This window comes from Chenopodium quinoa, unplaced genomic scaffold (assembly GCF_001683475.1).
Source record: "Chenopodium quinoa cultivar QQ74 unplaced genomic scaffold, ASM168347v1, whole genome shotgun sequence".
In the NCBI taxonomy this organism is placed as follows: Eukaryota; Viridiplantae; Streptophyta; class Magnoliopsida; order Caryophyllales; family Amaranthaceae; genus Chenopodium; species Chenopodium quinoa.
Genome location: NW_018743252.1, coordinates 3,119,105 through 3,191,193, shown reverse-complemented (window position 1 = coordinate 3,191,193; position 72,089 = coordinate 3,119,105). Strand labels below are relative to the sequence as shown.

Here is a 72,089-nt window from a genome sequence, read left to right as displayed (position 1 = left end):
GACTCATAACTAACAATATTAATTATTAAATAATAATTTTGGATTACGCATCGAACGGGTTTCCTTCCTTATAAATAGCCTATTAAATTAGGGAGCTACCCGAATTAGCACCTACTATGTCACCTTGTGACAAATTCCAACGCATTAATAATAAAAGAAAGTACAGCGTCCTGTACCCCTGTAGAAGGTATGATCAAATATAAAGTCACATAACTCCCCCCCATATGTTCATACTCAAGGTGTATACGTTCCAAGAGTTTTGGTGTGTATCCTCTTACATTTTACGTGATTTACCAATTTAACTTGTGATGACTCCAACCAATCAATCAAGAACAAACATAATAACAATCAAAACAAACTTCCAATTCATTCTTGATTTAATTAGTGAGCACATACTATTTATTTTAATTAAGGTTCCTTGCCTAGTTTTGTGCACAAAACTGCACGATTACTACCTTCGTGCATAAGATGCACAACTAAACTTCCTTGACTCAAACTCAACTTGCATGAGTGAGTAAATAAATAAACTTACTTCTTGAATCAACTCTAATAATATATGGGTGAGAAATAAATTCATGAATCATGCTCAATAATTCTAACTTAGCTCTTTTAAACATACATAAGCCTTGCTTATCAAATTCATGCTTTCTTGATACTTGAAAAGCATACTTCCATGATTCATATATATTCAGCTTGTATCATGCCTCAAATAACATATTCACATGCTTGCATACTAATTCATGCTCAACCAAAATCAATTCCAAGCATATAATCAACCAAACGTGTTACTAATTCATCTCTTAAATCATACTTTACAATCCTAGCATGATACTACGCATACATAAATATTCTTGTGCACATACGTACCTTGAATAGTGCCTAAACTCGGCCACACTCGCTAGAATTCACCTAGCTTAAAGCTTCCGACAAATAAGAATACATAACTATAGTTAATCCACTATTCTCACTAATTTCCAGCAACTATAATACACTTTAAACCTTACTAATCAACCATATTTAATGACATAAAAGCCATAAATTAAAACCTCTTCTTTAAGTGGGAACTTTAAATCTTTTCAAAAAGACTTAGTTTTTATGACTTAAATAAAATTTCAGCATACTTATTTAATTTAAAACATCACTAATAGACTAGGAAATCATATTTAAATCATTAAAACCCTTTTCCCTTTTATTGGTAATCAAACCCTAAATTCCAGCATTAAATTCCAGCATTAAATTGAGGGCTTTAAACTCATTAAAAACATGTTTAAACCATTAGTTAAACAATAACAACAACCTAGAATCAAACCCTAACCATAAACATTAATTTTCAAAATTCTAGGGTTTATAAATTGGGGTTTTAGAATAAATAAAAATCTGAAATTTACATGATTAATTTAACATCAAATACCCAAAATCTATACCAAAACATAATCAAAATTGTTTCGAGGTTTTCTGGTGTCATGCGGGAGAGTTACTATTCCGGGACTGGATCCTTGCGCCTATACCTGCAAAACAACGGAGACTCCGGGTGGTGGGAACTCCGCCTCCGACGATCAAGTTAGTACTTGTAGGTGGAGTAAAAAAGGTGCGGAAAGTAAAAGAGTGATCTGGTTCCTCTAGGGAGAGGAGTGATTAGGAAGTGCAAATAATGCTAAGTCTGGTCTAGCGATTAGTATGCACGTGTGTTTAGGCTTCTCTTGGTGAGAGTAATTAATTCTGAATGTCCCTTTATAGAAGGCTAATTACAGTATTTATAGTCTTGGGATGCGTGCCCAATACTAGGTTAATTGGTAAACCTAGGACTTATTGGGCTTGCATCGGGAATCGGGCTTGTGATGACCGTTTTACAAGTTGGCAGATTATGGGCCACATGGCGTGGCCTGATTAGTCCATGTTGGACCTCTCAAGGTGACAAGTGGCGGACGCTGATTGGCCCACGTGGTGGACACGTGGCAGGTCCGGATTGGTCCATTTGTCATGGGTAATTTTACCCTAATCATGGTCACGTGCCACCTGTGATAGGTGTCAGACTATGACGGGCGACGGCCAGTGACAGGCGTTGGCTGGTGGTTGGCCGAGCGTTTTTCCCGCCTATTTTTTGAATTTTTGAAGTGACCCTTCAACTTCCACAAATTTCCTATATAAGGGCCTTGACCAAAGTCTTATGTTTCACACTTTTGCGAACTTTATGAAAGAGAACTCTCGGATCCCTGAACTTGAGCTCTAATTTTCTGGACGACTGATTTTACCAATCGCCTGCTTCTTTTTAGACGCCTGTTCAACCAAGCTTCTTTTCAGAACTTAAGTTTCAGGTAACCGTCTGTTCCTTTTTACTTTCTGTTTTTTCTTTTTTCTTTTTTTTTTAAAAAAATGAGTCCCAAAAGCATCCGGCACGGCCTAGGTTAGCAATAAGCCGGTCACCGGGGACGGCTGAGTCTAGGACTAGGGGTGCCGACTGCCCTGCGGTTCTTCAATCTTTGCGCAAGTCCCGGAATCCAACTGTCTTTGTATCAATGCAGGACTGTATGGCAAGAACCAAAAGAACAACGAGGATTGAAAACTCTAATGGCTCTTCATTCCGGATCCAAATTAGTGAGCTATCGGACCAAACGCCTGGGACCCTAAGAACCCTGGTGACTCTATCCTTGAATCTTTAGAGGGGTCTCCTGAAAAAGAGACGGCCCTAGCCGGATCTACTCAAGTAAGGTCTGGGGACGAGTCTCCAGAGAAGGAGGCGGTCCCTTCTGGTTCCCCACAAGTAAGCCTTGCATCCGACTCAAATGACGAGTCAGAGTCTAGTGATTCCAGTCGGCACTCCCTTTCTTCAGAAGAAAAGTACTCTAGTTTGGAGACCGCAAGGGAGTCCTTATCCGTAGAGATGGGAGAAAATTGGGGGGAGCCGTCTGTCTCCCGTAGGGAGTCGCACACCGCGTTCTATCATCACGTTCCTAATGGTAGGCGGAAGGTGATGGCGGAGAAGTTTGGGGAGCTTCCTTTATCAAAATTTCATGGGAAATGATTATTTTTTATCCGTCCCAGATAGGGAGGATACAGTTGTATGGCCCGAGGCGGCTAATTATGGAGATCAGTGCTTTGGGTGCTATGAGGCGGCCATTAAGGCGGGCCTTAGGTTTCCTCTACACCCGGCTGTCGAGAGAATTTTAGACGGCTACCAGATTGGCCTTTGGCAACTTGCCCCAAACTCTTGGTTTAACATACTAGGGTATGTTGCTGGGTGTGAGATGTATCGGGTGGACGCCAATTTTGAGGCGTTTGCCCCAATGAATTATCTCAGTCGAACCCCTAAAGCAAGCGGGACCGGCTGGTACCAAATTTCAAGCCACAAAGGCTATATGATGACCTTGGGCAAGGAAAACAAGTGGAAGGACTGGCGGAACACCTTTTACATTGTTACCAGCAATGACAAAATCCGGAACAAAAAATACAACAGATGGAACAAGGATCCTCCGTACTTGGCAGGCGGTCAAGACCTACCGCCTGTTCCAAAGAAAGCCTGACGCGAGATTTTGGACTCGAGCCTCTTTAAAGTTATTATCCAAGCGAGCCCTGAGACAGGGGTGAGGGAGTCCATCCCTCAAAATTACATACCCAAGTACAATTGGTTGTACGATGGGGTGTACTTGGCCGCCTGCGGCCTTAGCGTAGAGATGCCGAAAGGTATCTGTCCGCATGTTTTTTCATAGCCCGAAATGTCTTGGTATAAGTTTTACATGTTTCTAACTTTTGTGATTCTTTTTGCAGACGAGGCAATGGAAAAAGTTTCAGCTTCCAAGAAAGCCTCCGCCCAATATCGCTCGGCCATTCTGGGCAAGCGCCCTGTAGAGGAGTCGCCTACTTCTCGGACTGCTAAGGTATAACCATGACCCTGAGCATTTTGAGTTTTAATTTCCTTAGCTATCATTACTCTGATCACTTTTCTGGTAATAACAGGATGGAAGACTGTAGTAACATCATGAAGATGACTTGGTCAACTCTCTACCCTGGCTCAGACTACAAGGAATGGGCAGACCAGTTCGCCGCCTGTACAAGGGAGTATGATGAAAAAATCATAGGTGGTGGAGGCAGCGAAGAGGAGGGTGCCTAGTCCTCTGAGGCTTCTAGTGAGGAGAAGGAGGAAGAGAAAGAGGAGGCGGACGCCTCTAAAGAGACTGCGCCTAAGGTGGAGCCAGGTCAGGAGGATGCCTTGGAAGAGCAAGTGCCTTCGGTTGTCCCCAACCAGGCGACCGAGAATGCCGAGGCCCCTCCTTCAAATGTTTAAGATTTTCTCTTTTTATTTTCCAACTTTCTTCGGCCTGTGTGCCGCTTGTATTTGAATTTTCTTTACCCAACCATGGGGTTATGAATATTTTGCCGGTCTTCATGGCCGGCTGTTTTATTATGAAGCTGGCGGCCGCTTTTTGGTCGTCTTTGATCAATGATTGTCATTTTGCCGTTTTGATTTGCTAGTTTCTTGATAGCCGCTTGAATGTCATACCAACTATTTTTGATTTGGAATTAACAAATTTTTTCTAGTAGGCTAGGATGGAGGACGCTTCCCTTAATGGGGGTGTATCCTATCCCCTGTTTGTGTCCTATCCCCTGTTTGTGCCAACTACTTCTGCCCTTGGGCGGCTGGTTGTCTTTCTCTCGAAATTGGTTGCCAATCGACCATGACCCTTGTAGTTCAATTTTTATGGGCCGCCTAATAGTTTTAGTGGCTTGGTGCCAACTAGTTCAACTATAATAGCTAAGACCGGAACTCCAAACTTGTATTTTGATGAGGTAGAATGTTTGGTACCCTAGCCAGGCAACGGAGGTAAACCGCCTAGTTTTGAGAACAATCGTTTTACCTAGGGGACAGGCCGTTTGTTATCGGGACGCCTGTTTTGAATTACTGTGTCTATATTGATAGCCGCCAGTAATTCTAGATTGATCAAGTAGGAATAGTGTTCTAGGGCCCTTGTTTGCCAAAAAATAATTGACTCTCAAACTTTTTGGTTCCATACTAGGGGGAACGACTGGTTACCCTTGTGGGTTTGCCAGGCGCTGCCTCTTTTGTTTTTAGTAGGGAAGCCAGGCGGCGGAGGCCGGATGGTTCCCTTGATTCGCCAAGTGTTGCTTGGCTATTTCCTCAAAAGTTTTAATCCTAGTAGGAGTAGTGGTTGAAAGCCCTGTTTACCAGAAAACAGGCAGGCTATTCATACCTTTTAGGTTCCATACTAAGTTTGAGGGAGTGACTAGGAGTTAGCGTTGGAGTTACTCAGTCGCCGTCCCTCCTGCTTGAGTAGTACAGATACCAGGCGGCGGAGGCCAGCTGGTCCCCTTGATTCGCCGATGTTTGTTGGCTATTAACTCAAGAGGTACCTCCTGCATTTATCCCAAGTAATACAGGCGGTCATCCGACTCAGATGTCAATTGATAGCATTGGCTTGGTTAGTGATAGAGTTATCCTTGTCTCATTTGTAAACAGCTACGTGGTTGTCCTTGGGAACAGTCGTTTAGGGGCCGTTTATTTAGTTTATAGCGCATTATTCTACCCAAAAGGGAGCTCCTCTCTACGACAAATCTCATCCGGATGGATGTCGCCGGACGCCTGCTATGATGTTGGGACAGGTCATATTAGTTTAATTTTAAGATAGGATCAGTCAGCCTGGCGCCTGGGCTGATCATCCGGCCATAGGCCTCGTTTAGTTTGTGGCGAACATTGGTGCTAAGTTACCTTAGACTTAAAGTATAGGAGAGTAGCCGTCTGTTTTGGTTCAGGCAGCCATCTTCTATGGAGAGTATCCGACTGTAAGTTCAGGCGGCATGCCCCTATGAAGATGGGAGTATAATACTCAATGGAGAGTATTCGACTGTAAAGGTACAGGTGGCATGCCTCTTTGAATCAGTACAAAGTGAAAGAAATGGAGAGTAGCCGACTGTAAAGGTACAGGCGGCATGCCCCTCTGAATCAGTACAAAGTGAAAGAAATGGAGAGTAGCCGATTGTTAGACCCGACGGTATGCCCCTCAATTTGTACAAAATGGAGAGTAGCCGCCTGCTATTTGGGCAGGCGGCGTGCCCCTTTGTTTTTAGCATACAAGTGAAGAAATTTTGCAAGTTTTATTAATAGCTCTTGGCAATTACATTATTAAAAATAATACTTCTTTAGATTGTCTGCATTCCATGTTCTAGGTAGGGGCCGGCCGTCTGGTGTTTCCAGGCGATAGGTGCCGTCCCTGACCTCTTCATAGATTCGGTAGGGTCATTCCCAATTGGGAGTTAATTTGCCTAACTCATTAGCCCTACTGACTGCTTCCATTTTCTGTAGTACGAAGTCCCCTACTTTGAGTGGACGCCTGTGTACTCTTTTGTTATATGCCCTTGTCATCCTCAGGCGGTAGATCTCATGGCGTAAGGCTGCATTACCCCTACGTTCTAGGAGTGAATCCAATGTCAGGCGCATGGACTCCCAATTGGCTTCTTTGTCGTATAGCATTATACGAAGGGTCGGCTCGCATTGTTCGATAGGTAGAACAGCTTCTGCCCCATAGGTTAGGAGGAATGGAGTTTCTCCAGTTGCCCCTTTTTCAGTCGTCCTGATGGCCCAGAGAACATGCGGTAGTTCGTCTGCCCACAGGCCGCCTGCTCTTTCAGTTTTCTTTTTGATACCGTCTGAGATGATTTTGTTGAAAGCTTCTACCTGGCCGTTTGCTTGCAGTCGGCCGACTGATGCAAAGCAGTAGGAAATACCTTGATCTCCCAGCCAATTTTTGAGAACAGGCGTTTCAAACTGGGGACCGTTATCAAAAACCATAGATATGGGTACCCCAAATCGAGTGATGACATTCTTCCATATGAAGGAGATGACGTCCTTGGTCTTGATACCCTTAACTGCTTCTGCTTCTGCCTCCACCCACTTAGTGAAGTAGTCGAATGCTACCAGAATGTACCTCCTGCCGCCTGTTGCAGGTGTATAGGGCCTTAGGATATCCATGCCCCACTTAGCAAATGGTATAGGACTATGGATGGCCGTGAGGTCAGTGGCCGGACGATGGATTAACTTGCCAAACCTTTGGCACTTGTCACATTTTTTCACCATCTCCATGGCGTCTGCTTCTAGGGTAGGCCAGAAGTAACCTTGCCGCCTTGCTCTTTGAGCAAGCGACCTGCCGCCTACATGGGAAGCGCAGTATCCTGAGTGTAAGTCTTCCAGGATCTCTCGTCCTTTTTCGGGGGTGACACATTTCAAGAGGGGCTGAAGATAGACCATCTTGAAGAGCTCTCCTTTGCACATTTCAAAATTGGACGCTCGTTTAAGTAGGGCCGCCTCTAGAGTTGAATCCGGCAGGGTGCCATCTGTTAGACAGGCCTTGATATTGTCCATCCAGGTTGAACTTCTATCAAGGATCCCAATAGATTCCTCCTCAATTCTTCTTTTATCCATAACTTCCCAGAAAACGGTCCTTGGTGTATCACAAGAGGCTGAGGACGCTAATTTTGAAAGGGCATCCGCCTGGTTATTCTCGGACCTGGGTACTTGAGTTAGATGAAACTCCTCAAGTGTCTCGGCCGCCTGTCTGACCGCCTGTAGGTACTTTATCATGGCCGGATGGATAGCTTCATAATCACCATTGTATTGACTTACTATTAATTGTGAATCAGAACAGGCGCTATCTTTCTTGCCCCGGCCGCCTTGCTCATGCGGATACCGGCCAAAAGGGCTTCATTCTCCGCCTCATTGTTCGAGGCTTGGAACTTGAATCGTAGCGCATACTCATACCTGTCACCTTCAGGCGACTGACATATGACGCCTGCACCACAGCCATTCGTAGTGGAGCTCCCGTCCACATAGACTGTCCAGACTTGGTCAAGATTTTCAGAATCAGATGCCCGGTCAGTTCTACTATGAAGTCAGCAAATGCCTGCCCCTTCACTGCTTTTCTGGGCTCAAAAGTGATTTCAAGACTCTGAATTTCTATTGCCCACTTGATCATTCGTCCTGACGACTCCATGGTCGTCAGGGGCCGCTTGATCGGCTGGTCAGTGTATACCACGACCGGATGTGCCAAGAAATAGGGCTTTAATTTTCTAACAGCCATGAAGAGAGCAAGGCCAAAATTTTCAACCAGGGGGTACCTTAACTCAGCATTTTTCAAGACGTGACTAACAAAATAGACCGGGAGCTGACAGCCGTCCCTTTCAGCAAGAAGGACGGCACTTAGAGCATGGTCAGACACTACTAAATACATGTATAGCACTTCTTTGGGCAGAGGACTGACCAGCCTTGGCAAGGAGTGCAAATGTTCTTTCAACCTTTGGAAGGCCGCCATTCAAACATTGCTTTCTTTTTTATTGCTTGAAAAAAGTAGAGGCACTTGTCGCTTGCCCGGCTGAGAAATCTCCCCAATGCCGCCAGACAACCTGTTAGTCTTTGAACCTCTCGGACAGTGTGGGGCGACTGCATGTCTATGACCACCTGTCGGGGTTAGCCTCTATCCCCCTTTGATTGATTAGAAATCCGAGGAACTTCCCAGACTCAAATCCAAAAACACACTTCTTGGGATTGAGCATGATATGGTGCCGCCTGAGTGTGGTGAATGTTTCTAAAAGGTCGGCCAAGTGGCCCGTCTGGAGTTTAGATTTTACAATCATATCATCTATGTACGCCTCCACATTCCTTCCGATCTGGTCAAAGAAGACCGTGTTTATCATTCTCTAGAAGGTGGCCGGGGAGTTCTTCAAACCAAACGGCATGACCGTGTAACAGTATAATCCCTAATATGTGACAAAGGTTGTTTTCTCTTGGTCCTTCCTCCACAGGGGAATCTGATGGAAGCCAGAGTAGGCGTCCATGAAACTCATCAAGGTATGGTCGGCTGTAGAGTCGGCCAGACTGTCGATCTTTGGCAATGGATAACTATCTTTGGGGCATGCCTTGTTCAAGTTCGTGTAATCTACACACATGCGCCAGGTACCATTCGGCTTTTTCACGAGTACAGCATTTGAAACCCAGTCCGGGAAGTAGCATTGCCAAATAAACCATGCATCCAGTAATTTCTTAACCTCGGCGGCGGCCGCCTGGCTTCTTTCCTCGCCATGGTTCCTCTTCTTTTGCCTGACTGGCTTCTTTTTGGGATCCACAACGAGCTTATGTACTGCTAGATTGGGACTGATACCCGGCATCTCATGTACTTCAAAGGCAAATATATCTTTGAATTCCTTCAAAAGTTGGTGAAAATTATCACCAAGTTCAGCAAGAGCAGTCGTCCCGACCTTGACAGTTCGGCCAGGAAGAGAGTCGTCCAGGACGACTTCCACATGCTCGCCAGCCGGCTGAGGGCGGAACTCGTCTGACCACTCCTCGGCCAGTGATTGCTATTGTTTTTCCTTTCTTTCATCCCCTAGGTGAGCGGCCTTCCTCTTCTTGCCCCCTACTACTTAGGCAGGCATATCTTCCTTGATTTGTTCAAGGTCAACATTCTCTCCACTGAGGCCAGCAGCCGCCACAGTGGGTTTTATATCAGAGAGGTAACACTCCCTGACCATCTTTAGGTCTCCCCGTAAGGAGCCGACTGATCCATTATCTCTCTCAAACTTGAGGAGCATGAAAGATGGGATGATGACAGCTTTAGATTCATTTAGGGTGGGGCGCCCTAGGATCATATTGTAGGCCGACAACTCTTCAACAACTAGGAATCTGACCACCATGTGACGGCCTTCCCCTTCTCACCCAGGCGGACAGGTAGATCCATTCGTCCAACTGGGTGGACGACTCCTCCCCCGAATCCTACTAAAGGATGGGAGACAGGGTGCATGCTCTCAGTCTTGTACTTGAGCTTGGTCAAGCATCGATAACTGATGAGGTCAGATGAGCTTCCAGTATCAATAAGGAATCGACCAACTCTTTGGTTAGCCACCTTGCATTCAATTACAATAGGGTCGTCATGCGGCCCCCTAACACCTCCCAAGTCTTCATCAGTGATTACAACCTCAGGAAATGAACTTTTGGAGGTTCGTCCTTGTTCGACGAAGTTAACATCCAGACGCCTGATGTTATCTTTGTTGGCCCGGATAGTAGGGCCACCTCCTGCGAAGCCGCCTGCTATGGTATAAATGGTCGCTTCGTCTGTGTCAGAACTGTCGGTTGACCGCTGCTTCTTTTTGGCCGCCTGTTTCTGTTTGAGGGGTGGTTTCCCCTTAGACTGCTTGACATAGGAGTCAAGATCTCCTTTGTCTGACAGGCGGTCCAGAAGCGCTTGAGGCTGATACATTCATTGGTTTCATGGCCAATTCCTCATGGTAGTGACAGTATTTACTTTGGTTCCAATTGCTAACAGAACCCTTCATGGCGGCCGGCTTCTTAATTGAGATCCAGTCCTTTATTTCATTGAGGATGGCATGGCTATCCTTGTTAAACTCATACTTTGGGGAGTATGGTTTAAATTCCTTCCTCTTCTTCTGGGACGGCTGTTTAGAGGAGTTGGCCGCCCAGACTTCTTTTCTCTTTTTCTCTTCTTTATTTGCCGACTGCTTTAGCCGGATCTCTTTTTTGTCAGACTTCTTGTGGTTCGACTGTTTTCCAGTATTGCAGAGGTCAGTTGCCTGGATATAGGCATCCGCCTCCATCATGGCTTCTTGGAGGGTGGTCACCCTCTTCTTGACAAGATCAAATTTGAAGTTCGACCCGTCCTTTAGACCCTTGAAAAAGTCTATATAAGCTACTTCATCAAGTAGTCCTTGTATCTGAATTCTCATCAGATTGAACCTCCTGATGTAGGAGCGCAATCCCTTCTTCTCTCCCTGCTGTATGGTACCCAAGTCAAGGGTTGTTTTCTTAGCAGGGATGTTCATCGCAAAGTTTGAAGTGAACAGGTAAGCGAGGGTCTTGAAATTGTTAATACACCCGGTCGGCAAGTTGCCGAACCATTGCTGGGCGATACTCTTCAGTGTGGCCAGGAAAAACTTACACCATGTGGCATCATCCAACCCTTGGAGGTACATAAGGTTGGTGAACGCCATCAAATGATCTTCAGGGTTGGTAGTGCCATCATAGGCCTCTACCAACACATTTTTTACTTTGGCCGGCTGGGCGACCTCAATTATTTCCTTGGAGAAGGCGGATGGCTGTTCACCAAGTTTGAGCAACCTAAGTTGCCAGTCCAAAGGCTGGACATTCCTTGCCGCCTGTTCTCCAAAGAGAGTAGGCTGCATGAAATACTGAGGTTGCGGCACATATGGCTGGGGTGGCACATACGGGGCCGCATGGTTTTTCTGGGAACCAGAACGGTAGGAGGTGCCGTTTGTCTGACTCTCATGGTTGGATTTTGAATTCCTCATGGAGGTATGGAGGGAATTATCTTGGAAGTCAGACGTAGAGGCCGACTCCGACAGTTGATGGTTCCTCTTTTTCTCGATTATCATGCGAGCATCAGAGTATGTCTTCTTCGACCCATCCGGCTGAACAAGGCGGACTGGTTTCCTCTTTCCTGGAGAAGGGAAGCGGTACTTTGTTAGGTCAATCACTGGTGACTGCCTTGCCCTAGGTTTTGGGTAAGGGGTCGCCTCACGATCCTTTATAGGTCTCGACCTCCCAGGTTGGGAGGACCTTCTGGGCGACTGTTCCTTTAAGAGAACAGGCGTCCTCTTCTTAATCTGTTCCTGGATCTCTCCCTTGAAACTTCTCATGAAAGTCATAAGTTCGTTCTTGGTAACAGGGGAGGATCCCTCGACCGCCTGTTGATGCTCAGGCGGTGGGCCGACTGGTTGACTAGGACCAGCCTGGCAGTCCTCCCGCTCCCTCCTTTCGGTGGGACGGGTACGTTGAGCTCTAAAAGACCTGTCGGGGGCCGTGTGAGTCTCGACCTCAGTTTCATTGTCCGTATCCTGGTCTGAGTAGACCTGGGGGTCGTCCATGGGACGCTTGTCACTTAGAATCGGTACAGACTGTGATTCCATCTCGAAAGTACTCTCCCCACAGACGGCGCCAAAATGTTTCGGGGTTTTCTGGTATCCTGCGAGAGAGTTACAATTCCGGGACTGGATCCTTGCGCCTGTACCTGCAAAACAATGGAGACTCCGGGTGGTGGGAGCTCCGCCTCCGACGATCAAGTTAGTACTTGTAGGTGGAGTAAAAAAGGTGCGGAAAGTAAAAGAGTGATCTGGTTCCTCTAGGGAGAAGAGTGATTAGGAAGTGCAAATAATGCTAAGTCTGGTCTAGCGATTAGTATGCACGTGTGTTTAGGCTTCTCTTGGTGAGAGTAATTAATTCTGAATGTCCCTTTATAGAAGGCTAATTACTGTATTTATAGCCTTTGGGATGCGTGCCCAATACTAGGTTAATTGGTAAACCTAGGACTGATTGGGCTTGCCTCGAGAATCGGGCATGTGATGACCGTTTTCCGGGTTGGCAGATTATGGGCCACATGGCGTGTCCTGATTAGTCCATGTTGGACCTCTCAGGGTGACAAGTGGCGGACACTGATTGGCCCACGTGGTGGACACGTGGCAGATCCGGATTGGTCCATTTGTCATGGGTAATTACCCAATCAAAAATCATGCTTTAAAACAACTAGAGTTAAATTAGGAGGAAGAAAGAGTTTGTTTTTTTTTTCTTTTGTACCAAACCGAAAAGGAGGGAAGGAGGAGAGAAGACGGGTGGCGCACGGCTGCTCGCCAGTGGTCGCCGGTGGAGGTGGTGGCGCCGGTGGTCGGCGTGCGTGAGGGCAAAGGAGAGAGAGAAAGAGGCATGGGAAAGAGGAGAAAAAGGAGAGAGAAAATTAAGAGGAAAACTTTTGGGGTTTTTATGAAAACTGACAATTATGATTTTAGAGTGTAAAATCTTGAGGTTTTAAAGTATTTATACTCCCCTGTTAAAACAAAAACTCATATTTACAAGACTGTTATACCTAAATCCTACTTCCCCTTAACTTCTCCTTTGGGGCCAACTTGTTGGGATCTTAAGTGTCCTCAATTTCCCAACAAATTGATCCATCAATTTATTTGATATTGACCCAAATTAAAAACATTTTATTGCCTCAATTAATGACTCATATTATTTTATACACACTTACTTAATATTTAAATAAATAAATTCTCTTAAAATAAAATGAATCAGTTTAATTTATAAATAAAATAATTAATATATGTATATAAAAATAAAATAATTAATATATGTATATAAAAATATTATTAAAATATAGAGTATTACAATTAACTTTTCCATCTTCAAGTGAGGGAGAGAGTAGTCCAAGGTCTTCTTCAAGCTCTTATTTCAACAAAACCCCAAACCTCAAACGCGCCAGTCAAAGAAACAATTTTACAAATCTGTACTCTCAATTATACCTTACATGCCAGTCAAAGAAACAATTTCGGAATTCCACTAATTTCAAGGGTGCTAATGTAATAGCACCATATATGAACAGTGTTTTTGTTTCCCACTTTTATAATAGTCATACATATGTTATTTTTGCATTTGAGTTTTTTTTCCTCTTTTCATATTCTTTACCTCATAATATACGGGGTTTTAGAGGATGTGCATCGGGGAGCATTATGCTCCCAGGTTTACTAAATAATAATAGATGGAAAATAATAAATATAGCCCTTATATATAAGAGGTTAAAAAGAAAAATATTTATGATAAATTAACATTAATTACACCAATTTACGTGTGATTTTATCAATAATTTGCAACTTAATTCTAATTTAGGAAATATATTTAATGCTTACATATGTTCCTGTAAAGGCTACATATATCATTACCCATAATAGATAAATCTTTTTACCATAAGTTTTTTATTCACCAATATGCCATTTGTTTGGGAAATATTACCAATCTCATTGATTAGGATTTTCTCACATTCTCAATGCAAGTTTAGCGGAAATTATACCAACGCAAACCAAATTAATAAAGTTAAAGAAATTCTATATTCCACTACTACATTTATTCCTTAATATCAATGCCCCGTAATTAACATGTCGCAACATTACAAATTCACTTGTCTATATTCCGTTATACATTTATCCTCACACTAACATTAACACGTCTTTTGATCTTATTACATAAAAAAAAAAAAAACTATATCCACAATGAAGGATAGTTCTTTCTGAGGTATCGTCTTAAAGTAATGCTCAAATCAACTTCTAGCAAAATAAAACCAAATTTGATTTTATTGAAAGTGATTGCGTACACCACAACGAACCAGTGAGCATGAACCCATCAAGATATCTTGCGAGCTACTTGATGTCATATCCCAAAAATGATTATGTTATGTGCTGTAGTGTAGATGTACCACATTCCTATAATGAGGGTGGAACCCATATATATCCATGAGTTTGAGTATAACCAGCCTTTTCAAGTAGGGCGTCCGCCTCAGCCGGGCCTCGAGTTCCAGCCTTATACGGAAGAGACTTTAAACTTCCACGGTCAATTCTATGTAGAAGCGGTGTAAAGATCTCCCATGCAGCCTGAAAGAGATAAAGCTTTCAGCTGTTTACTTTATGCAATTACTGTTCTTTTTTTGTTTTTTTGTGAGGGAACCTATATGCAATTACTTTTTGTCAAGAAAGAAGGAAAGATGATGAAAGTGTAAGCTCTTCTTACCTTCAACTCATCTCTGCGGACGAAATGCTGTTGGTCGCCTCTAATTCTGTGGTACAAAGTAAGAGAATCATCAGGTAATGTACGGAAACATATTAACATCTCATTCAAATTGCTCCTTGCAATTGAAAGGGAAAGGTCTCAGTCTTTCAGACTTGACCTTCAAGATTTTCCTTAGTTCTTCATAGTTGATAAATAGCAAACTTTTCATTATTAATCACCATAACCCGAGAAAGTTGTTTTGAATAATCCATGACATTAGAAGAACTAAACCCATATCATCCCAAAATCAAAGGTTTGGGGAGCAATTTTTAACTCAAGGTATAAGCAAGGTTATACTGAAAGGCCTTATGTTAGTTTGTGTGGTTGTTACATTCAAGTTGACATGCAACCCAACCCAAAGTTGCTAGTTTGTGTAATGTTTGTTTAAATCAAGTTGACATAAACTATACTTCCGATTATCCGAGTGATCTGACCAACAAAATATATGTATATACCCAACCATAATTTACCAACCTGACCTTAGGACAAGTCTATTTTTGAGAGAGTTTAGCTTCACTGGCCCTCAATAATAAAGCACCAAAATTTTCATGCACCTCTTGCACAAAGGCCAAGAATTATCAGCATCAATAGAATTATGTACATTATTTTAAGTTTAAGGGCTCTTACGTGTCAAGAATTAAACGCTCATATGCCTCGGGAATAACAACTCCCTGATATCGCTGCTTATATGATAAATCCAGTTCACTTTGTACAGTTGACATTTCCAGCCCTGGCTGTTTCACCTGTTGAGGGTAAACCGGTACACTTAATTAGACAGGAAATAATCAAGTATTTCAAATCATTACAGGAGCACCTAACTTAATGAAGTTCCTTATTAATATTGACAAAGATTTCCCCCTCCCCAGGACATTTATAAACATGAGATTAGACCAAAGCTAATTTATCCATTCACATACCGTAAGTTTCATATAAATTGCTTCGGAAGGTTGTAGTCTCATCACAAATTCATTTCTTCCTTGCTTTTTACCTAGAAAAATTATAAACAGCCAAAAAATGTTATAAGTGATATCAAATTCAACTGAAATAAACACACAGAAAGTAATATATCTAGTACAAGTAACAAAAGAGCAAGGTTTTTAGATGGTAAAACAACTCTTTGACTAAAAGCATAAATGAAGGACATCAAATCAGAAAGTCTCGCGAATGATAATGCCGGAGGAGGGGGAATGTAATGAACTAATGAATATGAGGATTTAAATTTAAACAAATAAAAATTAAGGGAAATTTCATAGGGTACCCTTGTAGTTTAAAAGAATGCACAAGATACCCACACTGCCACAGCCACACAGATGAAATTTTATTATTCATGTTCTAACTCTCTTCTTCGTTATTTCAATGAGGCAATGAAGGTCCTGCTGCGCCTAGGCGCGCCTCTTTAAAGTGAGGCACACAATATAAAAGACGCGCCTCTTTCAAGTAAGGCGCACAATATAAAACAATCAAAGAAATTTTCCTATGTGCTCCTCAAGTGCACCTCATGCGCCTTAAGTGTGCCTCATGGCACACCTCATGCGCCTTAAGTGTGCCTCATGCGCCTAGCAAAAAAGACGCTCTACCCTAATCGGCTATGCCTCAGCGCCTAAGCGCGCCTTTTTATAAACTGATTTGGTCAACCAGACTTTGGTTAAAACTACTTCATAATTACGAATAATTAGGTTGACAAATAAATATGAAGGGTACATCAGCTTTTAGAACTTAATTTTTCATGACCACCAATCAATGTTTCCTAACTTTATGGATGAAAATTTGGGTGGAATTTTTTTTTTTTTTTTTTTCTTTTGCCCAAACCTTGAGGGTAACTAATGCATTCTTTTAAACCACAAGGGTATCTCATATTCTCATGATAATTCCCAAATAAACTCCATTGTAAGATTTAACAGTTATAGTAACGAAGAAACAAAATCCAGCATATAGTATCAATTTGTTTCAAACAGAGGCACCAATTACTTATTTCCAATAAACAATTGCACTATACAGATTAAATAAAATAATAATATAAAAATAAAAAAAGATATGTCAAATACTTCCTCGATTCCAAATGTTTAACTCACTTTCAATTTTGGGTTGTTTTACAAACTTCAGTTCACTTTAGCTTTTTTTCATGTCATTTTTAACAAACCCTTTTAATATGCCTTACCCTTCCTACCACACAATTATTTCAACCTTTCCACTCTCTCTTACACTACTCAAAATTTTCCTACACCTACTCACCTTTTAATTTATCTCTATCATTGTATCCATTTTATTCTTACACCCACTCACACAAACTTTTCTAGAAACAAGAGCATACATTAAGTGAGGCAAACTTTTGAGAATAACGGAAGATATAAAACAAAAGGCTGAAACTTTATCATAGTTGGATGCTTTTGAGGGGAAAATAAACTGAAGACACAACAGTAATTAAGAAAGAAAAATTAAAAGCAACATAACAATTTCAGTAAATATCGATGTATTCCATATTAAACCAAAAATCTTATAGCGTATTTTGGCCCTAATTAGAAATTAAGTTCCCAGAATCCTAGAAATTTAATGACCAATAATTGGCAATCATTTAGATTTAAGCATCAGGGTCTTGGAATATTAATAGATTACCTAGAAAATTACTGTAGTCATCCCTAATGCAATGTATAAAAAAGCTCAAGGCGTGCTGAAGCGATAAGGATTATGCAGCGCCTAGGCGCGCCTCAGTGCACCTCTTTGAAGTGAGCCGCACTATATAAGCAGTTAAAAAAAACGGTAGAAATTTGCTTCAGGTGCGCCTCAGGCGCCTAACCTGCGCCTAATTAAAATCGCCTCTCCCAGGCCAAAATAAGCGCTTACCCCCTATCGCCTTGCGCCTCAGCGCCTTAGGCGCGCTTTTTCAAACACTGCCCTAATGTGAGCTTTCACGTGCACGGTAATTGCTTCCAATGATGAAATGGGATACTCCCCCCTCCCTCTTTGACGCTCATATATTTTGTTAAAAAAAAATGGAAGAAATTGAAAAGATTGTTAACAAAGTGAAATAATCTATGTCAGTCGTTAATTGATAAATTGCATGTATAGCCTTCTTGGAAAACTGTTATCAAAACCTTGAAAATAATGGTTAATTATTTGCTTTTATTTAGAATAAGCACTTGAAGCATGAGTTTGGATTTTCCCTTCAGATGATTTTATCACTTGGATGTCCTTCCTAAAGGAAATTTTTTCACTTTGGCATACAGAACATTGTCATGTTGATTAGTCGACCATTCACTGGTGCAGACCAAGTATTAACACAAATATGAAAAACAATTCAAACAGCCTGGTATATGTGAATGTGAGTGATATTTTGGCAATACAATTAGATTTGGGCAAATTGAATCTAAATGTTTCAACGAAAAATCTATATCCTCCTCAAGCAAGAAAAGAAGCCAAACCAAAGTGAGAGGATCAAGCAGATAGAGAAGACAAAAGAGTTTGCTGTTCAAGGTTGGAAGTAGCGATTGATGAGTCCAAGTTTATCATGACATAAAGGCATTAGAGCAGTGATGAGGAAAAACCCATATTCGTAGTCTTTCAACATAGATGATTTATCTACGCAAATGCAGAAAACTAAAAATATTGTTGTGAAATGCCAGGAAGTACGGCAGAACTAGCATGATCTTTTGAAGCAGGTGCTATTAAAAAGAAAAGTATAATGTAACTTTTTATGGGTTCAACTGAATGTTTTACCTTTCTACTCACCATGAAAGCTCTAAACAGCAAACAGCAAGAAGTTAGGCACTTCTTGAGGCAAACTAGTATGCTAATATTCCTAGAACCTAGAGCTAAAATTCATAAGGCATTGGCAGTTGCTAGAAAGACAATGCCTGTCTTGGTATGCTAAACCAGAGAATGGAAGACTTAGGATTACAGATTATGTGGATGTTGACTACATTAACATAGAAAAGTACTAGGATTCAGATAAATATATTGATGGCAGGACTAGAATAGACTTGCAGAAAGAAAAGTTTCCTTCTGACCTTTGGAATCAAGGACTACGTATTACAATAGGTAAATGGCTGAAACTACTTATAGTTCTTAGCTCTTTGATGGAGTCAAAGGCCCTTCTTCAGTGGGGTTTGACAAATGCAGAAGTGGGTAATGGCTGACTTACCTTCTAATTAAGGCCTGAGGGTATGCTTATAACTAGTGTAATAAAGCTGATGGTGTCATTCATTTGTCTAGAGTGGATAATTCGGTCGTTACTCTACCTTCAAATTCAAGGGCTTCTGGTCCCAAACAAAACATCTGTGTCTTGAATATTACAAGAAAAAACTGGACAAATCAAGCTCACTGCATTTACTTCTCGGCTTCAATTTTATTTTGCATGAAGCATTGAATGATTTATGTAGCAATTATTATATAGGTTCAATGACTCATAATCTCTATTTTCGTCACCCTCATTGCCCTCATGCCACTCAAATTTTCTTGCATCTACTGTTTCTTTTATAAATAACCGCATCATCCACAGGTGGTGTTTGATATAATTGTTGGCCTTCCAAACAAATATGGTTCAATTTAACATCAATTACAATGCTACCCTACCTAAGAATCTTCTGATAGATGCTAGGCCCCTTATCATTGATGCAACATACGATTAGACATTCACATGAACAGGAAAATAATATAAGGGAGTAATTTGCAAAATGATGACATACATTTAAATATATCACCAGGAACATCCTTGAACTGAACACGGATTTCTGCTTTTCTTGAATTCAATGCTTTCCCTGCTTTTAGTATAAATGGAACACCTACAATACACAACTGGTGTTCAGAAGAATGATTTATGAAACACACAAGTGTTGTTCAGAAGAATGATTTATGAATGAGCCTTGGAGACAATCACATGGACTCCCTCATCAAGATGATTTTCAAGGTTCACTTGAGTAGAAATCTCAAGCAATCAACAGCAAACAAACAGCAATTATAAATAATAACAATAATCAATAAAAGATTACGGACAGGAGTTTAACAAGTCACACCTTCCCATCTTTCATTGTGTATCCGCAAAATCACAGTCGCAAATGTTGGTGTATTTGAGGTTTGTGGAACCATTGGGTCATCTTTGTAGCCTTCATACTGCCCAAGAACAACTTCTTCATCCTTAATCGGATTAACTGCTTGGAGAACCTTTAAAAACAAATAAGTACGAAATTAAATCATACAGAAAGGCTGAATGTAGATTAATATAACCAAAGTACTGATGAATGATAAAAACACTAACATGCAGGCATCATATCATATTATTCCTCAATGTATTTGTTTAAGGTCAATCATTATAGGGACTTATAAATTCTTGATTTGGTATTCAAAACACAAGTAACAATCTTTTGGTATATTGTGACATGTAATATATGTGAAACTGGTAAACATTATGCATTAAAATAACGGTTGATTATGGTGAAAGATAAAGAAGGCTGGAGGAAGTAGACAAGGACATGAACTGCAAAGTTTGTAATTGATAGGGAGTATAAATATACACCTTCACTTTTTCGTCACGAATGTACTCTGGTGTGAGTGAGACCGGCTTTTCCATGGCAACTAGACAAAGAACCTGAAAGGTAATAACATTATTTTGTCTATGTATATAAGACAAGAGCAGATTGCTTTGGTGTCCACATGGTGCCCAATATGCCTCTCGTAACTTATTAAAATGACAAAACAGCTCAATTGCATATTACAAACCTTAATTACATTTCTTCAAAATTAAAAAAGGAAAACTATCAATTGATTCAAATCTTAATCACAGTCTTCCAAAATTAGAATCATGAAACATAAAGGACAATTGAATCAAAACAGATCAATTATTCAATCAAAATACAAAAGGGAAAGGACAATTGAATCAAAACAGATCAATTATTCAATCAAAATACAAAAGGGGAAGATTCAATCATATACAATCAAAATGCTGCCATATACACTATGAGATTTTCAATTCTCAAATTTTTGAAGGATAGTAAGATCAAGAACTCTGAATATTTTAAAACAAGAAGGTAATTGAGTATTTCATTTTATTTTAATTTTTTCTATCCAAGTCATCTCTAATCCATAACTTTCAATCTCTATTCTATGATTTTTAATTGTTTTCAATTTTCAAATATTTTAGACTGTTGGTGAAAACACAAAGATATCAAAGAGTTTCAAAGAAATCGCTAAAAGGTAGTTGAGAATTTTATTATATTTTTTAATTATTGATTCCAATTTTATACGGAGTATGAAAGCCTAAGGTATGTAGAATACTACACAATATTTAAAGTGTTGCTTTGGATTCCCTAGTTTGAATTATAGTGACTTATGTATGAAATCTTCACTTGATATTTAATTTTGGTCATGACATTAATTATTCTCTCTCTCTTTTTTTATTAAAAATAAACTACCTTAGTACGATTTTATAATTCTTTTATAACATTTTTTTTACTCTTTCTGTAGCTTTATTGTGAGATGATAATAGACACATCGACAATAGAACATGGATTTTTAAAATGCAAAAAAAAAAAAAAGGAATTAATTTCTCTCTTCATTGGAGAAGCTTTGAACAGCTTAATGGATCCAAGTAAACAGACATGAGGCCAGCATATCAACTATAACTAGTTTTTGGGCCCGGATGCCCCGGATTATTACATGGAATTGATCATTAATATACGCTGTAATTTATGATTCAATTTTCTTGTAATCAAATTTGTTGTTCATCATTTCATTTGCTAGATATTAATATTTTGTATTCAAAAGATTGCATAAAAAATCACATAGCTTGGTGGTAAGACACTTAGTTCTAGAATTAGATGTTGTGGGTTCAAATCTTGTGGAGAACTTTTTTTTTTTTTTTAATTATGATTAGTGCATGACATGTAATGAAAGACAAATGGAAAGAGAGCCACGTGGCATAATGAATGGGTGACGTGGCGTAGTGAGGGGGGTTTACGTGACACGTGGACATTGTTAGGACCGCCTTTTAATACATTAGTATAGATTAGTGAGATTTCCACAATTGTATGCATCATAAGACTAATAAATGTCAAACTAGTTATGGTGAAGCATAATTAATTCTATCAGCTACCTAACAAGTACACCAGGAATCTGATAACCACAATCAAGGAGGCAAAGGAAGACTACTGTAATTCACCAATAGCATACATATATATTAATCTTACCTGCAAGAGGTGGTTTTGAATAATGTCACGAATTATTCTGCAAATGGAAGAACATCTCAAAATTAATGACTGATTCATAGTATACAAACACTTTAATCACTTTGCAAAAAGAATCATTTTTTTATCATAATTTCAAATCATTTAGGAGAAAAAGTATTAATAAAGTAGCAGAGATACAATAGGTTTCCCTGTAGAAATATCCTCTAAACTACACCATAAAAATAAATAAAACATACCCATACTGATCAAAGTATCCACCACGACCCTCTGTTCCGAAATCCTCTCTGAAGACAATCTGTGGTGAAGATGCACAGATTAGAAAACAAGCAAGTCCATAAACAAACATAGACTACGATGCTGAGACTTGGGTATGGGTGTGAAAGTCGAGTATGGATGCAATAGTCTGACCTGTACAATTTATTACATGAAATTTCTAAAGACACATTTATTAAGTGTACAAAAGTCGGATCTTGACACAAAAACTTTTCAACAAAAGATATACTTCATCTGATTTTTATAGATGCATCACTTTAGTTTTCGCGGACTCCAAGGCAATTTTTTGGAGTAGAGAGAGATAGAGAGAAAAAATAAATAGGGCCCTTGTGATAGAAAAAGTGAAGAGAGAATTTATTAGTTAAAAAGGAAATTGACGCAACTAACTTGAAAATTCCATTTTAGGAAAGTGATGCAACTAAAACAAACGAAGGAAGTATAAAATATATTGTGAATTTATAATTATGAGATTTAAGAAATAATAAAACTGACTTTTACAAAAGAAGAGTATAACAATGAATTAAATGTGAAGAAGAGATGGAACACCAAAGTCACTTACAGCCTTTGATTTTACCTCCCTATGCTTTAAAATAATTAATTACCCCCTTTTTTACGCATGTAAATAAGTAATTCTCTCAACAACCGCCCCCCCCCCCCCTCACAAAAGGGGAAAAAAACACACACATATAATGAGGATGGCCCTTGGAATGCTCCCTTCCCTCACAATAATTTTGTTAGTTGCTATAACTTTTTTAGATGGGTAGCTACTTATTATTATGTACTACGCAGAGAAGGGTGGCTGGGACCAATGGTTTTCCTCCCCCTACTCAGCAAAAAGTTCTATCTTTAATCACCAGCAATTGACTAGCCATCAATGAAACTGAGACTACAATTGGTATTGCCTTACTGTAGCAATAGAAATCCCTAGACTTACATGAAGTCTTCGTTTAATTGGTGATACATACCGTTATCAAATACAAATCCCAAATCTGAAAAATGGATCTTGCCGGTGACATTATCTTTTAGATTCTAAGGTATATCTGAATTATGCTAAAAAGTTATGACCAAGTCAGTTTACCCTCCCCTGAGTCAGACTCGCATTTTCTGTCTCTACCCATGGCATGTCATCTATCAATCAAGTGCGGTAAGCGTTTTGCCAAGTCATTTCTTCAGGCATTACAGAAAAATCATCCCCACCTTGGACAACATGAATTTGATAATGAAGTGCATGATAAACACATATAATATGAATTGGATATGGTGCTATTTGCTACTAATTGTTACCCTCTTTTTTTTTTTTTTTTTTTTTTTTTTCTTTTGCTACGCATGATGTTCAATGATATTATTGTATTTAAGGCAAGCAGGCCTCTGTCTATTAAATGTCTGATAAGCTAAAGCTATATTGACATATACACATATCTAACTAATTGAATTAATGCCCATCATCCCACTTCATATTTCCCTTTTCTTTTCTCTTAGGAATTAATAGTAGACAATTTCTATGCCAAAGATGCAAAATTCTGAAGATCATTTGCTGTATGGTTGTTGTATACTAAATGACTCAAAGAAGACTATCCCCTAAGTTATTAATACAAAATAATTTTTCATATTAGACATAAAAGAAGTCTATATTATATTATTACCTGTACATTATCAATATTATCGCGGTTCCAAAGGGGTAGAAAAAAGCGATTGGCGAATCGCATTACCAGCTGCAAATTTACAAGATATCAGTATTCAAAGGAAGAGAAGTGGACAGCAATTTTAGAGTACTTCCTCAAGCAAAACTACCATGTTCTGCACCAACTCTTTCCCCAAGTAATGATCAATACGATAAATTTGTGACTCATTAAACAACTCTCCAATCTGTGAGCTAAGTTGTTCTGCTGATTCCAGGTCTTTCCCAAAAGGCTTTTCCACAACAATTCGTGTCCATCCACCATTGTCAGCTGTAAAATAAATAAGTTTGTATCATTCAGTCAGGATTCTGAAACTACCATTTAACTATATCCTGTGAAACTCAAAGGCTATATAAAATCATAGGTTTTAAGAAAACCAGAAGCACATGCCCAAAATGGCCTATCAGAATATAATTAGACATCTTGAAAAAGCAAAAGCATTTCACAGGAAAGCATGACCATAACTTTTGGTAAGTTACTAGTTTCGACATACACAATTTAGTAATTTGACAATATCATTACCGAGAATCTATGAATCTTCTCCTCGAGAAAAGAAAACATGCATAAAAAAAGTTGGTATGACAATACAAATTTCTTATAGATATAGTATTCGAAATGGAAATGAAAATGGATATGGACATGGACATGGACATGGAAATGGAAATGTGCTCTCCTCTTATGGAAATATTATTAAACATTCCAACAACACTCATACACTACCAGCAGCCACAAACCACAACCACAATGTACAAAATTTATATGAACATACATTTATTCATGCAGTTGAGCTTAATCATTCTGCAGACGGATGGATATACTGAAGGAGGTAGAGCAAGATAAAATAATCTTCTAGACATTCCTTCTTGACGATTCATCTCGTACTCATACTTATATATTTCTTTATCCAACAATTGAAAGCCCTCGTCAGAATCGTAAGATCCACTGACATATTTGACCTGGAGCAGTAAGCATGAAAAAATTTATAATTCTTTTCCATCGGCTTGGAAACTAAATACAAAATGAAAATATAAAAGGATTATTACCAAATCCAAAAAGTTGGAAACATCTTTAGACACCTCTGGTGTTGCATTCTTGGAAGGGGACAAATACCTGCATTCATGAGAAAAACATCGTTTATTCCAACTAGTAGAACTATTCACAATGGTAGAAAAATTTTAGCTGGAATAAGTCCATGCACAAGTAATATGTATTTTTACTCTGACAGTATAATATGATATGAATCAAATAGATATGTTCCCTTTGTTCCCAAATAAAATTGCATTTAACCTACGACTCTTGTTCCTAAATAAAAAGTCTCGTTTCACCATTATCTATTCATGTATTTACTTTTAATCAACCAAACCCCACTATCATATTATTTTATACAACTTTCTAAAAAATTGTGCAAAAGGAAAATGATACTTTTAGTTGGGGACAAAGGGAGTAATAACATGTAACTCAAAGCTTTCTATGAAAAGAATCAGAAATATCATCATAAACCTACGTTTAAGAGTAAAAATTATTTAGCAGCACAAGATTAGGAAATCCTTGTCTGAGTATGACATTAGCCACATTTACACAAAGGAAACATAAATCAAAATATCTCACCCACGAATACGATCCTTCAATTCATCATCTGTCATCTTTGACCTTGCATAACCAAATATATGGACCTCACTTGGAGGAAGAAATCCCTAAGAATATGTCAACATTTCAAGTTAATCCATCTCAAATGCCTAGCAACGGAGAAACCATATGATAGAAACAAGTTGATGTATAATTTTACAAGTTGTTAAATAATATACGAAGTAGTTTTTACTCCCTCAGTAAGAAATTAAAAGTCACGTATAGATGTCCACAAAAACATTGTCATATTTTCTAATACAATACTCGTAGTCATAGTTGTTTAAGATTATATTTCCTAAAATGCAGCCACTTGAATATATGTGCAATCATATTGACGTTTTATCCCATTGCATCACAAGCTTAAAATCCTAATCCTCTAGAAATAAACATCTTAATTCAATCTTCACAAGAGAACACCTGAGCTGACCAGATTCTACGATTACTTCAAATAAACAGTTGACTTAATCAAGCAGCAATGGTAGATTAAATTGGGCAGGGAACATTGATAAGCTCCTTTTCTGTTTGGTCCGATAACAGGAAAGCTCAAAATATCTCACATGATCTGCCTATAATCACATAATTTATACGACGAATTAGTCAGCATATATACACAATCAAACCTGGCGGTAGAGGTTGAATAGAGCAGGAAAAGTCTTCTTCTTGGCAAGATCCCCGGAAGCACCAAGGACGATAATAGAAAGTGACCCACTTGCCAATGAACTGTCAGAGTCCTCTTTGTCCGTAAACAAATCATTTTTAATCGTGGATCGTTTCTCCATAACCCAACCACCAGAGGCCATTTTTTAGCTGAACAAATTATTATGTTAATAACTCACTTATTACATTCAAATTATTACATTAAAAAAAAAATTATCTAGATTACCATAATCAAATAAAGTTTAGCATCTTTGAATGAAAGAATGATCACTAATTAAAATACCCCCTATAATTGTCACAAAAAACATGCATGTTTCATGATGATCAAGATTGATAACATTTAGGCAGGCTCGGTTCAAGCTCGACAAGCCTCATAATTCAGGCTAGGTTCAGGCTCTAATAGCCTCAAAATATTCCGGCTCGGCTCGGCTCGTTGGCTCGATTAGGCTCGAGATATGCAACACATTAGCTACCAAATTTAACTAAATTATAAAATTCGATTCAAAAAACTTATAGAACATGAATCATCGCAAAAATCTAGCAACAAAACAGCTGTTAATAAGCATTACTAAGATCAATATATATAACCAATGGTTTCATTTCATCACTTCATGACATCTCTGAATAAGCAATACTAACAATTAAATCAACAATAATATGAAATTAAACCCTAAATTATGAAATTGATGCTAGATTATATTATAAAAATAAAAAATGAAAATGCATTTTACCTAAGAAGATGCTTCAATGGGGGATCTCACAGTACGTTTCAATGGAGGAGAGAGAAGTGCAGCGTAAAGTGAAAATAGTAACGATGATATAATTGGTTTTTTTATATTAAGAAAATAGAAAGTTGGTATGAAAGGTTGATGAATTTAGAGTAGGTGGTTGACAGGTGATGCGTCGTTTGTATTATAATAATGGAATTTAGTACTACTCGTCTACTCGTACTGTTTTTGTTTTGAGTCTAATTATGCGGTCTGATTGATACAGGTGATTGTTCGTTTGTTCTTCCTATTGGTATTGCTTTTGACTCTATTTGTGTATGCGTTTAGATATTTTATTGCTCATCTTCCGCAATTTGGGGTGTTTATAAATTAATTAGATAATTTTTTTGATTCATTTAAGGGTACAAAAACTTTTGTAAACAATTTGATATACAGTAATTACTTTTAAAAAAATAAAAAATAAAAAATAAAAAATTGTTTTACATTGAGGTAACTTTTACTGGATTCAGCGTAATTTTTAGAATTTTTTAGATAACTTTTATCAATAAAGCATAAATAACTTATATTTATATTGAGTAACTTATATATTTATATATATATATATATATTGGGAAACTTTCATTCATTACAGGGTAATGTAGAAATGTTATGTATTTGTTGGTACATAACGTGACAATTCGTAAATATTTTAAAAATTAACATTAGTACCACTGAGATGTGAAATGTATCGTTGTTATTACAATAGTACTGTAAATAATTAAAATTACACTAAAGATTGTTACAGTGGTATACTTTTGAAACTAATATATGTACCACTAGGTTGTGAAATTATGTCATTGGAAGAGTGTATTGGTATAATAGTAGTTGTAATGGTATTAAAATGACTATGGTGGTACAATTAAAATCTGAAAATTAAAGTGGAAATATGTGGTCCCATCACCTTTTTGTTGTACTAAGCTACCATTATGCTCCAAGTTATGTACCTACTTTCCTCCCTTTAAAATGTCTCCATTTTAAGGTAACTTTACAGCGGATCTACAATATTTTATTATATATCCGATTTTTGTAAATGTTTGTTTTAAGTGTATGTTTAATTCACTTGATTTTCACTTATCTTATCTTATTAGAATTTATCTAAATTTACCTGAAATTATTTTAGTTGTAATTTGTAATTAGGTAACCCTTATTAGAACTTATTTTTTCTAAACTGGACATATATAAAAACCTAATAAGTGAAACTAAGGTGATTTATCTCATTTTTCTTTTTAAGTAATATTTAAATGATTATTTCATACCATAAATATCTACATAAAAACACAAAGCAGTTTACATTGTTTTTTTTTTCCTCTCATTAAAGGAAATTATGGCTATGGGATAAACAATTTGGAATGGAGGGTATAATAGGGGCATTAATATTATATTGATGGTTTGTTGATAATTTAAACTGATTCTATTAGTCATTAGATATAATTTAATGTTGGGGATTAGTCATTAGATATATGATTAGATATTTTTAAGACAAGTAAAATATAGCAATATATAGAAAATTACATATCATGGTGACTATTTAAACTAAAAAAAATAAAATTAATCAATAACTATATAATAAAAGACACCAACAATGACACATGTTAGATTCTGATGTGTCCTTAGTATTTTTTTTAAAAATCAATCTAATAGAAAACTTTTTTAAAGAAATTATTTATAAAAATTAATTACTATATAAATGGCAATGATATTTACCTTCTTTTTTTAATATTGAAATTCAATTAACTAATGTGGAAAATATAATATTTTTTTAAAAATACAATTTTCTACTATAAGTTTGTGTGGTGAACAAAATATCTACTTCAAGGATACAATTGAGATAGACAAAAGTTAGGCCCTGTTCTTTTGAGCTGCTCTGCTCGACTGAGATCTGCTCTGCTCTACCCAGAAACTCAAAAAAACAGGGCCTTAATGACTAAAAACAAGACATTACAATATATGATACTTATAAGTATATACGTATAGAATTTTTCGTCAAAACTCACATCCTCTCCCTTTCTTTTAATCCTTCTTTCTATTGTTTTTTAGGAATCTATTTTTTTTTTTTTTTATTCCTATATAATCTTTATCTTAATATATCAGCAAATATAGATTTTCTTATATGGTTGAAACATTAGAATGTCAATTAAGCATGATATTCCATGTTTCATTATATCAAATACTTCATTTTTGTCCATGATGAATTTAGACTATTTATATTATATTTTTATCAATTAAATATTACATTAAATCAATAATAAATAAAGATAATAACCGTGCATGACATGAGACCTAACCTAGTATTATACTAAACTTTACGAGGAGTAATAATTATAACAAACACCAAAAATATGTAGATTAGTTATTATGTGCACAAATAAAGCCATAATGCAAAGTTTGTTTTACAAAAGCATATTTAGACATATAATCCAAAAACATTAGATAATAAGAATCTACCAACCCAGAAACCCACTTATAATAGGGCTGGCAATCTCTGACCCAACCCGAAGTTATTGAGAGAAACTCGAACCTGAACCCAACTCAAACCCGAGCAACTCGAATTCGATCCGATTTGACCTAAATTCCATATTTCGTAACAATATTCAGTTTTACACTATTTTTGATAGTTTTAAGCACAATCCGAAATCTGACCCGAACCCGACCTGCTGACCCGAATTGCCACCCATAACTTATAATGCTTCTAATACTATACACGGAAGCTAGTATGTCACTTAAAAATAACCCAAGGAAGTAGTTAGTTTTGGATCATATTCTCAGGATGGTTCCTGGATTACATTTACAATAGGCTTTCAAGACAATAGCAAGGAACAAACAAGTCAAGATACATGACTTTAGTGCCATAAAAAATAAACAATATCCATACAAAATGATAGAATATATCAATTAAGTTCTTTAATTATGACCTTTTTTAACAAAATTCCCAACCTACCGTCATTTAAATAGCGGTTTTGTGCATTTATTTTAACAAGAAAACAGCCTTTTATTTTTTTGTTTTGTGCATTTTGCTTACATAGGCGATAGGCTGGGATTTTAGTTAAGATTATCATAATTAAGGAATTATGATATCTTCTAACATTATCCATGGAAATAGTTTAAAAGAAGAAAAAAAACCAGCATACGTTACAACACAATATCTATAATCTACAAACCAGTGTCATCAGAATTTACAACTCTTGTTATAAAGTCAGTGCGCTTGATCCACGGCCAATGCTAAGTTTATATCAAGTATCTTCTACGACGTCTTCGCTTAAGAGGAGGCGGATTTACTTCATCGCCTCGAAATTCACATCTGATAACCATCCCATCCCATGATGAGCTTATGACTATTGGGAGGTAAGGGTGCCAGCAACAGTCTCTCACTGTAGTTTCATGATGACTGAGTTTGGAAACCAATGCTCCAGTCACCTAGTTAAGTAGAAAAGAGATAAGTTTAAGTAAAGCAAATTTGTTGTCACAGAAGAAATACTGACATCCCAATGCAATGAGTTCCCCCTTTCATTTTATAAGGTCAATATTGCGAGTCCAAAAACGTGGGATCTTAATATAATTGGAGTTTTATTTCGTAACATGGTCTAGAGATGTAAACTTTTCAGATGAGCTCTGTGCTATCTCATTGTTTCGTAGATTAAACATATGTAAAGAAGCCTCAATGAGAAATTAGAACATGCCTATGTACACAGACTTAATCATCAATTCTTAGAAGAACTTTTAGAGATAGCATAAAGCAAAGAAATATCGAGAGAAAACAAATTATTGATTGTTAACGGAATGCTTAACACTCACAAGGCTGAATCAGATTGCCCTCAAGACGTTGCATAGCATAAAAGGATTTACTAAAATGTCTTCCTAATTAGAATTTCAATTTTAATTTTAGATTATATTATTTTATTTTTTTAATTGAACACCACTCTTGTTCATGGGACTGCAAACTTTTTATGAAGGTTATAATATGTCAGGTCCAGAATAAATTTCATTATGCACAAGAGGAAAAAATCAATACTTACCAAATCATAGATATAGACAGTCCCATCATTTGATCCAGTGTAAATGTATTTTTGACCAGTGCTGCAACAAGCAAACACAAGCATTAGAATCTAAAGCAAAAAGATACTACTTGACCAACACCACAAAACAAATAAAATGGCAACCACAAGGTAAAAATAAAAATCCCTGCTACCATATATGTTGAATTATTTTCACCAATATACCATCAAATAATATAACCAGTTCACTCCCATGAATAGCATAGATGCAAGGAGAACTTCGCCAAGTGATTTCACTTGCTTAGTGTGTAACGTCCATGATACGGAATATTAAAAAATCCTTAAATGTTATAAATCAGTCATTTCGATATCACAACAAACTTGGTTAAAAAAATTCAATTTTAGATTTCTGCTGACATGAAATGAGCTTGTTCCTGATATAGGAAAATTTAGAACTCTCAATTATACAGAAGCTAAGGTGCTGTTGTGGCAGCAACAGAGCAGTTATTTCAGCAGGCACTTGTACCTCAAGCTCTAACTGGCCCCTATCATCTCGAGAAGGATAATTAGAGTCAATTACAGAATATCTTTCAACCAAAAATTAAAATTTTGATTTCTAGCCAAAGCATTTTATATCCTCAAAATGTTTCAAACAAAACTAATTGACTAGGCAACAAATTGTAGTAACGTAAAACTGTTACAGATCTCTTGAATCCTGACAAGATAGAAGAAATTAATTACCTGTATTCCGGGGAGAAGTGGCAACGTATTAGAGTGCGAAGGACTGAATGTCCTCTATATGTTGCTAGAGATTGGTCATTTGGGTGTCTTAACTTCTTAAGCTCTTCAGGGTAATCCATCCATCTGTAATCCCAATCATAGTTTCTTGGTGTAGTAGCACTGAAATAATCACAAAGCAAAAAATTGTTATGCTCAACAAGCATGTAGACTATATACAGTAACACAACTTTAGAACTAACCGAAAAGATCTCTTAGTACAATGCCAATGATAGTTCAAGTTTTACTTTCAATACTCTACAAGTCTACATATTAGGAGGTCTGTATCAATTTAAGATTAAGGCTTTGAAGCATAAAAATAGGGGACATAACCTTTTTATAAAATTTCTGGACTTTTCTAATTAAAATTGTAGCGAAAAAACAAAAATATGCTTGTATAAGAAAGGATGTATCATGTTATTTGGTGGTTATTAAATTTACCATGCAGAGTTAGAAGACATTTTACGAATATCCCACAGTTTGATAGTCTGATCTTTCCCATTGGATATAAAATAACGTCCATCACCACGGCTGTCAATAAATGTAATGCCTTCTAGATGACCAATTAATGTTCCAGAAGGTTGACATCTTGATGTGAGGCAACGCCTATCCCACACCTAAAATAAAGATGCACTTTAATTTGGTTAAGATCAGTATCAAACAAAGACATGAAAATGGCAGTACAAGACATGACATTCATTAAATTCTTGCATGACCAAAAGCATCCATATTCCATACTTGGACACAAATTTAGAACTGGTCATAATGTGAAATAGAAAGGCCAGAACTTCAGCTTAACATACATGACTAATAACTAAATAAGAAACACAAGAATTATTTACAAAATAGTTTAAACGACAGGTTTGTAATTTCAGGTCCAGCTTCTTTGAACAGAATATAATAGTAATTGACAAATAAATTCTTTTAGTTATTAAAAAAAAAAAAAAAAAAAAAAAAAAAAGAAAAAAAAAAAAAGAGTTACAAAATAAAAAAGACTCAAAGCTTTACATTTTGAGGAGCCTTGTCATTTGGAAAATGCTTACGAATATTCCCCGGATAGAATTTTACAATCATTTTAATCCAATTAATAAGATTAAACAATGAAACAATTAATTACCCTTTATCTTCACCTTTAAGAATATCTTATCAACCTTTATCTCCTCTTTCACCAGAAAATCTATCCCCTATTCCAACCTCACAGGTGTAATCAGTTTCTTAGACTATCTGTCACAAAGTAAGTTCCCCCACTATCTCTCAAAAAGTAAGTCCCCCGCGCCCCCATCAACACTCACCTACAAGTCACTGCTCTCACCCAGCATCAGCAAGCCGCCAATGACCTAATATCAATTCTGCCTCTACTAAGAACATAAACACTTGCAGGAGTAAGGTTAATTCAATCACCAGATTTCATACACCTAGAAACATTGGCCTAAACTAAACACAGCGAATTTTCCAATTAGGAGAAAGAATCTAATTCAAATACATTAACAGATAACCTCACTTATTTGAAACAAGAACTGAACTGCACTTTAAAAATCTCTCTAGCCCCTCAGTACGGTTTTACCAGCATAATTTAAGGACAGTGAACACCGAAAAGCATTAAAAAAGAAAATACCAGGGAAGAGGAATCTGAACGAAAAAAAAAAAATCAGCAATACAAATTCCTACAGTAAAGAAATACAGTAAAGAAGCAGATGATGAAAAATGACCATTAAAGTAATATAGTCTTCCTATATTTTCTGCAAATCTGCTTTGAACCAACAGAAAATTCAACAGGTTGCTAGGTTCCCTCCTTTGGACTACTTGCTATTGAAGTTCCATGATGCCCAAGCTCTCTGCTTGTAGTTTGTTTTGGTTGATTAGATATTGAAAAGGGCTATATTAGTCGAGGGCTGTAGTTTTCCTTCATTGTCATTAATAAAGCAATTGGAACATACAAAAACATCATTTACTATCTCGATCCCCAAATAAAAAAAAAAAATTAAAAAAAGAAACTTTATAAATAATACTGTGAAGACTGGTGCAAGTATTCACGTGAAATTGAAAAAGGTATGCGGTATGTGAAATTTTCCCAAGAATAAAACCAAATGTCCAAACATTCTAGACTCGCTTCTAGATACGAATATGGATGCCAAATTATCTAAGCAAAAACAATGAAAGCGGCTTACTTTGCAGAGGCTATCATCACTTCCAGAATATATCAGATGACCAGATTCATCAGCAAAGCACACAGTATTAACATCTTCCTGAAACAGACAATCCACAACACACTTTTGTAAAAGTAATACAAAAGATAAAATCTAACAAAATACAAGAAAACTATGAGGCTAAATTCACACATTCTGCTTATGTTTACAGAGTCAAACCTTGTTTTAAAAAATGAGAGAGTAGATGAAGCTTAAAGTAAATAAGAGACTTTCAAAGTTCACTAATACCACAGCTTAAGCAACCAAAATCTAACATAAACCAGCAGAGCAGTATCCAGACCAAGAGAAGAAATCTCCATTCAGCCTTTTCAGTTGTCAATCACCACAATAACATTTTCTAATGAGTATTATCTTTATATAAAAGGGCGAATCAGGAAGTTTAAAAGTTTACTGCATGCATATTCAGAAGTGGAAATTTTCTGGACATACCATAACAGAAAATACAATAACTTTAGGATGAAGGCCAATGTATACAACCAATGTATTAACCAGGAAAATCAAAGATATAAGACTTTGAAGCTTCCTCAAGACAAAGACACAAACCTCAGAACATAATTGAAAAAGGCTCACACAGCATAAGTAAATCATAAGACTTATAGAAAAGCCAAAATACCTCATGTGCATGTATTCGGAGAGTTCGCTTGTTCGCTACAAGATCATAGACATATATAGAGTTATCACTGCTTGCAGCCACAATCTCTCGGCCATCTGTTGAGAACTTTACAGAGAAGATACTAAAGCTATTTCCATTGTCTTCACCATCGACTATTGATAAGTACAGACCTTCATGAATTTCCTGATGCAGTATTACATATAAAAATTTAATGATGAATTATATCTGTATAGCATAAGCCAATAGTTTAGCACTGAAAGCAAAAGAATTAATATTATATAGGTTGGAATATAGCTTTGGTATAGAAAGAAAGATCAGGATAAGACTTTGAACAAATTGATGATGAACATTGACATAAATTGTTGTCAACCTAGAAACTACAGTTTGCTACTCCAGGATTAAGACTTAACTGTACAGCTGTATTCATCAATATCAAGTATTAGCCTACCTTTTTTTTTTTTTGACTGAGAATCTTTAAGTTTATGCTCAGTACATCTATCAGTTTCTATGTTCATATAAGATCTTAGCTATTTGGGACTTTAAATAAGTAATAATGAGATAAATGAATCTAGAAATTATTGCTGCAGCATACATAATGCACAATTTTGTTTATCTTAGCGATCCCTAATACCCAATTTCACAGAAATTGTAAGAAAATTGATATTTGCCAAAAGAACTTGTACAAAATACAAAATATTAGAAAATAGAAATTTATAATATTCACCTTTCTAAAGAAATATTATTTACAATGTGAAAACCATAGAGAAGGCATCCTCTAAGAGAAATAACTGAAATTTACTTATAATGACAAAATTTAAGCAGTTCAACCATAAAGTACAATGTACCCTCTAAGGGTTATAACCAAAAACTTAAAAAAAGGGGGATGAGTCAGTTGCTTCTGCCAAGCTCCAACCCTCCCTCTGACACTCTTGCCATCACTCTAAAACTTTGTTGAGCATGAGTGACCTCCATGTTCAAAAATTTAAAAGGGATGAAGCCACAATGGGTCAAACAAGACATGAAAATAATAGGGTTATTATAAATAATAAATAAATAAATAAATAAATAAGTAAAAAACCACCAAATTTGGAAACTCATCTATCCATTAATCAGTAAACAAAATATAAGTTAGTAATCTTATTAATCTGTTTTATGTAAGAGAAACATATCATGAATGAACCAAAACTCCAAAAGCCACTTCTGACATAATTTGAGACATACCGTAACATTTGCAAGAGACTCTGTAACTGAAGATCCCACGTCAACAATATGAACAATGGGTGACATACTTGAATAAACCTGCACTTACAAATACCAAATCTATGTTAGCTAGATGGATGACATGAACAAAAATTAGTATAGACATGGTAATAGCCAAAATGAGACGACAATATTTTTACACCATAGTGAATCTATTAGGATCTAGAAGATTTAGTAACCATGGCAACATGAGCATAAAACTCAATGAAGATAACAAATCGCGAATTAGGTTGATAGTCCCTTTGTGCCACAATACCTAACTACATACATATTTAGGGGGTGTTTGGTATGGGGTAATGATCAAAGGGAAAGATAATGAACTAGGCTAATTCCCGTTGTTGTTTATAATAACATTTTAATCATTCCCCTTACCCTCTCCATTTACCCTATAGTCCTCTACTTTGATTCCCCACTTCCCATGCTATTTCCATTCCCTTTCTTGAACTACCCTAAAACACTGCCAACCACACTACTCATCGCCTCATCAGCACCACCCAACACCACCTCTAACGGCACCGCCAAACCACCACAACGCCAAAATATGCACTGGCATCGTCGTTGCTGCCCCCACTGGTACACCTCATGCCCACTCAAAACCCCACCACAGCCACCCAAAACCTGCACCACCCACCCCCATCAACCCCCAAAACCACCTCTCACCCACCCCATACTTGAAGCTACCAAAAACCCACCCGAAACCCACCCCCACTCAACCACCCTAAACCCAACTAAGATCAACCCACCAACCCATAAACCAGCCCACCGGCCCCCGAAAGCCACCAGAATTAAACATTTTCATTTAAAAAGATAGAGAAATAAGAACATTGATGACAGTCGGGGCATCAAGAGGGCGGCGACAGCGAGGGAAGCCAGACGGCGACAATAATGAGGCAAATAAAAGGAAGGAGAGGTGGTTGTATGGTGGAAGTGTAGGTAGAAGGATAGGTGGTGGTGAAGGAGGTTGAAGGGGCTAATAATGGTGGTGGGAGATGATCATTCTTATTTAAAAAAAAAAAAACAGCTACCTAAATCTAAGGGCTCAAGATTCCTTTCTCTTATTTTCCATTTCTTAAACTCTCTCTTTCTCTTTGTTAAACCAAACACCCCCTTACTTTTACCAAACTTTATTAGTATACAAACGAAAAAAAAAAAAATACTATAACAATAATGTTGTTGGCTTAATCTCAATGTATAATGTCAATAAATCAATTAGTTTTAATTTTTACTAATGGATAATCTAAGTGTTGATGATCAAACTGTGTTGGAAAAAGTGATCAAAAGAAACGAATAGGGTATTGAGAGACAGTGAGTACATTATCTAAAGTCTGAAATAAGTTAACCAGCATGAATATTTTCACATATTTTTGTTCATAGCCTATCAAAACAATTTTAAATATTGAAACTTACAAACAAGAACAGAACATCTGAAAGTTAGAAATATCCTCATGCCTAGTTCTTTCCATATTCTTAGTCTGATTGCTCATTCATTATCTGATGGCTTTTATTTATCATTTGATGGCTTTTTTTTTTTATTTATTTATTTATTTATTTTTTATTTTTTATCATCTGTAATTTCTACTACACACTATCAATTTCACTAAATTTATTCAATTTTTTTCCCCACTCCTCTCCTCTCCTCGGTTTCCCACACTATAAGCATTTCCCTACCTCCCTCTCTCATAAAATAAGATTTGCATAGTGTAAAAGTTCATTTTGTAATCAAGAATAGAATTACTTGCAAAGACTATTAGCAAATAATCAACAGAAAAAATCCTTGTCCATTCCAGATATCTTATAACTCCGCTAGTGGGTTTGGAGGGTATCGGTAGGCCATTGACAGCTAGTGTAAAACTTTGTCACATCCCATGACATGAGCGAAACTGATATTTTGGTGGGGGCGTCCCCTACTGAGCAACGTGCTACACTTCCTAGATTGTGATAAGTATGCAAGGGTTGCTAGGTTGTCGCCAGGAAGCGACGGGCCACATTACCCATGCATGTGTGGTGTCAAATGACCAAGGGCTTGCAAGTGGGGGCATGAGAGCGTGGTACTAGTGAGCATGGTAGAAGGGAGCGTGTGAGGAAGGACTCTAGTTTGCGGATTGGATTCTGGAATGGGAGGTCTCTTACGAAGAAATCAACAGAAGTGGTAGAAGACAGGTAAACATTATGTGCCTCCAAGAGACAAGGTGGACCGGAGAAGGAGCTCGAGGCTTGGTTTTGGGGTATAAGGTTTAGTACGTTGAATAGAAAACGAGCAATAGGACTGATGGTGGAGCTAGGAATGGAGTTAGTGTGATTTTTGATGAAAGGTTGTCGAAAGAGGTAATCGAGGTCTAACGGAAGAATGAGAGGTTGATAAGGGTGAAATTGCTATGTGGCAAGGAGATTGTGAATGTTATTAGTGCTTCTCCTCCCCAAGTTGGTTTAGGTGCAGAAGAGAAACGACAATTTTAGGAGGATTTAGATGAGGTGGTACAGGGATGTCCAATTATATACTGGAGGTAATTTCAATGGGCATGTTGGGGTGAGCCGAGATGGCTTCGTGAGGGTTCATGGAGGCTTTGGGTATGGGCAGAGGGACGCCCGGTAGTGAGGCTATTATGGATTTTGCCCAATCATATGATTTAATTTTGGCTAATACTTGGTTTAAGAAGCAAGATTCGTACTTGATAACTTTTCGAAGTGGAGCAAATGCAACACATATAGACTTCCTGCTCACAAGGAGCACGGATAGACAAAGTTGCTTAAACTGCAAGGTCATACCAGGCGAGATTGTGGTAAACCAACACCGGCTTTTGGTTATGATTGACAAGAGGAGCCAAGGATAAGATGGTGGACTTTAAGGGATGCAAATGCTAAAGTTTTTACAGAAAAGGTAGTTAAGGAGGCGGATTGGGATGGAGATATGGATCCAGACATAACTTGGTTACGGATGAAAAACTGTTTCTTGAGAGTGGCCAAAGAGGTCTTAGGAGAATCAAGGTAGAGAACTTCGATGCAGCGAGATACTTCGTGGTGGAATGAAGAGGTGAAAGTAGTAATTAAGCAAAAAAGGGAATGTTATCAAGCCCTGGGAAAATGTAGGAGCGACGAAACCTTTGCAGCGTATAAGGAGGCTAAAAGTAAGGCAAAGACAGATGTTTGCCAAGCGAAAGAAAAAGCTTATCAGGAGGTTTATGAAAAGCTCGACTCCAAGGAGTGATAAAAGATCATTTATAAGATGGCGAAGAGAAGACAAGAGGCAAGGAAGGATATTGGCATGGTAAAGTGTGTCAAAGATAAGAACCAAGTTGTTCTAGTACAAGATGAGGACATCAAGGACAGGTGGAAGGGGTACTTTAATAAATTGTTTAATGGAAGTAATGGCATAGCGACGGGAGATACCTCTGAGTAATGAAGAAATCAACATGGAGTATGTACGGAGGATTAGGAGAGTAGAGGTGGAGATTGCACTGAAGAAGATGAAGCCTAAGAAGGCGGTTGGCCCTGATGGTATACTGATAGACGTGTGGAGGTATTTGGGTAAGACTGGTATTGATTGGTTAACAAACCTCTTTAACAAGATATGGAGTGCTACAAGGATCCCGCAAGATTGGAGGAAGAGCACCTTGATTTCGATCTATAAAAACAAAGGAGACGCTCAAGATAGTTCTAACTATCGAGGGATCAAGCTTATGAGCCACACTATGAAGTTGTGGGAAATAGTGATTGAACATAGGTTGAGGGCATGCACAAGCATTTCGAATAACTAATTTAGTTTTATACCAGGGAAATCCATTATGGAAGCAATCCATTTGATAGGACAAATAATGGAGTTTTATAGGATAAAGAAGAAGGATCTTCATATGGTCTTTATTGATTTAGAGAAGGCATATGACAAGTTGCCAAGAGAGGTACTTTGGTAGGCAATGTTGAAGAAAGGTATCCCACGAAGGTACGTGGACCTGGTTAAGGATATGTATTGAGATGTGTCAACAAATGTGAGGACATGTGGAGGGTTGAGAAAAGATTTTCCTATTACAATTGGATTGCATCAAGGGTCTGCATAAAGCCCTTTCCTTTTTGCAACGGTCCTAGATGAAGTAACTAGACCAATTAAGATGAAATCCCATGGTGTATGTTGTTTGCGGATGATATCGTTCTGATCAAATTAAAGCAATGGAGGCAAAGGTTGGAATCTAGAGGGTTTAAGCTAAGTCGGAGTAAGACTGAATATTTGGTATGCCGCTTTGGTACTCAGAGGGAATCAAGCAATGAGATGGTGAGTTTAGATGGAAAGGACTTGACCATGAGCGAATGTTTAAAATATCTTGGGTCGACCATCTAGAAAAATGGTGACATTGATCAAGACGTGGCCCACAGGATTAAGTCGGGGTGGCTTAAGTGGAGAGCGGCCACGGGAATGTTACGCGACTGAAGCATTCCCTTATAAATGAAGGGAAAATTCTACAAGACTGCCATAAAACCAGTGTTGCTTTACGGTACAGAATGTTGGGCTTCTAAGAAGGAGCACATTAAAAAAGTCAGAGGTTACAAAAATGCGAATGTTAAGGTGGATGTGCGGGAACATTCTAAGTGATAGAATCAGAAATTAGGTTATTCGCAAGAAGGTAGGTGTGGTGCAGACAAATTAAGGGAAAATCGTCTGATTTGGGCATGTAAGACGGAGACCCGAGGGTGCACTGATACGAAGAGTGGAAGAGTGGGACCATGGAGGGGTTAAACGAGGGAGAGGGAGACCAAAAATGACTTGGTTGGAAGGAGTTAGGAAGGATATGAAGTATATGGATGTGCATGATGATTAGGCATTGGATCGTAAAGGATGGAGGAGGAGGATCTTTGTTAATGATTATATGGAATAATCAAATTTGGTTCATGTAGCCGACCCCACTTATAGGATTAAGGCTTTGATTGATTGATTGATTCCACATATCTTATGAAATTTTATAAATGTGACTCGGAAAGGAAGCTAATGGTAACAAAGGAATATAGTATAAATGTTAATAATAGTGTGAGAATGATGCAAGTGTAAGGAGTGGAGAGTGGTGGGATGATTCCGAAAGCATGTTTACTCTTACTTCCTAAACGAGTAACCGCAAAACTCTTGGAATTGTATCAATGCTTAAGCTATTTAATTAATACTATTAGCTATTAGTTACGCTATTTTTTAGTTCTTTAATACAATAAATCCTTCATATTTTGCTCTTCCTCTTTACTCATTTTCTTTACAGTATCATGATATAAATTAAAATAGCTTTGGACAAATTTAAAAGGTGAAATGTGCGGATTAAAAGAAGAAGATGAAGCTTGATTGAAATAATCTGTAAAACAATAAAGATGGAAAGGTACAAGCATTTGAGAGGTTTGCCCTCTCCCAAAATAACATTGCAATAATCTTCAACAGGTTTCCCTCTCCCTATATTTATTGAAAGTATTTCCTAATTTATTCCCAAGCTATCCATAACTAACTTATAAAGATATCACCTAAAATACCCCTCCCTCATCCATAAGTTCTTTACATATTGTTCTCTTTGGACTTATGAACTCATAGATATACATAATTTCAATGGACAATTAATAGTTTAATGCAAAAAGCTTCCATTACTTAAAAAGACAAAGGCAATGACTTTTGTACGACAATGACCCTTGTTACTTAATGAGTCCCGTCAGAGTTGTGTCGTGCACTAGTTAACTTAGACTAGGCTAGTAGTGTTGAGGACAAATATTTTGCAAATTTTCAGTCAAATAATAAGTGTCAAGAGTGCACACCCACGTTGGAGCAACAAGTATACATGTAGGAAGCTTGAGATGAAATGATAAGGTTGAGTAACATACTAACACAGGTCATGCAAGCTGTTAATCTAAAGTTTAACTGAAAAATATGGAAAACAATTAAATTAAACCAGTCAGCTTGATACAGTATAATATCTGTAGCCAAAGATGATATAGCATATAGTTAAACTATCATGAATTCATTTGATCTTTACATAGCCTAAAAAACAGGTTACTGTCCATGATCTTCCAATAAACTAAGCTGCAACAGCGTTCAAGTGCAAAGAAATTTTAACCATACCAGAGTAGTCTAGTTACTTTCAAAGTTTCAATGCATATATCAACATAAAATAAGACCAACTACGACATGGGTAGCTGAGAATAGTCACCGTCAAGTTTCTCTAGCATTATTCAAAATGGAGATTGAATAAACAACCAAAAGATAATAATTTGATCTGAAGTGTATAAAAAGAAAGTGGTAGATCATGATTCATGAGAGTGACTTAATGGCATAGCAGACACAAAAAAACAGTGTGGCGGTAGTAAAAGCTAACATGAATTAACAAGAATGCATTAATAAGTAATCACTACCTTAAATCAAGAATGAGCAACGTATTGAACTAGTTTAGAAGAGATGTTTACCAAAAACAAATACAAATACTTTTCAGCATACACAATATGCAAATCATGTATAAGACATTCAACATCCATGGCATTAGTATCTAACAGATTTAGTCAAAATACAGATGAAGTAACTTGCCATTCAAGAATGCACATGATTATACTCCATTTGTATAAGATCAAAAGGACATAATTCTAACATTTGGGATCAAACCTTGTCTAACTTTGAATTTTTTAAAAACAAAATTTAATGATAATGATTATGCATTTTTTTTCTTAATGATTATACATTTATAAATGTAGGAAAATTTGTCGTTAACAACTAAAAATATACTAAGTTATTCAAAAGATGGTTTCTTGTGATTTCCATATCAAGACGATTAAAATGACGGTTTTTTCCCTTCCAAATCTGGTGGGGACAATAACTGTGCAGGGAATCTACACCTCTACAGGGTCAAAACAATCAATTTAGATAATCATACGGTTTAAGGGTTCCTCTTAGAGAAGTAAAATGGTTGTCCTATAAGAAACACATACCTAAAAGGGTTTTTTTTTCACACCAAATCACATAAATTTCACAAACTTACAAGATAGCGTTTATCAGGAGATAGAGATGTATCAGTGACCGTCCAACGCAAGCTCCTAGCCAATATATCCTTCTGAACCTTCCACCCTTTTTCAACATTGTATACCCTAATGTGACTTCCCTATGTCCAAAAAAAAAAAAAAAAAAAAAAAAAAAAAAAAAAAAAAAAAAAAACATAATTAGAAGATCAAAACTCAATACTTATTAAACTGATAAACCATATTGGTCAGCCACATTCGTACAAGTAACTAAGAGAATACCTGATATCCTGCAACTAACAATGAACCGTCAGACGAAAATTGCGAGACATATGCACAGCTTTCCATTTGGTCCACCAAGTAAGGTCCATTAACAGGCAAATATCTACTAAGCATATGACAACCATCTGCCATTGAGAATTTTGATTTTTGAAAACAATTACTCTCACGGGCAGCCAACATTTTCACTGGCGAAATCCAATCCTTATTCTTTCCACCAATCAATTTACTAATATACTCATTAGGTCCTGATCTAAGCTTTGTGAGTTGCGCGATTTCATGATCAAAATGTTCACTACTAGTACCAGCAGAACTCCCACTAGCAGCACTTGCTTTATCACAAAACTTGGTGTTTCTCCTAGAACTTGTCATTGTGTAATAACCTAATTTTTTAATACAAAATTCAATTAACTCAACCAACTTCGTTCACATCAATATATAACAATACATCAATTAACTTCATCAATCCTTCTACAAAAACGACATCAACGACGATACCAAAATCTTATTTCCAAAAGATTGGGTCGGCTGCATAAACCAAGAACTTATTCGATCTTATTCCCCGTGATCATCTACAAAAATCCTCTTCCTCCAAACCATTTCTACAAGAATAATCAAATAAAAAAAATTAAAATATGGAATTTCAGTCTCAAATATTACATAATCCGCCAATTCATTATTCAAACAAGTGATCAATTTGACTAAGACATCAATTATGTTACTGAATAATTCAATCAACTCAATAATTTCGAAAACAGGAATTTAGTAAATATTATAAACAAAAAACTAAAATAAATCATATGAAAAAAGGGAGAACAATCAAAGTTTTGTTGTACTTACTATGGCAAGTGAGCAGGAGTTTGGTGGTGTTGAGGACGAAGAAGATGCAGAGAGTGTGCCCTTACTGTAAAAATGTTGAACTGAAGCAGAAGAGCGAGACACGTCATAAGCTTGCTAACCATCCAAAATGTTCGAAGGCTATTGTTCTTCCCCTTATATTGGAAAGTTATCTTGTCCTAATGTAAGACGGTAACACCATCACAAGATTCACAACCATCGTACAAAATTTTATACGAAGTATCATCCATCCTTTGATTCCTCTCTATCGCGAGTAATTCTCACCTCCAATACTTTTCCGTTTTAAATTAGATGTGTCGTTTTGACTTTTGACACTATTTGTTAATTTTAATTTAACTAATATTTATGATTTGCAGGTATATAAAAAAAAAAATAATAATAATCATGTGGAATTTTGTTAAATTTATTTCAATGTGTATTTAATTAAAATTGAGTTTTTATTATTCTTTACATTAATATAATCAAAGATATTTTCGATTGAACTTTTGCATTGACAAATGTGATGAAAGAAACGTGTCATTTAATTTGGAACGGAGGAAGTAATTAGAGGGATATTACTTTTAAAATGATACTCCTTTCGTTTTAAAATGTTTATTTTGATGTATTTTGTATTCTTATGGTAGAAGGTTTTTTTAAGGGATTTGTTAAACATCGCCCACAAATTACTACATAAAGCCCACAAAATTCACTTGGTTTCCCAAAATTGCCCTTGACCTTAAAAAAAAACACTCACACTCTCATCACTCACACTCTCATTGCTCATCTTCTTTCAACCTCTCTAAAAAAAAAATTTCAAAATAACGGCAATGTCGAGGCGGCAAGGCAAGGAAGTGGCGGCGGCGGCGGAGGGAAGGATGTCCCAAGGAGGAAAGGTATATTTTGTTTAAAAAAAAAAAAAGGGGGAAAACCGCCGTGAACGCGGTGGGGCGCCCTGGCTGGACGCCCAGCCGGCGGTGGTGGCGCCAGATGCAGACGCCGCCACCAGTTGGCTGGCGCCTGGGCTGGACGCCACCGCCACGGTTGTGGCGTTTAGTCTAGGCGCCGCAGCCGTGGCTGTGGCGTCCAGCCCAGGCGCCAGCCAACTGGTGGCGGCGTCTGCATCTGGCGCCACCACCGCCGGCTGGGCGTCCAGCCAAGGCGCCCCCCCCATTTTTTTTTTTATTTTTTTTTTAATTTTTTTAAAAAATTGTTTTTAATTTTTTTTTTTTTTTTTTTTGTAATATAATTTTGAATTGTTTTTATATTTTGTTGTTTATTTTTATAAATTTTTTCAATTTCGTTGTATTTTTTCTACGTTTATATTTTGTTTACAATTATTTGTATGTTTTTAGTGTATTTGATTTGCGATGATGATTATTTATCGTATAAATTTTTGTATGTTTATATATTTTAAAATTTTGTGTAGGGTCGTCATGGTGGGGGGAAGAATATAGAGCTTCTTAGTAGAAGTTATTCAGTGGAGAGGTCGGGGCATAGACATGTCAGATCCCGTGGTATTTCGGCCTCAGTTCGTAGAGAACGGATCCACCGTCGGGATGAGGATGACGATGACGATGATGATGCTGAGGAGGGTGACCAGGAGGAGGAGCAGGAGGAGGGCGCAGATGAGGATGAGGATGTGGACGATGGCAGTGGACCGTATGATGATTACGGTCCATTCAGTCAGAGTGTTGATGACATGTACGAGACGCATATGGTGGAGGTGCGTAAGGGTAGGGGTGGTAGGTTTGTTAGTAGATCTGGCACATCATCTGCGTCCACTGTATCTGGGGCAAGCAGGAAACGGTCGAGGGCGGGTAATGATTCTTGGGTTGTTAGGAGTGAGGTGCCCGGTGGGCCTGTTGACGGGAGTGTGATTCCTAGCTTTCTAGGACACATAGCTGCCCGTATTTGGGAGGACCAGGAGAGGCCTTCAGTTACGGGGTTGTTGAAATGTCATACCCGGGAAAAGACTTGTAGTTTTTTGCGTACATGGGCTGAGGCCTGGCCGGCGGAGAGCGAGATGTTCGAGCGACTGGAGGGCACTGGGGTGAAGCACGTTCCTGCCACCATGCACGATAAGATTGACAGTACGCTGATCACGGCTTTCATTGAGCGATGGCAGCCGGATACAAACTCTTTTCACCTTCCGTTCGGTGAGATGACGATCATGTTACATGACGTCGAGGCCATTCTGGGGATTCGTGTTGAGGGTAAACGACTTTGTGATGTGGCTGATGCGGATCAGGCAGATTCGCTGGCGGAGTTGTTGGCGGTGGACAGGGCTGCACTGTACACCGAGGCGCTAGGTGTTTGGGAACACGGAGGTGTGAAGATCGCATTCGTGTTGCAGCGGTGTTTGTACCCGAGTGCACGTAGGACGCCCGACGCACAGCTGAGTGCTTATGTTTTTCTACTCCTCGGATGTACCTTGTTTCCGGATAAGAGCGGCGGAAACAAGCTCAGGCCACGCGACATCGTAGAGGCGTGTGACCCCGACAGTGTAGGCCAGTTTTCCTGGGGATCGGCTACGTTGGCGTATTTGTATCGCCAACTAGGATTTGCGAGTCGGGCTGACGCGGCAGGTATCACTGGGTGTCTGACTCTATTGCAGACTTGGATATACGAGTACTTTCCTGCATTGCGACCACATCGTGACCCAGTTCCTATTGATGAGGGGATGCCGCGTGCTTGTGCGTGGAGTCCGCGCTCGGAGAAGAAGTCCGTTGACCGCCTCCGATCGATACGGTTATTGCTGGACAGGCTGTCCCCCTTAGAGGTAACGTTTATTTATAGAGTCTACATTTTATTATTTGCACATATTATATTCATGTTATTATATTTTATATGTTGTAATTGTACAGGTGAACTGGATGCCTTTCGGCCCGAACCCTAGTGTTAGGGTACCCAAGACCCTGTACACGGGACTCATTCAGTATCGTGACATCGTCGAGGCGTACATGCCCCAGCGTTGTCTTCGCCAGCTTGGATTTGTCCAAGTTGTCCCTCCTCCCCCGGCGTGCCCGATGAAGGCGGTCCGACCTGCATCGTCGAGGGAGTACGTCGTGGAATGGCCGGATATCATGACCGGGACGTGGGACCAGTTTCCGATGGTGGCTCGATTATGGACAGCGGAGTTGCAGCGGCCGCCCTCTGGGGTTACTCCCATGTGTGACCATTACTACATGGAATGGTTCAACCGGTATTCGCACCCGAGGTTGATCGCTGATCTCGACCACAGCGATGATGATTATGTGCCACCGCCTACTGCCACGGAAGCGGTATGTCTTTTATTATATTTATCGTTGTCTTTTAATTAAGTTTTATTTGTTGTTATTGTATTTCATCTTCTGTTTTTTGTTGTATGCAGTGGATGGGAAAGATAATGCAAGACGTTCAGAAACTCTCTCTTGAGAAGGACAGCATGAGTGCAACAGGGAGAGCTGTTGTTGATAGTCTGGAACAGACCCTTGCGCAGTGGGAGTCGTCGTCGAGGAGGGATTACTGATGGTTATTGTATTTTATTTATAGAGCATTATGTTGGACATTATGTTGTAAAATTGTAACATTTTAGATTGTTCTTTTAGCTTCCAACTTAAACATATTATCAGTGCTGTTTTTAAATTTTGATATAACCGTTCGTGGATCCGCGCAACTTACCCATGCAACATATAGAATGCAGTAAGCAATAAAATATAAAATATTAATGTTCTCATTAAAAGAGCAACGTACAAATAAGATTACAAATAAAGAATGTAAACAAGAAAAACTAAAATGCAGCTAGGGTGTTCCATTCGTGGATCCGGTCATTATATAGCGCATCCCAACCCTCTACGCTCGCTGTGCGAATGTTGTACCACCGAGGTATAATCGGTGGCACCGGAAAATCGGTTGACATGTCTAGTCGGATGAAATGTCTGTATGACGACCCAAGAAACGCAATAGCTAGCTCTCTGACCGGTGTGGTGACAGTCTCACGCGACCGCCAAGGGAGAACCGTGGTACAAGGATAATAAGCTTGACTATGCACTCCCAGGCCGAAATGCATGACTGCGCATTTGTAAATGTTTGCAACGGCAAACAGATCTAGGGGCGCGTCAAAATAATGATTTTCGCCGCAAGGTCCACCTCCCCACCGGATACGCCGGAGAGCGCCATCCAAGTCATCCTGGTACACATGACGATAAACATTTCGGTTAGAGGCAATTTCGCTGTACATCAACTCACGCACCAAACCGTAGTTGTCTTCGCCCATTTGAAAAACATAAGCCACGACCCGGAATCCGCAGTTACCATCTCCGATTACATCATTCCACCCTTCCAAGTACGACATGATGATCGCAGGTATCCTTTCCTTGTACGGAAACTGATCAACATCGTTTCTTCCTATTCACCAAATAATTAATTATAGACAGTTAAGAAGATAGGAGTAACACTTTAAAACTATGTGCAATAAAAACAACCAAAACGTACCAGTTCTCAGGGGCATATTCACAGACGATGAAGATTGACTACGACTAGATGACGATGTCCGACCACGAGAACGACCACGACCAAGACCACGGATATACTCAAACGCACTCCTGTTCCGCCGTTGTCGACCTCGAGGACGGTCAACTCCTTCGGGTTCCTCATAATCTAAGTTAGACGGGTGGAACATGTCATGAAGCACATGAGTAGCGTCACGAATAATAGAAGGATGGCTGGAGGACACTCGATCGTACATCGAACGAAACTGCTCCAACTCTTCCTGTTCACGGTCGGCCGTTTGATTGTCTGCATGCTCACCAATAACAAGCGTCCTCCAGAATGAATGGACCTGATCAACATGTAACGACGCCCTTTCTTCTGTAATAACGCGATGAATGGTGCATGCGCAAGGTAATCCATGAGTTACTGAAATAGTACACCCACACCGAGTATACACTTCGTCAGCCAAGTCCCTCACCCTGTTCAGCTCAGTGAGAATCAACCCCAAGCAGTAGTGCGACACACGACCATGGAGAATCTTAAATATAAAATGGTTATACATCGTACCATGTCGTCGTCTGGAGTCCTCTAGAGAGTTCCTGATGTCGTTCTTCTGAGTTTCAATTGACTTGTTCAGTCTAGCGAACAGTGTATCCAAAGCAGCGGTCGATGAATCAATCCAGTCCTTGGTAGCTCTATGAGCGCTCTCAACTCTACATGTTGTAGTGTTCCCAAAATGAAGTACCTGGTTTGTCCAATATTTGACAAACTTTTCCCTATGAGGGACCCATTGATGCATCACATAGTCCACCAGTGCCGGACACCACTGGTACGAATCCCTGAAGTTAGCCAATGCTCGCTCATACGCTTCCTCTGTGGTAGCCTGTAGGATCTTCCGCCACTTACCATTCACCAATCTCTCTGCCATTTCCAAATTCTTCTTGAAAAGGTTGTAGGCTTTCACTTTCACGCAGTTGTTGATGTGCCATGTGCACAATAAGTGGTTCGATTCGGGAAACAGCTCTGCTATGGGGGCAAAGAGACCTCCCTCACAGTCACTGACGATGGCTGCTGGATGAACATTAGGCCCGATGTAGTTTCTCATCTTCTCCAAAACCCAATAATAACTTGGAGCCGTCTCATCCCTGATGATTGCATGACCAATCAGAAAGTTCTGGTTCGTTGGAGCCATCCCAACCATCTCAACCAGAGGGAACTTGTACTTGTTTGTCTTGTACGTTGAGTCGATCAAAATCACAAATGGCCAAGACTTGATCATATCAGCACAATCAGGATGCACAAGGAAAAGATGAGTCACCTCCGCTGTATCTTCATCAGAATCAAACCAGAACAGGTAACCACGTGATTGTGCCTGGTGTAGCAGCTGCTGTATAGGGTTCCTTCCCTCTGACCGTTCAAACCTGAGTTGCTGTCTGACGTTGTAGATGTGTCTTCGGTTTGGATGGTCTTCTGGAAATTTCTCTAACACAGATGCTAATATTTTAGCAGGCTTCACTTGAGCATCACTCATTTCTTTCACAACTAGTTTCGCAGCAGGACTTAAGCCGCTCAGTTGTCGATGACCCTCTTCATATACTATCATCTCATGGTTGTGATACCCCCATTTAGAGTAACCTATCACTTCCCAACCGTCACGACTCCGTAGTTGTCGAACCTTTACTCTGAACTCACACCCACAACCTTTCCGCTTTGTGTCAAACCGAGTGGCTGTACGAAAATCTCTTTCTTCTCTTTTGCGATAACGGTCACATCTCAAAATGCGATCCATTCTACCATCCCGTTGAGATTTATGAGTTGCTACTACCAAGCAAAATCCAGCTGCAATTGCAACCTGTTTTGCCCAATCAATCGCCTGTTGAGCTTCTTCGAATGGACCATCATGTCCAAATATCTCACTGTAATCATTTCAGTCTCCACCATATTCCTGCATCAATTATATATTACAATAAATACATTTAACGGATAATACATTTAATTTCTATATTTCCACATAATTAACACAAAAAAAACATAATTATATATAATCAAACTTAATTTTTATAAAAACCCAATTCGAATTTTCAAACTAAATTTAAAAATATACCATTTCGAATTTTCAAATTTAATTTTAAAAAAAACCTATTTCGAATTTTCAAATTTAATTTACAAAAAACCCATTTCGAATTTTTTTAAAAAATCATTTTCGATTTTTTATTTTCACAAAAAAATTAAATAAAAAACAATAACAAAATCAAAAAGGAAAAAATAAAAATTAATTATTAAAGGTGGCGTCTGCCAGGGCTGCCACACCCACTGGACTGGCGCCTGGCAGGGCCGCCTCACCCAGTGGAGTGGCGTCTGCCCAGGACGCCAGTCTGGTGGTCTGGGCGTCTGGGCTGGACGCCACTCTGGTGGTCTGGGCATCTAGCCTGGACGCCACTCTGGTGGTTCTGGCGTCCGGCTTGGACGTCCAGGCTACGGTTTGGGCGTCCACCCTAGGCGCCGGAGCCACTACGACGGTAAACCGTGAATTTTAGCGGTCACTTACCTCGTTTTCCGTCGACGACGACGTACCTCCGGCGTCCCCCGCATCTCCGGCCTGCCATCCGGTCTCCCCCGGCGAGCCAGTACGGCTCCACATTTTTTACACCGAGATTATCTCAATTTTAGCAAAAGGGCATAATGGTCAAATCATAACATATTTGTGGGCTTTATATGGTAAATTGCGGACGATGTTTAGCGTTTCACTTGTAAATTGGGGTTTTTAATCAATTTAAAATCTAAAAATTATAATGATAATCCAACAGCATCAATCATCCAAAAACAACATCAAATCATAATTAAAATCATGCCTTGAATATAAATAAACAAGCTTTAAAATTAAAATAGGAGAAAAGAGGTTTCTTTTTTTCTTTTTACGAAACCGCAAGAGGAGAGGAGAGAGAGTGGGGATGGCCGCCGGTGTTGGTGGCTGTCGCTGGTCGCCGGCGTGATTGGTGGCCAGTGGTGGTCGGCGCTCGGTGGTCGTCGGCCGTGAGGAAAGGAGGAGAGAGAGGCCGGGGAAAGAGAGGAAGAAGAGGAGAAAAATAAGAGAGAGAAAAAGAGAGAGAAAAGTTTGGGACTTTTTGTGAAATCTGGCAAATTGATTTTGAGTGGAAAATCCTTGAGCTTTTGGGGTATTTATATCCCCTTTTTAAACCAAAAATCATTATTTACAAACTTGTCATTACTCTTACTAATCCTTTCAAAATCTCCTTTAGGGCTAGTTTGTTTAGCCTTTAAAATCCTCTGTATTCCTAACAAGCTAGTCCAATGTTTTAAATCATGTTACCCAATTTGAAATACTTTATTGCCCCAATTAATTGCTCATATTAATTTATACACACTTGTTTTATAATTACATAATTAAGTCATTTAAAATAAAATGAATCATTTTAATTTATAAATAAAATATATAATTTATATATATAATATTATTAAAATACGGAGTATTACAGACCGGGATCAGAATCTTAGTTTTATGGGAACTGAAGACCGGACTTGAATCATCCGGTCGAGACCTGAAAAATCAGGTCCAGTCCGATTTTGGACCTCATGGACCTATTTTTGGATTTTTTTTTAAAAAAAAAACAAATTGGGAAAATACAAGTTTATTATCATGATAAACTTATAATGTTTATCAAGGGCTATATTGGTCTTTGTAAATTATAAGTAGGGGTAAAAGTGTAATTTTGAATTTAACTTGGACGATAGAGCGTGACAGAAATTAATGTCATCAGTTTGGGCGTTAATATCAAGGCAACAACTCTCTCGTCACCGCATTCCATCTTTCACTAGAAAAGTTAGCTCCAACCCCGTGTTACAATTCTAATCTTCCTCCTCATGGTGTAGAGATTGTTGATGAGCTGATTATTTTCACCCAGAATCATTTTGAGCCCAACAACAAACAAGAGTTGAGACAACTCAATTGCAGATAGGCTCACACCTAAAATCAGTACTTTAGATGAGCAGCTTCAATGGAGAACAATAAAGGAAGGAAAGCTCACAAGAAGATGACAAACACTTACCCTTTGACTATTCCCTTTATTTGCATATTTTCTTAGGGTTTTCACCGAAATTGATGGTGTTAAGGTATTCTCCATTGAAGTTGTTTGTTAATGGTGGTTGTTGCTGCATATTCTCAATTGAAGCTGCTTGTTAATGGTAGCCATGGGAGGGGAGGAGAGAGAAAGATACAAAAAGACACCTGACATAGTCAACATTTTATCTTCCCGTTAACGTATTCATTTTTAGCTCAAATGAATAAAAAAAATAGTATAACACAAATACCAAGACAAATAATTACCAAATTGCTACTAGATAAACAAGTTTAGTTTATCAGTTTATCACTGTGATAAACCTGGGCTCCCTCAAACAATTTACTTTAAAAAATAAATTATAAATATTACAAAGTTTAAAAAAAATGTTACATAATAACACTTTAAATGCAACAACTTCATGATTTATCTGTATGTATTTATGCAAGATACGATATTTTTATGTGTTAATATATATATATATATATATATATATGTATATATATATATTTTTTTTTTTTTTTTCTAAAAGTCCGCTTATATATAGCATCTACATTTATACACAAACCACAACTCTTGGATATCCTTTTCTTCCAATACATCTTTACTAATACATTTGACAATTACATCTTTAAACTCCGACTCCTATCAATTGAAAGTGACCGGAATTTTGGCCAATTCTTGTTACTATCTTCTGTGGAAGTTCCATGCCTACTTTGGTGCCTTGACCTGAACATTACAATAAACAGTAGGAGATTAACCAACATACAAAGCCATAAACACCTATTAAATGAATCACCAAGCAACCTTGGTCTTATCTGTTGACATTTAAGCTTAATATTGAACATGTCCATTGTTTCAACAATTAGTAGACCAATCAAGTATTAATCCAATATACCATCATACATAGGAAATGTAGATGCAAGTTAAATGCCACAAGAATTACGCTGTCTATTTATCCTACATAAACAAAAATGCAGTTCTAACCTTTGGCAAAAATTTAATGATCTAGCTTTGGATAGGAGTAGACAGGGATAATTTCCTATAGCTGCAGTCTCAGCGTCTACTTTGCTTACCTGTTTCAAAAAGAAAAAAAAAAAATCAATAGACAGAGAATGTGTATGACTAGGATGGGTGACCTCCTAGAAAGTCCCCGTGTTGGTTCATGTAGCTGACCCCACTTATGTGATTAAGATGTTAAAGCAAACAAGAAAATGTGTAAGATATTCAAAATGACTAGAACTAATGACAAAAATGAGGTAACCTTTTTGTGACCAGCAAATAAGTACTCAGTTACAGAAACATACAAAATGACTATTACGTAGAACTAAGACCACTCTCAATGGTGAGCAAAAAAAATGTCCACCCACTATCTCTCTCAATAAATCTGTTTTGCCCATGGGCAAAATTTTTTCACAATTTCTCTCCCAATGATGAGCAAAAAAAAATGCTTGCCCACTACTCTCTCTCTCTTACTTTTTCAATACCCTACCATTACTTTCTCTCTCCTACACAACACTTCTTTATTTATTAATTTCATTTATATTTTAACAATATTACTCCAAATAAATAAAAACTAGTCTAAATTTGTGTAACTTATTTTTTTTTTATTTGTGCCGTTTTTATCGTTAAAATAAAGAATATGGAGGATTTATGGTATTTCTAAAATTATACAAAAATATACCAAAATGCATGTCTATTTATAGAGAATTAAATTTTATGACCGTTGATAATTTTAATTTATTTTTTTAATAAATATTTATTTCAGAATTTGCATTATAAAAAATATAACCATTGCAAATTATGGGGCCCACCAGATCACTATTCATCCTCAAAATACAAAACTCTAACCATTTCTTCACTAGATGTTTTAATGGCATGTCCAGCATCTTTCTTTGTATCATGAAGTCTCCGCTCATTTACAAGAGAAATTGCACATCGGCAGGTGTAAAAAAGCAATAATCCTCCAAGTGAGAGCACCCCAAGAAATTCCAATATGATCATAAATCCAAGAGCTGTGACACAATAACCATGCAAGTTTGTATTAGAACCAATACAGGATACCACTTGAATTAGCAACTACGATTCTCACTTTTTCAGCAAGATGCAAAATGCAAGAGACGAGGAAGCAAACATCCTAATGGCTTCCCAGTTGATTTTAGTATCAACTCTCCATTTAAAGAACCTTAAATCATGAAAACTAATAAGGTTGGACATGAGAACAAGTCAAGGTGCTATTCAGCTATGTTACAAACATTGCATGCTTTTTTGTTCAAGTATTAAGTGTCTAAACCTACGGAATATTTAGTGTCCAAGGTTGGAGATAAAGATAAAATGAAGAGTTTAGGTAACACAGTTCGCATAACTTTGATAAACAATGTTTCTACACTAAGTACACTATGGAAGTCCGAGGAAGTAAAATTGTTACATACCATGTGTTGCCTTGGAATTCAGTGGCCTTCTCTTGATAAGATTGACATTAACCTCCGAAAGAAGTGGCTTTGAAACATTATTTCCACAATCAGGAAAACATCCATAGTTTCCTATGTCATTTATCACCATTTGTAATATAGCAGCATATTCTGTAGCCTGTGAAAACAGAATGTCGTCAATTGTATGAATAAATGTCTAGAACAGTAGACCATATACATGTTTTCCTGTTTAGCACATATGCAAATTTATTTGGAGAGGGAAATAGTGATATATCAGGTGTAAATAAGGGAAGATCATAATTAATTTCATACACTCGAGTTTAGGACTAATGGACATCTACTTAGTAACATTTTTTATGATGAAATGATCCAGAACGAAGATTAAACTTTTGTTTGACTATTGAATATTATGACAATCCTTCTTAAAACTTAACTAATCACAGGCCATAAATTTCAGTGATTTCATGGAAGAACAAGAACGTCGACCAAAAGTACCTACTTACGTGATATTTTAGTAGTCGGACTATGTTATTGCAGTCATCAACTGTTGCCAGAAATCTTAAACCTTTCGCCTTGACCACCAAATGATCTGAAATGGTAACAAAAGTCTGAAGCGGCTGCCACTGGTAACTATCTTTTAGCTTCAGCTCTGTAGTATTGATAAGCTGTACTGGAAGGATGGCTTCTAAAATTCCAGAAGTTACTTCCATAGAAAAGATAACCATAAAGTTGGACTTGTTCCCTATATATTTACAAGCAGGAATAGTTGTTCAGACTTACAAAGCAAAAGTAAACAAATAATGAACTTCATTTCTCGGCATTCATGAATAGCATCTATTAATTGTCTTACTTTGCACAACGCTAGCATAGCCTTATCTTTTTAAATCCTCTTTTTAACAGGATTGTGATAGGAAGACCAAAGATGTGTGAAGTTACCAGTCCCCTTTACCCTGGTTAACATGGCCGATTTGGCGATTTGGCAATGAAAAATACAAAATAAGCGAATGGTAAAACCAAAGCTTCAGCCTTACTGTTTCTAGGTGTTAGGTGCAATTGTGAGTAGTATTTGTCCCACATTGAAAAAGAAAGCAAAAGACTCAGTTTATAATCCAAGCAGGATTACCAATTGGTTTTAGGATGGAACCTCGTTGTGGGATCGGGTTTGCCCCTTCTGGGCTTCTCTCCCTTGTATTCTGACAGTTACAAGATTTAAGGTAACAAAAAAAAACCTTCTAAAGCTCAAACTGATATACATACCTGGAAAATGAAGCACATCAGGGTCTCCGATTAAAAACTCTAACTTATTCCTCCCCTTTTCATAGATAAGCGATCCAATTTCTTCATTTTCCTCAATAGTGATGTATTCTGGGGTGAGGATGAAAGGAGGATCATTGACAGGTTCGACACATACTGTGATATTCAAATCAGTAACTCCATTTTTGTTCTTTGCAGTGACTTTGATTGTGTCGTTACCATAGAAGTTTTCATCCCTGATCATAGCACAATAAACATAGTTTCCATAAGCAGTAAACTATATACCAAATCCAACATAAGTATAGAAGGTTATTGAAAAGAAAGGACTTATGTGTAAACAAAGAGAAAAAATTGGATACAACGTGCACTCCAGACAAGCAGCGTAGTTCACAGAAAATAAATGTAAATCATAGCATCAGTTGAATCCAAATACCCGAGATACTGAATTGACTGAAGAGCCAGATTGATTACATCTACATGGCCTGACAAAGTCAATGCCTTAGCTTCTTCACCATCTCTACAAGCAAGGAATTCGCTCCAGATTGGTTCCCAAAATTGCATCATCATTGAGGCAAGGGAAATTGTTCCAGAGTTTGCACTTAAAGTTACCGAGATGTTCTCCAATGCATCGGGATATTCAATCTCAACACCATGAAATCCACTGCCACAACAGAATTTTGGTATATTAAAACTGAGTATATAATGTATCTATAACCAATCTTGTCATCAAATATACCAGTTCATTACCCAAATTTTGGACACAAGACGTCTTCAGTTCCCTTCAACGAAGTAGGTAAGGACATGAGCTGAGGTGGAATACTGAGTACAGAAATGTTTATTGAAGCAGTAGCTGTATTTCCATTAAGGTCGCAAATCGTGTATGACAAAGAATCGTTTCCATAAAAACCTTTGTAAGGTGTATATCTGAAAAGTAGTCCATTCAGCACCACTGAACCAGACTGCGGCTGCCATGTTATTAAAGCAAACATGAGAAACAACCCTAGAAAGAAAATGCTTGATACAATTCAAACAAACGCACACATAAGTAAAAAATAATAATTCAAATCATTAAAAATAGTAATTTTTTTTTTGACAGGAATAAAATATAGTAATTGAAAGCTCTTATCACAGCAAACTTTAGTGCTGAAGCTAATCTCTTTGCATGTTTTGGGATGAAAAGCATTGGTTTTTTTATTGAAAATTACTAAGAAAAGATGAGAAAATAACATACTAGTAGGTCCAAATCTTCATAAACTCGTAATATTTTCAGTGATTCCCAAATTGAAACAGAATAATACATTGGAAAATTCGGCACCATCACCCATACCACGCTAGCAAAAAGCATAAGCAAAGACAAAGCTACATATTGTGCTATGCAGTGCAATGAAGATTATACAAGAAAATCATTTTAAGATAAACATACATTAGAAAATGCAATAATTGTTGCGTTTTCACCAGCAAAGTAATCATTTTCAAGAGCGTTGAAAGCAATTGATTCATCCTCCCATACAGATATTAAATCATCACGAGCTTCAGGAAAATATTCATCTGCAACACAGTGTCAGAAAAAAATATTCATCTGTATTATCAATTAGAGAAGCACACTAACGGATATAATCAGCACAGGAAACTGCGCTTTATGCAGTAACCACAACCAGGATATATGAACAAAACTTTCTTAACTTTTTTACGAGCTCTGATAAATTAATCAAATAAAGTTGGATACACTTCGTCATTCTGTCTATAAGAAAACATAAATGAAAAAGATAATTTCTATTTTGTAACGATTTAACATTCACAACTAGAAACATAAAGAGGTAAAAATCTGATACTTAACATTCACAACTAGAATAAACCTCTTGTTTGTTCAGATAAATCTGCATCTCATCAATCATTTATTTTTACTTTTCAATGTGAATGTCACACCTAGCTGATTCATATTATCACAGGCCAATGATTTTTTATGAAAGTTTATTAAGAAAAACAAATATAGGAACTGACATTCAGTTGTTAGTACTCTAAAGCAATTGATAATAATTTGTTGCACTTACTGCTGTATGCATTGATTCCGAAAGGACAAGGTAAGAACTTCTTGCCATCAAATGTTGCACATAGTTCATAAGTGCCGGTATCATTAGCCTGGAATTGGCCTGTATATGAACCATTGTTATTGTCCAGAAACATCCAGGTTCCAAAGTCAGAATGGTTTATTGAACCGATCTCCAATTTTAATTTAGATTGTTGGGACAAAACTGGGTTTGAGTATGAATCCATTAGCTGGATGATGACTTCATTCCGCACCAACTTCTGTACTTTGGGTGCATATTTTACCACACCTGACATTGACATATTAACCTCACCTGTATCATGTACCATAACTTAGTTAATACTTCATAATATAAATAAGTCGGTCTATGAAAAAAAAGGTAAGATGTATCAATTTATAAGGAATACAATCTTCAATCTTAAATCTCCAAACCCTAGTTTAAACTAATCTTTGTATTTACTTCGCAACAGAAAAATTCCCAAATGCAACAGATCAAAAGCTACAAGAATCTTATCTTTGTACACAATTAGTATTTTCATGCTTTGAAACGCCATAAATCTAGATAGGTTAATCCTATACAGGACAATTAAGTTTACATAATGAACATTGCGATTTTTCCATCCATTCTTATAAGGTAGTACATAGTTGAGTTACGTAACAAACTAGATGTATCCTCCCTGTGCCTCTGTAAGCTTGATAATATTGTGTTAAACAAATTAAAGTCACTTTATTATTTCACAAACAATTTTTTATTTCCAGTATTTTGCTCTCACATGCCGTGGTACTAATAACCTAACACAAGGAAAAACAAACTAGCATGAACATCAAACTATCCTGACTATTTTCTATTAATTATTACTTTGTAATTTATACTTATTTTAAGCATGCTAGCAGAATTTTATTAAGGCTATCTCTATTTTGCCATTTGTAGAGATAAAAGAGATACATCTTCTACTGCAGACTTATATGTTCTCACAGTCTATGCAAACCACAGAAATTTCGGTACCTGCATTCACTTCCTTTTTCCACAATTCACCGCCATTCAATGGAATGTTTCCACACAAAATACGAATGTCATATGATCCACTCCTTTCGGGTGTGTATAGTACACCATATGTATGAGACACAATTTGCTTTGTATCTATAGACTTCAACAAGAAAAACAATCTGTCACAGTCTTTTAGTACAAGGATGTTTTATAAAGCAGATAACTGATGCTGGTATAAAGCAATTTATAGAATGTAGTTCATACATTACTACCGTGGTCTATCGATGGGCTAGGAGAAACTTCAATGGGACTCATAGCGCTAAGTGTCAAGTGCTTCGGAGGCTTAATTCCTATAGACATGAATATATGCATTAATAACAAGAGAAAAGCTGTAATGAATAAAAGTTACTAAGCAATCAGACAACCATACCAATTGATTCCTCTAGAGGATAAATTGTAGGCAACACCATATATGAATCTGCTGGACATGAAATTTGTACTTGAAGCATTCTCATCTCAACTGGACAGGGATATTCGTAAGCATCTTTCAAATAAACTGAGAATCTCGCTTCTTGCCCAGCAACTGAATTGTTCAAACCAGATCCATTGACAATGCTATTGAAACCATCACAGTTGCCTTTTCATGTAACATACCAAAGTGAACAGATCATACAACGCAAAAAGAGCAGAAGACGAATACATATAACTCTAACTATAAATTGAAATGTTGAAATAAGTTCCGTATTTACTGGATTACTACTAGATATTACATAAAATTCAGAGCAGCAAAGGAGAAAATGTTAAACCGTCAGGCTCATGGACTTGCAGCAATGACATAACAGAATAAATTTTCAAAAACAGAAAACTAGACAACTCAATCAATTCCTGCAAATATCTCTGACATACCAATTGAAACACTAAACTCATATGGCACGTTGGCAATGCTGGTGTTATGCTTTGCATCAAATATTGTGAGTAGAAAATTTCCCGGTTCCACTGCCCTGAATGTAAGTAATTGGATTTCCGGGGAATATATGCTGAAGTTGAGATCTGGTACAGGTGTTGATAATTTTGTACTTTTCTCAAAAATCTCTGCATCAAATGGATAAAATCCTGGCACAAGATTTCCATACAAATCACGCTGGTAAATAAATATTTCCACTTCAGATTGATACTGTGATATATTTGTGCCATATTTCCACTTTGCCTCACACTTGGGAACATCAATTGGTCCTGTTCAAATTTTGCCTCTTTAATATTTATCACTAATGTGAACACCAAATAGGCACATTCAACTGAAATGTACGACATAACTCATTGTATTAACTTGTTATAGATAACAGTAACATGAGAAACAAAGAGTGTACTCCAACACCTTTAATTATTATACTACTAGTGAGCATTTCAGACAACCAAGAGCTTAGAATATCCATGTAATAGATTAGTAACTTTAGCCAGTACTTATTACAGCAGAACATCATAATTTCATACAGCAGAAAGATTTTTTACCTGGGTGCACCTTGAAGGGAAGGGGGCATCCGCGCAAAGTTTGATTGTGCCTTTGTACTTGTAGCAAAAGATCTCCAGCTGATGAAGCAATGAATTCAATCCTAAGATAGCCATGATCATTCCAACCCAAGCTGGTGACACCGAGAACATTGGCAGCAGAACTGTTTACAAAGGATTCAGAAACATTAAAGATAAAAGAATTCAGTTCGGCAATTGTTGAAGGAATGGTGTTCCCAAAGGCATCTTTAGGAAGTATCAGAGCCATAGCCCTTGTCCCAGCCACAAATTCATTCACGTAATCCATCCACGATACAATAGAGACAGTTGGGTTCATTTGCCCTTCATTAACAACATTGATAAGTGTCAACAATACACCTTAAAACTTTAAATCAATGAACAATTGATAAATTACATACTCAAACGAACAATGTTCTAAGCATGTTGATCAAACAAACTGTGAAGAGCAAATACAAAAGCCCGAAATTTGACTACAAATAACAAATCAAATTAAACCAAACCAGAAACATTATGATCAGACCAGATCAGAACTGTTTATTCTAATTTACTTATTGCTAAATATTATTAATTGCATGTCAATAAATTATATGAAAATTTACATTTTGAACTAACAAAGTAACAAGATCCAATTTGTTTACTTGTATCCGGTTTTTTTTTTTTTTAATGGTGTAAAAATGGGGTCAGAGTTTAGTCATACTAATACATCAAATCAAACTAGACTAATCCAGAAAAATTTAAATCATACTAAACCAAATCAATCTTATTGAAATCTTATTGATAAGTGTCAGAGAACAAATCCTAAACGAACAACGTTCCCTAGTTCGCTACACCACAGTATCATTGAAAGATCGAAAAGATGCATAATAAACAAAGAAAAGCCAGGAAACTACCTGGGTTAACAAAGAAATGAAGCGATGAATCGAGAACCCCGAAATGATCATCTGTAATCAGGACATTAAAAACGCCAACAAGAATAGGAACAAAGGTAATAGTCCAAGAGTTAAGATCATCCCCAAAATTTAGAGACAATCCAGAAATAAAAGTGCTGTTTCCTGCTTTCTCATTCACTGAAACTGTAGGATTGAAAGACACATTATATGAATTGAGGTCAAAATTCCCAAGTATTTTGATCTTGATTGTTGCAGTAGCGCCTGTAATGTATGTGTCCCCTTCAAGCCAACTAAACACGAAAGCCGGCTTCGATTCATCATCTGCAAACATGATGCAGAGAAAAAGGATAAGTTAAGCATAATTTGAGTACAACAGCACATCTTTAATTTATGTTTTTTTTTTTTTTCTGAAAATGGGTAAATTAAGGAGTATGAGTACATGGGTCAGCGAGAATTGAACAGAAGGCGAAGACGAGAAGTAGGAAGCCATGAATTAGTACTTGAACCTTCATGATCAGAGGGATTTAGTGATTTGGGAAGGATGGTTTTTTAAGTTTATAACTGTTTTTTAAAGCAAGTGTGCAATTTAAAGGCGGGAAGTTTGTGGTAACTGCCTGTAAGGCTGTAAGGGCGTAATTTCTGAATTTTTTTAGAAAATTTCTAAATGCAAATTCATAAAATTACAACTAATAAGAGAAAGGAAAAAAAAAAAAACAAAAAAAAAAAGTCTTTGACTGACACTTACACTTACGGCGTATTCTATTCACTTTAATCTCACTTATTTCAAATCTAATAAGTTCAGATAAATGAAAATCGGGTGAATAGAGCAGACCCTGAGGGTGTGTTTTATTTACCTTAATAGACTTGAACTTATTTGAATAAACTTATATTAACTTAATTGAACTTATCTGATCCTATTAGAACTTATTAGACTTTATTAAACTTATTAAATTTTATTGAACTTATTGGAATTTATTAGACCTTATTAGAACTTATTGGATCCTAACTTATTATTACTTCCTCTGTGTTTTAATAAGTGCTACACTTTCTTTTTTGGGTAAAAAGCTACATTTTAATATTATATCTTTCTCTTTTCATAGTCCATAATGAAACCTATTATTACTTTTTTATTATTTGTTTCCTCCCACATTCATTATTTTTCAATAAACTATCAACACTACTATTTTTCTTTTACATTATTTTGATACTCCAACTACCCCACTTACCTCTTATTTTGTTTATGTTAATTAAATTGACTAAAAATATGTGTCAGTTAAAATGTAACACTTATAAAACATAGATGGATTATTATTGCTATTGTTATTGTTATTGTTATTAAATAATATTGTGATACTAAAATGACTACCAAAGAAAATGGTACCATTGATACTTCCTCCTTTGTTTAAATTGCAATATTTTGACAATTAATATCTTTGATTATATTTAAGCAAAATTTATAATATTTGAAAGTAGACGTCAAGATGAATTGATCTAGATCGCACTTGATTATGTTTTTTCTTACAGATCAATCACAAAAGATGGTCAAAGGATATTGTGTCAATAGTGTAAAAGTCCAAATGGTGCAATTAATAAACATGGAGGAAGTATATAATATGGGGTACTTCTCATTATAAAAATTAGTATTTAACCTAACTATATTATTAGACTTGATTACAACCTAATGAATTTATGATACCTTATTTAACTTATTGAAACTTATTAGACCTTATAAACTTATTAGACCTAATTAAACTTATTGGTTCTTATTTTAATTTATTTGAACTAATCTAAATTTATTAAACTTAAAACTTATTTTTATATAAGGTAAAGAGAACAAGCCCTTAGACTTGATTTTTGGATAGGGACATAGGGTAACGCAATGACAATAGGATAATAGCCAAAATAAAATAAAATAAAATTAAATTAATGAACTAGGTCTTTAATGGACTATGCCTTTATTATGTAAAGTTAATATATAGGGCTAAAATGTTTGTTATATTTAGGAAAATTTGTCAAAAATTACCTTAAAAAAGGGAAATTTGTCAATTACTACCCTAAAAAATAAAGTTGTTAATTACTACATTAAAAGTTTTTAATTACTACCTCTTTTCATTTTCCAACAAAATAGCATAATTATAACGTCACTTATTGCTTTAAATTTAACTAGTATTTAGCCCCTTTAATGCACAAGTTAATTTTTTTGCTAAAATGTTTATCATGAAAGGTTGTTGCTCTTCAATTGGAATTAAGCCAAAATATATCTATGAATACAAAAATTATATATAGTAGTAAATTAATGAAAGATTAGTAGTAAAAATAATAATTTTTTTTATTTTTAATTTTATACCGCGAAAATATATATGAAGAGATGCTTAATAATATTTGACACAACTATCTCCTTTTATATAAGAAATTAATAGAACCAACTAAGAGACGCAAGTGAACAATTAATTGTATTTTTGAAAGAAACTAATTTCATGTAAGTGAAGAAGAGAATCACAAAATACAAGTGACTTTTCAATGAAACGACATACAAGAAATGAAGGAATAAATAAATAAAGAAAAAAAATAAAAATAAAAGTGTAACAATAAGAGTGGGACACATTGCAACGTATATTGTTTGTAAAAGTTCATTTTATTAAATATTAATATAGATATATATTTTACATTTAGGCTAATAGAGAAAAAATATTGGTAAGTGATTAAAATAGGATAAAAATTACATAAATTACATTTTTCAGTTAATAAGTGACGCCATAACTTACAGTTTTAGGCTAATAAAGTGATTAATAGGCCACAAAAATGAGTTTAATATGTCATAAGTTACATTTAGTTTGATAAGTGATGTAATAATTAGGCTAATTCAATTCGGCCAAAATATGACAGGTGTTTCGGGGTTTTCTGATGTCCTGCGGGAGAGTTACAATTTCGAGACTGGAACCGGATGCTTGTACCTGCAAAACAAACGGATACTCCGAGTGATTGGAGATCCGTCTCCAACGGTCAAGTTAGTACTTGTTTAGGGAGTAATTAATGCGGAATACTGTAATTGAGTCTCTCTAGGTGAGAGTGTTAAATGTGTGTCACTCTCTAGGTTTAGGTTTAACCTAGGGATGACTGGGCCTCCCTAAGAGTTGGGCCTTGTTGGCCAGCTATCCCATATGTCATGGGAAAGGACACGTGGCGTGTCACAATTGGTCCACGGTGGACAGATCACTGAATGACACGTGGCAGGCTCCAATTGGCCTACGTGGAGGACACGTGACGGAACCTGATTGGTCCACTTGTCGAATGATGATTGGTGGGTAAAAATCCCCTAATCATTTGCCCCTCATAGGTGGCACGTGACTGGTCACGTGTTACTTGTGACAGGTGTCGGATCGTAACAGGCGACGGCCTGCTACAAGTGTCCCTTGGTGAAAGGCCGAGAGTTTTCCCGCTCAAATTTTGAATTTGAAGGTGACCCTTCGCCTTCTCATTTTGCCTATATAAGGGCGTGTTGACCTCAGTTATTTTCACACTTGAGAACTTTTTAAGAGAACATTCGGACCCCTGAACCTGCTCTGACATTCCGGACACTTCCTGCCTACCGCCTGCTCTGACAAGTCGGCTGTTTACTCAGAGTTTTCAGAACTTCGTCAACTTCTCGCTCGTTCAGGTAACCGTCGGTTCTCTCATTCTTTTTACTTTTCTTTATTTTTTCCTTTTTGAAATGGCACCACGGAAGCATACGACACGACCTAGGTTAGTGATCAGCCGGTCACCGGGGACGGCTGAGTCTAGGACTAGGAGTGCCGCCTGCCCTTTTCCGAACCAATCTTTGCCCTTTATACAAAGTCCGACTGTCTCTGTGTCTATGCAGAACATAATGGCCAGAACAAAAAGAACTGCTAGGATCACAAACTTGGACGGCTCCTCCTACCAGGTGCCGATTAGTGAGATATCTGACCAGGCGCCAGATGTTGAAGTGAACCAAGGCGGCTTGGCCGCCGACAGCTTTGAGGGAGGGATCAAGGTGGTCCCCTCCCATTTTACCGTAGACATGTCTACCTTTTCTCCTGCTCCTATTGAAGGAGAGGAGGCGTGCCCCTCTGGGAGAGGAGAGGAGTCGTCCTCTTCGGACTCTTCAGAGGACGAGTCCGATTCTAGCTCATCTTGTCATGCTTCTCTAGACACAGAGGAGAAAAAAAACCGCCTACAAGAGGCGAGACTTTCTCATGCAGTAGAGAAAGGGGACAATTGGGTGGAGCCATCCGCCTCCTATAGAGAGCAAAACACCCCCTACTACTGCACAGTTCCAAAAGGCCGAATCAAGGCCATACAAGAAAAAGTGGGGAGCTTTATTGCGAACCATGTGATGGGCCCTGGCTTCTTAGTATTTGTGCCGGATCCGGAAGACACAGTCGTCTGGCCGGCTGGTACCAGTTACGATAGCGCCTGCTTTGCCTGCTACGAGGCGGCCATCAGAGTTGGGCTGCGCTTCCCCTTACATCCGGCCGTTCAACGAATCCTGGACGGATATGAGTTGGGGTTATGGCAGTTAGCCCCAAATTCCTGGTTCAACGTTCTCGGCTATGTAGCCGGGTGCGAAATGCACGGGGTGGAGCCAAACTTCGAGGCTTTCGCCCACATGAACTATCTCAGCCGGACCCCTAAGGCAGGCGGTACCGGCTGGTACCAATTGACGAGCCACCGAGGCTACCTCATGACAAGAGGTAAAGAGAACAAATGGAAGGATTGGAGAAGCACCTTCCTTATCATTGAGAGTTCAGACAAGGAGCTGAACCAGCGCTTCAACATGTGGAACAGAGACCCGCCTCTTCTTACAGGCGGTCGCAGCATGCCGCCTGTTCCCCCAAAAGCTAAAATAGAGATCCTGGACAAAGGAGTCTTTAAAGTAGAGACGAGGGTCGACTCTACTACAGGGGTACGAGAGCAAGTACCCCTGCACTGCGTCCCGAGCTTCAAATGGCTCTATGACGAGTACTTTCTGGCCGCCTGTGGCCCAGCAGTCGGTGCTCAAGAGGTAGCCGGCCTGACGAATACTTTCTTTTGCAGAAATTATTTCTATGAACCTTTGCTAACCTTAACATTTATTCATGCAGCGGAAGCCATGAGCAAAATTACCGCCTCCAAAACTGCAGCGGCTATGTTACGTGCCTCCATCATGCAACAATCTTCAGCTGACTCTCCTAACAAGGAGACGCCCTTAGTAAGCTCTCGGCTTTCACCTTTTCCCCTTTTATGTTTGAAAGGTTGGGTTTATACATATACTGACCGTGGGTTTTCTTTTTTTTTTTTTTTTTTTTTTTTTTTTTTTTTTTTTTGTAGACGGGCACACCAAGAACTTCCTCCTCCCAACAGCCGGACTCCAAGGCCCGGAAGACGACTGTTGCGAGCTCTCCTAGTACTGCCAGGAAACATGCAGCGGCTGAGAAACAACCGGCCACTCCTTCTCAAACTCCTAGCAGGCCGCCTAGGGGTATGAAACTGTCATTCTAGTTTTGGACCTTTCCTTTTGCTTTATCTAACATCCTTGTTTACACTTTATGCAGCTGGCCCTCAGGAACCGGACCTGGTCGAAATGGCCAAGTCCATGATCAAAGTCGTCCCTCCGGCTGAGAGAGAGGCGGCCAAGGGTGTCAGTACCCTTGACCTGGATGGAATAGTAGGGCTCCTTGCTGAGGTATACTTAGCGTATTTTTGCTGTTTTAATTCCCGGACGCCTGTTTTTATTTGAAATTTGACGCCTGTTTTCTTTTGCTCAGTCCCTGCTCCGAGTAAACGGCCTTCGCAAGCCGCTTAATGCGAAGAACAAAGAGGTAAAGGCTGCTAAAGCTATGGCCGCCTCTGACTGTGATAAGGCAATGTTTCAAATTGCCCAAAATGAAATATTGACAACTGATATCCTTTATTATCAGGCGCAGGCTACTTCTGCTATCAAGGCCCAGTTAGAGGCGGCCCAGAAGAAAAATAATGAGTTGGAGGCGACCATCAACAATCTCAAGGCCGAGCTGAGACCTCTTCGCCAAAAAATGTCCTCATACGACACCTTGGAGAAATCCTTGGAGCGCGTAAAGGAACGCCTGGCGACCTAGGAGAAGAGTCTTACTGCGGAGCTCTCGGCAAAGGCCGAGCAAGAAAAGAGGGATTTACTCGGCCCATATCCAGCGCCTGACCTGGAGCCGCCTCTTCCCTAATACCGACTTTGCCTCGTGGGAGAAAACGTTTCGCCAATGCTCTGAGAGGTATAACCAAGAGATCCTGGCGGCTGCTGAAGACGAGGCACCTGAGGAGGAGGCGGAGGCTCCGATAGTGGCCATAGTGCCGATTGGGGTAGATGCGTCGAAGAAAGATGCAGCTGAGGCCGAGTCCAGCAAGAAGAGTGCTGACCAAGCGGCAACTGCTATTGTTGAAGATCTGCCCCTATCTTAAGCTTTTTGTCTTCTTTTTTCTTCGGCTTGCGTGCCGTCTGTTTCTGCTTTACCCGGCCAAGGGTCCGGGGTCTGAATATTTTGTCGGTCTTTATGGCAGGCTTATTTTTGTATCTTTACCCGGCCAGGGGGCCGGGGTCTTGAATATTCATGCCGGCCTTTGTGGCCGGCTGTTAATAGAATTTAGGCGACCATGTTTTTAGGTCGCCTTATTTGTCAAAAATTTCGAGATATGCTTTTGTTTTTGCTAAGTGTCGAAACTCTGATATCCAATTGCATGCTATACCGATTGTTTTGTATGGCCGATAGTTGTAGATAGGTAAAATGTAGAGGCCTTGCCTATGCCCCTGGACGACTGATTGTCTGTTTCCAGGCTAGGCGATCAGTCGGCCGTTTATCCAATCGGTCTCTACCATATCTTGTTGACTGGTTTCCCCTTTAGGCAGGCGGTCCTGTCATTTTTAGAATTTACCAAGTAGGAAAGTGATTTCCTACCTGCCATGGTTTTAAGTAGTAGAGGTACTAAGCGGCATAGGCCGGCTAGTCCCTAATGTGATAACTTAGTAAGAACAGGCGATATACGAACACCTTTTTTAGTTTCAAACCAAGTTTTGAGTGGCTATAAAGTAGACATAGTCGTTACTTAGTCGCCGAGTGACTGAGTAGTAGAGGTTTCAAGCGGTGGGTACCGATGGTTCCCCTTTATTCGCCAATGTTTGTTGGTTGTACTTATCCCAAGTAGTTCAGTCGGTGATTTGACACAGATGGTTACTACAAACACTTGTTGGACCCGATCAGTCGGTTAAGTGAGAGGTATCCTTGTCTTAGAAACGGCTACGTGGTTGTCTTGGTTAGACAGTCGTATAGGTGCCGTGTAATTATTTTATAGAACAATGTTCCACCCAAAAGGGAGCTGCTCTCTGCGACGAATTTCATCCGGATGGATGCCGCCGAACGCCTGCTATGATGTTGGGACAGGTCGGATTAGTTTAATATTTGGATCAGGTGGCCTAGCGCCTGGTCTGATCATTTCGGCCATGAGCCTTTGATAGTTCTTGGTGAACTGTGTTATAGGAGAGTAGCCGGTTGTGTGGAACAAGCGGCATGCCCCTCTTAATTAAGCGTGTAAAAAATAAAGCATTGAGAGTAGCCGACTGTTTATCAGTAGGCATGCCCCTCTTAGTACAAATTAAATGGAATGAAATAGCAAACTTTTATTAGGTAGCTCTCGGCTATTTACATCATTCAAAAATAATATTTCTTGAGATTATCTACATTCCAGGTTCGAGGCAACGGTTGGCCGTCTGGAGTTTCCAGACGGTAGGTGCCGTCCCGGACTTCTTCATATATTCGGTAGGGTCCTTCCCAGTAGGGAGTTAATTTGCCGGACTCATTAGCCCTACGGACTGCTTCCATTTTCCTTAGTACAAAGTCCCCCACTTTGAGTGGGCGCCTGTGTACTTTTTTGTTGTATGATCTCGTCATTCTCAGGCGGTAAATTTCATGGCGCAAGACTGCATTGCCCCTCCTTTCTGGGAGCGAGTCCAAGGCCAGGCGCATGGATTCCCAGTTCGCCTCTTCGTCATATAACATTACTCGAAGAGTCGGCTCGTAGTGTTTAATTGGAAGAACAGCTTCTGCCCCATAAGTTAGGAGAAACGGAGTCTCCCCTGTTGACCCTTTTTCAGTCATCCTAATGGCCCAGAGAACATGTGGTAGTTCATCTGCCCATAGGCCGCCTGCTCGCTCAATCTTTTTCTTGAGACCGTCTGAGATGATCTTATTAAAAGCTTCTACTTGACCGTTTGCCTGTGGACGGCCGACTGATGCAAAGTAATGTGAGATACCTTGGTCACCCAACCAGCTTTTGAGAACATGCGTCTCAAATTGGGGACCATTATCAAAAACCATAGACATGGGAACCCCGAACCGAGTGATGATATTTTTCCAGACAAATGAAATCACATCCTTCGTCTTGATTCCCTTGACAGCCTCCGCCTCTACCCATTTAGTGAAGTAGTCGACTTCCACAAGTATGTACTTCCTACCGCCTGTAGCAAGCGTATAGAGACCCAGAATATCCATGCCCCACTTAGCAAACGGTAGTGGGCTGTGAATGGTAGTGAGGTCGGTAGCCGGACGGTGAATTAGCTTGCCAAACTTTTGACACTTGTCACATTTTTTCACCATCTCCATTGCATCTGCTTCTAGAGTAGGCCAAAAGTAACCCTGCCGCCTTGCCCGTTGGGCCAGCGACCTGCCGCCTACATGGGAAGCGCAGTAACCTGAGTGGAGATCGTCTAGTATCTCTCTCCCCTTTTCTGGAGTAACACACTTCAAGAATGGTTGGAGGTGCCCTCTTTTGTGAAGTTCTCCCCTTATCATATCAAAACAAGCTGCTCGTTTTTTCAGTGCAGCCGCCTGGTTATGATCATCCGGCAAGGCACCGTCTGTCAGATATGCCCTGATTGGATCCATCCAGGTTGAACTTCTATCCAAGATTCCAATAGGGTCTCCTTCGATGCTTCTTTTCTCCATCACCTCCCAGAAAACAGTTCGTGGAGTGTCACAGGAGGCTGAGGATGCTAACTTTGAAAGAACATCCGCCTGATTGTTTTCAGACCTTGGTACTTGAATCAAATGAAAATCTTCAAGAGATCCGACTGCTTGTCCCTTGTCGTACCGCCTGTAAATACTTGATCATTGCCGGATGGGTCGCTTCGTATTCACCATTGTACTAACTCACTATCAATTGTAAATCAGAACAGGCGTCTATCTTTCTTGCCCCAGCCGCCTTGCACATGCGGATTCCGGCTAGTAAAGCTTCGTATTCTGCCTCGTTGTTTGAGGCTTGAAAATTGAAACGTAGAGCATACTCGTACATGTCGCCCTCTGGCGACTGACATATGACACCTGCTCCACAACCATTTGAGGTGGAGCTCCCGTCCACATATACCTTCTAGACTTGGTCTGGAACTTGAGAATCAGGGGGACGAGTCATCTCAACAATAAAATCAGCAAAGTCTTGCCCCTTCACTGCTTTTCTGGGCTCGAATGTGACTTCGAGACTCTGAATTTCTATGGCCCATTTGATCATCCGGCCTGACGACTCCATGGTGGTCAGGGGCCGCTTGATAGGTTGATCTGTATACACAACAACTGCATGTGCCAAAAAGTAGGGCTTCAATTTTTTGACGGCCATGAAGAGAGCGAGGCCGAACTTCTCCACTAAGGGATACCTCAACTCGGCATTTTTCAGTACATGACTGACAAAGTAAACCGGGAGCTGGCAGCCGTCTCTTTCAGCAAGAAGGACAGCGCCTAAAGCATGATCTAAGACGGCCAGATACATGTAAAGCACCTCTTTGGGCAAAGGACTGACCAGCCTCGGCAAGGAATGTAAATGAACTTTCAATTTTTGGAAGGCCGCCTTAGCATTCGGCCCCCATTCAAACCTTGTCTTCTTCTTAATGGCCTGGAAAAAGTAAAGGCACTTGTCGCCTGATCGGCTTAGAAATCTTCCCAAAGCTGCCAAACAACCTGTTAGCTTCTGAACCTTTCGGACGGTGCGAGGCGATTGCATGTCGATGACCGCCTGCACTTTCTCAGGGTTCGCCTCTATTCCTCTCTGATTGATGAGGAATCCGAGAAATTTCCCAGACTCAACCCCAAATACACATTTCTTGGGATTAAGCATGACATGGTGCCGCCTGAGTGTGGAGAAAGTTTCTCGGAGGTCTGACAGATGATCTATCTGAAGCTTAGACTTAACAATCATATCATCAATGTATGCCTCGACGTTCCTTCCAATCTGGTCAAAGAATACAATATTTATCATTCTCTGGAAGGTGGCCGGGGCATTCTTCAAACCAAACGGCATGACCGTGTAGCAATATAACCCTTGATCAGTGACGAAGACCGTCTTCTCCTGATCTTTCTTCCATAATGGGATTTGATGAATGCCAGAGTGGGCGTTCATAAAGCTCATCAACGCATGACCGGCTGTTGAGTCGACCAGATTATCAATTTTGGGCAGAGGGTAACTGTCCTTGGGGCACGCCTTGTTTAGGTTAGTGTAGTCCACACACATTCGCCAGGTACCATTCGGCTTTTTAACAAGCACAACATTTGCAACCCAGTCTGGGAAGTAACATTTCCGAATGAACCCTGCATCAAGTAGTTTCTTAACTTCGGCGGCTGCCGCCTGACTTCTTTCTTCGCCATGGTTCCGCTTCTTCTG

General features: G+C 38.3%; 3 protein-coding genes across 4 annotated transcripts; all 3 read right to left on the bottom strand.

The window, feature by feature from the left end:
• Positions 1–13,888: 13,888 nt before the first annotated feature.
• LOC110735027 (glucose-6-phosphate 1-dehydrogenase, cytoplasmic-like) lies at positions 13,889–26,942 on the bottom strand. The gene is made up of 16 exons (XM_021915148.1): positions 26,771–26,942; positions 26,003–26,189; positions 25,365–25,450; positions 24,800–24,866; positions 24,526–24,712; positions 23,869–24,026; positions 23,721–23,789; positions 22,041–22,099; positions 21,805–21,841; positions 20,136–20,207; positions 19,636–19,783; positions 19,309–19,404; positions 15,544–15,614; positions 15,254–15,369; positions 14,588–14,633; positions 13,889–14,451 (listed from the first exon to the last, which is right to left on the bottom strand). Exons 2-16 carry the CDS (start codon positions 26,180–26,182, stop codon positions 14,284–14,286), a joined length of 1,560 nt encoding a protein of 519 aa, XP_021770840.1. The 5' UTR covers positions 26,183–26,189; positions 26,771–26,942; the 3' UTR covers positions 13,889–14,283.
• A 2,580-nt stretch (positions 26,943–29,522) lies between these two features.
• LOC110735026 (LEC14B homolog) lies at positions 29,523–43,930 on the bottom strand. 2 transcript variants are annotated; one of them, XM_021915147.1, is made up of 11 exons: positions 43,735–43,930; positions 43,393–43,496; positions 42,898–43,277; positions 42,639–42,758; positions 35,617–35,694; positions 34,396–34,578; positions 33,744–33,821; positions 32,017–32,192; positions 31,540–31,698; positions 30,820–30,880; positions 29,523–30,220 (listed from the first exon to the last, which is right to left on the bottom strand). In XM_021915147.1, the coding sequence occupies exons 3-11, from the start codon at positions 43,264–43,266 to the stop codon at positions 30,032–30,034; spliced, it is 1,413 nt and encodes a 470-aa protein (XP_021770839.1). In that variant the 5' UTR covers positions 43,267–43,277; positions 43,393–43,496; positions 43,735–43,930; the 3' UTR covers positions 29,523–30,031. The 2 variants fall into 2 exon arrangements, with proteins under 2 accessions (XP_021770839.1, XP_021770838.1); XM_021915146.1 differs by having other exon boundaries at positions 42,898–43,496.
• Positions 43,931–52,801: 8,871 nt separating this feature from the next.
• On the bottom strand, positions 52,802–60,841 carry LOC110735025 (protein GAMETE EXPRESSED 2-like). The gene is made up of 15 exons (XM_021915145.1): positions 60,508–60,841; positions 59,905–60,231; positions 59,429–59,635; positions 59,263–59,348; positions 59,017–59,158; positions 58,015–58,323; positions 57,387–57,511; positions 56,711–56,928; positions 56,397–56,624; positions 55,967–56,199; positions 55,213–55,451; positions 54,710–54,866; positions 54,129–54,292; positions 53,265–53,353; positions 52,802–53,006 (listed from the first exon to the last, which is right to left on the bottom strand). The coding sequence occupies exons 1-15, from the start codon at positions 60,839–60,841 to the stop codon at positions 52,901–52,903; spliced, it is 2,964 nt and encodes a 987-aa protein (XP_021770837.1). The 3' UTR covers positions 52,802–52,900.
• Positions 60,842–72,089: the final 11,248 nt, after the last annotated feature.

Bases quoted from the DNA above. Each gene is read 5' to 3' on its own strand.
- LOC110735027 (XM_021915148.1), bottom strand. From the start codon at position 26,182: ATGGCCTCTGGTGGTTGGGTTATGGAGAAACGATCCACGATTAAAAAT. The intron at 24,867-25,364 runs GTGAGATATTTT...TCATGAATGCAG, and splicing joins TTGAAGGATCGTATTCGTGG to GTATTTGTCCCCTTCCAAGA. The intron at 15,370-15,543 runs GTATGTGAATGG...TACCCTCAACAG, and splicing joins CAATTTATATGAAACTTACG to GTGAAACAGCCAGGGCTGGA.
- LOC110735026 (XM_021915146.1), bottom strand. From the start codon at position 43,266: ATGACAAGTTCTAGGAGAAACACCAAGTTTTGTGATAAAGCAAGTGCT. The intron at 33,822-34,395 runs GTATTTTGGCTT...TGTCTGTTTCAG, and splicing joins TCCGAATACATGCACATGAG to GAAGATGTTAATACTGTGTG. The intron at 31,699-32,016 runs GTAAATTTAATA...TGATTATTTCAG, and splicing joins ATGTCTTCTAACTCTGCATG to TGCTACTACACCAAGAAACT.
- LOC110735025 (XM_021915145.1), bottom strand. From the start codon at position 60,841: ATGAACCCAACTGTCTCTATTGTATCGTGGATGGATTACGTGAATGAA. The intron at 58,324-59,016 runs GTACCGAAATTT...TACATGATACAG, and splicing joins GAAAAAGGAAGTGAATGCAG to GTGAGGTTAATATGTCAATG. The intron at 56,625-56,710 runs GTAATGAACTGG...CTGTTGTGGCAG, and splicing joins GTCTTGTGTCCAAAATTTGG to TGGATTTCATGGTGTTGAGA.